Source organism: Stegastes partitus, unplaced genomic scaffold (assembly GCF_000690725.1).
Source record: "Stegastes partitus isolate 25-593 unplaced genomic scaffold, Stegastes_partitus-1.0.2 Scaffold55, whole genome shotgun sequence".
In the NCBI taxonomy this organism is placed as follows: Eukaryota; Metazoa; Chordata; class Actinopteri; family Pomacentridae; genus Stegastes; species Stegastes partitus.
This window is the reverse complement of record NW_007577786.1, coordinates 879144-944365: the sequence shown is the minus strand read 5'-3', so window position 1 is coordinate 944365 and position 65222 is coordinate 879144. Positions and strand designations below refer to the sequence as shown.

The following is a 65222-nucleotide window of genomic DNA, read 5'->3' as shown; positions in this document are numbered from 1 at the left end:
ATCAATAAAAGTTATTTCCTCTAATCAGAGGGTAAACAGAGGATTAATTTATCATGATTAACTAGCTGAGCAGTTCAGTTATGAGTGACAACAGGCTCTGTAACAATGCGATTCTCTTTGATGTGCCATAATTAATGTCAGACAGTGTGTGAATAACTCAGTGAAGCAGATCTCAGGTGAGCAGGTAACTGACAAACAAACAAATTAATTGCCTTTCATGGCTGACCGGGGTGTGATAATCACGAGTGACCAACGTTCGGCCTGTGAGCCGTAACGATCAGCCGGCCATGACTTCAGACGGGCAAAAGTTATGCCTGGAATCAATTTCGAAGAATTTAGTTATGACAAAAACCAGGATTATGACATTATTCTATGACAATAAATGGGCTGTTTTACTACAGGTTATATAGGAAATGATTTGGGACTTTGATATTTTATGATTATAAATGGGATATTCTATAAAGCAGTATGACATTAAGTGGGCGGCACTGTACATGCATCTGCCTGAAGCAGGCCATCCTGAAAACTGAAAGAGACACCTATGACTTTTCAGGAGTTACAAGCTTCAGCTGGGAGCAATATTGCAAAAAAAAAAGTCACCAATAAAAAAAAAATCATTTAACATCTCCACCAGATTTTGTGCACATCATCGCAAACAAACCATTGGCAACATGAAGCATGGTGGTGGCAGCATCATGATGTGGGGAAGCATCTCAGCAGCAGGCCCTGGAAGGCTTGTAAAGGTAGAGGGTCAAATGAATGCAGTCATGTATGGGGTAATCCTGGAGGACAACCTTCTGCAGTGTGCAAGAGAGCTGTGACTTAAACGAAGATTTGTTCATGAGCAAGACAGTGAGCTGAAGCATACAGCCTAAGCTACAAAGAAATGGTTAAAGGACATCAAGGTGAATGATAACAAGGTAAAAGATCATGATGATCTTCTACCATGCAGTGCTGGAGAGTGTGGTAAGATACAGCATTACAGCTCGGTACGGCAGCCTCTCTGTTCAACTGAAAAACAAGCTGCTTCATCTAGTCCACACTGCCTGGAAAATTATAGGTGAGCAGGAGCACCCCTCCCTGCAAAACACTATGAACAGGTTGCTCTGCGCCTGGCCAACAAGATCCTGAGTGATCCATCACACGCTCTGTACTCAGAGTATGAGTGGTTACCTTCTGGAAGAAGACTCAGAGTCCCACGCTGCCGATTGAACAGATATAAAAATTCATTTGTTCCAGCTTTGATTAGGCTAGTTAATAAGAAAAAATAGCTCTAATTGTTTTGTTTTGTTTTTTTAAATACCATGTTTTGGACTCATGAAATTACACTATGATATGCTTTTACCTGATGTATGTATGTATTTATTTATTCTATCTATTAACTGTGTTTTCACTGTTTGTGTCTGCTTGTGTTGGCTGCAGCAATAGTGGTAATGGTGAATAGCCCAAGACAAACTCCCCACGCCTGGGACAATAGAGTTAATCTTGATCTTGAATGTTTTGGAGTTGCAAAGTCAGAGCCCGGAACTCGTGATTTAGTAAACATTGATAATGATGTTACACTGACCATGATTCAATGTCAAAAAGCAACAAAACGGAAGAACCTCCAAAGGGGAAGGACACTTTTTATATAGCCCTTGTATGTTGTCATATCTGGTCAGTGTTGGACAGGCAAGATTGACAGGTTGAAAGATCTCAAAATTAAAAATACTCACAGGAAAAAGAGACAGAGCATTTTTAGCTGTCTAATTAGTATGAACGCGCCACAACCTGAGGCACAATGACTGACGCAGACACAAACACCACACATGGCTCCACACATGCAAAGAATATACTAATGATACAGTATATAATCATTAACCTTAATGCTACTGATATTGTCTACTGTGCAACCAGCTCTATTTTGAAGCTTTAGCAATATTGTTTTTTGTACATTTGAAGCCAATAAAGCCCTTTGTATTGCACTGAACTGAAAACGGATGTACACTTGAGCTGATCAGACGTCTAAGAGGAGTGCTGTAGCGAAACGCTTGTATAAATGAACAAATGCTAGTATAAGTATTTGAAGTCATCAATCTGACATTTGACAGCGGTATGTTTTATGGGCATCTGTGTCTGTCCATATCCTACAACCTGTTCCCTAAAATTGTAGTGTGTCACAGTGGTTAACTCGAGCAGGTATGTGTCAATTTTAGAAAAAAAAAATAAGTTTATGACATTTAGCCCTTTTAAGACATGATGATGAACAGCCCATTCTTACAACAGACATTTTGACTTGTCAGTTTAGCGTAAATGAAGTCCCACATTGATTAAACCCCTAAAAACTAATCACTGTGTATCAAAGTTACATACAGTTGAAACCAGAAGTTTACATACACTGTAGAAAAAGACATTTTTTTTCTCTCACTGTCTGACACTAAATATGACTAAATGTTTCCTGTTTTAGGTCAGTTAGGATTACCGGTTTGTTGGCTGCCTTCCTCCACACACCTTTTCAGCTCTGCCCACAAATTTTCTACAGGATTGAGATCAGGGCTTTGTGATGGCCACTCCAAAACATTGACTTTGTCGTCCTGAAGCCACTTTGTGACTAATGTGGCGGTATGCTTAGGATCATTGGCCATTTGGAGGATCCATTTACGCCCAAGCTTTAACTTCCTGGCTGATGTCTTAAGATGTTGCTTCAATATTTCCACATGATGTTCTTTCCTCATGATACCATCTATTCTGTGAAGTGCACCAGTCCCTCCTACAGCAAAACACCCCCACAACATGATGCTGCCACCCCCGTGCTTCACAGTTGGGATGGTGTTCTCAGGCTTGCAAGCTTCCCCCTTTTTCCTCCAAATGTAACAATGGTCATTATGACCAAACAGTTCGATTTTAGTTTCATCAGACTCCAGGACATGTCTCCAAAAATGAAGGTCTTTGTCCCTGTATGCATTTGCAAACTGTAATCTGGCTTTTTTATGTTGCTTTTGGAGTAATGTCTTCTTCCTGTCTGAGCAGCCTCTCAGCCATATTGGTCAGTACAGGACTGGTTTCACTGTGGATAATGACACTCTCTTACCAGCTTCAGCAGCATCTTCACAGGTTCTTTTGCTTTTGTTCTGGGGTTGATTTGTACATTTCATACCAAAACACTTCATCTCTGGGACAAAGAACCCGTCTCCTTCCTGAGCGCTATGATGGCTGGACATTCCCACAGTGTTTATACTTGTGTAGAACTGTTTGAACAGATGAACGTGGAACCTTCAGGCATCTGGAAACTGTACCCAAGGATGAACCAGACTTGTGGAGGTCCACAATCCTCTTCCTCATATCTTGGCTGATTTCTTCAGATTTTCTCATGTTGTCTCAAAAGGAAGCAGTGTGTTTCAGGTGTGCCTGAAAATACAGCCACAGGTGTGCCTCCAGTTAACTCAAATGTTGTCAATTAACCTATCAAAAGCTTCAAAAGCCATGACATCATCATCTGGGCTTTCCCATATAGTCTGAAGGGATAGTAATCTTAGTGTATGTAAACTTCTGACTTTGAAGAAAGTCATAAAAATTTCTCTAAATTTTTTTTTTTTTTAAATCCTCTGTTTTATTATTCTGGCATTTAGCAAATAGAAATCATTTTGGTAATCCTAACTGACCTAAAACAGTTAATGTCAATTGTTAAGTTAATGTCAGATAGTAAGAACAGTATATATGTCTTTGTATACAGTGGATGTAAACTTGTAGTTTCAACTGTATTTACCATCTTTTTCAATAACAACAAACCCCTTCCTGCCTTTTAAAGGTTTAGCAGTTACTCTACACTGTTGCTTCCTTTAGAATGTGCAGCTCTATGAAGTCCACACCTCACGCTTGACCCTCCCCTCCAGATTCGCTGCAGCTCAAGCACACCAGCTCACCTTTTTTTCTGCTCAAAATTGACATACACTGCACAAGAGCATGTGGTAACACTGCAGTAACTCAGCCTTGCATGTCAGAACTGGGAGCCAATTCTCAAGAAGAGCAGTGAGAGGGGAAGCTCCACCCTGCCAGTTGACAGGATCGGTCCCTGAAGTTTGTTGTGTGTGAAACCACAGGAGTGTTTAAGAGACTGCCATTAGTTCAGGGAAGTTTTAAGATGGAAATCATCAACATGATTTCTGGGAAATATATATTTTTTTGTTTTATTTTTTAAAAAAAAAACAAAAAAAAAAAACAAAACTGACGGGCGTGCAAATTTTCCACGGGGGGGTTCTTCAATTTCTGCATTGTGTTGCACACATTCAGAACTCATTAGTCCAATCCATCATTCTCTACCATAACCTATCCAACACAGATGAACGCTTCTCTCTCCCATGGTCCTAAATTTAAATCTTTTAGAAAAAAAAAAAAACAAAACTATATGTACAAGAAGACGTGCGCACACACACCCACATGCACACGCACGCACGTACCTCCCCTGTGGCCCCAAACATCCCGGCGCCTCGTGACGTAAGAGCCGCCTTGCCTTTAAAACGCGCAGGATCGGAACGCTTACACAACCTTGTCGAGCCTTGCGCGAGTCTCCACTGCGAGCACGGATTACAATGAACTCCAAAGTGGTGACTTGTAGATGCCAGAGTCCCTCCAAACACCCATCAAACAGTTAGAAAGAAAGGTGGAGCCACTCGCCAGCTGGGATGAATTGTGCCAGTTTTGCCAAAGCGCACGAAGAGGAGCTGGTGCGCGCTTTGAAACGGTGAACACGGAGGAGGCGAAGCGTAAAAGGTAACAGGTGGCACTTTATGGTTCCAGTGCGGCTTTTTTCCCCCCTTCTTCTTCTTCTTTTCAGCCTTTTGTGTCAGTTTTCTAAGAACGTGTTAGCAGCTATATGCTCTCAGAGTCAGTGGAGGAATGTGAACACAATGTGAGTTCCAGTGGAAGAACAAAAAAAACAACAAAAAAACTGAAAGAAAGCTGCCGTATTCACAAACTTTCCAGGTGAGCAATGCGGTCAGCGGCTCCAGAGTGAAGATCGACTCAGATGAATGGACCTCAGCAGGATGTTTTCTGGTCAGGCTGGTCTCAATTACAGCTTCAACCTGAGCGATGACCGGGAGCTGGTGGACGCGCCGGCGGGCACGGCCAAGCTCTCCCCGACGGGCTTTATAGTGCTGTCCGTGGTGCTGGGCTTCATCATGACTTTTGGCTTCCTCAACAACTTCATTGTCCTGCTTCTGTTTTGCAAATTCAAGAAGCTGCGCACGCCGGTCAACATGCTGCTGCTCAACATCAGCGTCAGTGACATGCTGGTGTGTCTGTTCGGAACCACGCTCAGCTTCGCCTCCAGCATCCGAGGGAAGTGGCTGCTGGGGCGCAGCGGCTGCAGCTGGTACGGCTTCATCAACTCCTGCTTTGGTAAGTTCCTTGGGCTTTTCTGACGCCTGGCACATGCCATTTACCAAAAAAGAAAAAAAAGAAAAAGAAAAGTGATTGTGCTATGAGAGAATATCACACAAAAATCCTACACACAAAGAATAAAACACTACTTTTGATGCTGATTGTATGCCTGAGTGTTGCACTTTTTAAGTTTAGTGACCAAATCCCCTGTGCTACAGTTTCCCCTTTATTTATTACCACTTTCTAGATAGAATGAGGGTGTCTGCTGCACAGACAACCTGAGTGGACGGCTATAAATAGAAGGTCTGTGGCAAATGTCTGCAGTCTTACATTGCTATTGCACATCAGTGACTGAGATCTGATGGGGATTAGATTCATTAATATTTTCAGAGAGCATGTAAGTCACTCTTCACATCATTAACCATGTGAATTAAAGTTTGAAATGCCTACCTGCAGAATTAAAGGTTTCTGGCAGTTTCTCTGCTGCTTGAGGATGACAGGGTGTGAGTGCTTTCATATTGTTAATTAGTGCATGTGAAATGACAGCTGAGCTGCCATGGAGACACACGAAACACAACCAAATGCTCCCACTTTGGATGCGTTTTTCTACAAATTGTGACTACACCAAGCAGGTCATTTTTTACAGTTGAGAAATCTACTTATCAGTGCCCTGTGGTGGACAAACTGTGTAATGGTCACACTGCTTCTAAATACCACCAAACCTATAGTTGACATTTCTGTACTGCCTTTTCCTACTTATCAGCCGACGCCCATATATCTCAGGAACATCGGAGGCTGTATTGTTCTAGCTCTACTCCTCACTCTGACCTTCTCTCTCTCTCCACAGAACAGGGATTGCTGTCAGACTTGTGTATTACTACATCACAGTGTTTATGACCTCTCCCAGACCCCTAAAAAAAAAAAACATCATGAGATTGTTTTTTTTGCCTTGAATAGCTGAGCGAGGTGTCCAAATTAACCCTTTTGTGCAAGGAACGAATCAAACATGGAGACGAGAATACAGGTTTAATATTTTAATAAATGCTGGACTGAATTTTACTGTTCGTCACGGAGAAAAAAGAAAAACTTCCATTATGTTGTCAAGTTAGTGCTTTCTGCACGTCTCTCAGCTGGATGTGGTCTGCTTAGAGCAACAAATCGAATTCTATGACTTTACTAATGCTTTAATCACGTAACCTTTGACCTCTATATGAGATAAGAAGAAATTGATCATCGATTGTTGTGGATGTGTTTCCTGTTTTCCTGTATATACTCATCTTATCCCTAAAAAAAAAAAGAAATAAATGAGCGTTAAAACCAGATAGAGTCAGTGGAGCTGTCTAGTTGTCTGTTACATGTGCAGAGATGTCATGTCTTCATGTTAGGAGGTGAATATGCATACATTTAGCATGCCTAATCTGGGATTAAATTCCTCATTCAGAAAACAATTTTCTGGATGTTATTGGCTGCTGCTGTTTAGGCTTTTTCCAAATGTTATTCTCGGAGCCACAATACATTCCCTAAACTCTGTGAGTAAGGCTTGTTTTTCTCAATAAACCAATAAATCCCACTGAAAGACTTACACATTTATTCTATGGGCAAATAATGTTGCCAAAGCAAGAGTCTGCCAGATAATTACAAACTGTGATTGTGCTGAAAGCGTTCCAACAGTAGTTTATTATTGCGAATTCAATTCATGTGATTTAAATGAGTGACATTATTGCAGTTACTTTTTGTAATGTTGAGCTTCCTGTAGCCAGTCAAACTCTGTGCAACTTAGTTGTTCTCTCTGTTGTTAAAATAGCTTTCCCCATTCTGATTCAGGCCCATCCTCAGCCCATGTACAGTACCGGTCCCATTTTTGTTCTTGTTCTGGTTTTTAATGCTTCAGTGGGTTTCACGGTTCAGCGGTTTCATGGTTCGTACGCCATTTTTCTTGACAGTAAATCATTTGTCATGCCCATTCAGGCTGTGGTTGTAGGAATGTTCGTAGGCCAGTCCCATGCAATTTTAATTATATTCCGTCTTTTATTTTGTTTTATTATGATCTTCTTTATTTCCCTCTGCCCTCGCTAGTGACACACAACTATCTGTAGATTGTGTTATTTTCACTCCTCCCTTCTCCGTTTCCGCACCCTTTGACAACAATATCTTCTTTGTTTCGGTGTACTTTTTTCATACGTGCTTCTCTTTCTGTGTAATGCTACAAGAAAACAAATAGGGACTTCTGATGCAGAAGATTTTCCATTCTTAATAAACAAGCACTTCTGTATTTCTGACTATGTAAAATCAGCAGGGAGTTTTGACTTTGTTCTCCCCGGCACTTCTGCATGGTGCCATTGGTGCTCCGTTTTTGCATACACAAAACTTGACTCAGTGTGATACCGAATGCTGGAACTCATTGCATGTATTTATACAGCACTAGATACTTTCCAGATTGACATAAAGCTGGTTTATTTAAGTAGATAAAAGCCTTGCCCTATGTAAACCACTGCGACAAACATAAAGAGCAATCTCAGAAACTCTTCTTCTGCTTGTCATTCTAAGAAACCAAACACATCTGCATGGAAGTGATAAGAGATTTGCATATTGCGCACATTTTTCCACATGTAAACACTGAAGCAATCATGATTGACTATGGGTTTAAATTAATTAAGTAATCAAGTACAAATAAATTATTATTATTTCTCATTTTAAAATTAGACCGACATTAGAGAAAAAAAGGAAACTGCTTCCGTTCGTCTGTCTTTTCTTGACATATTTCACAAGTTGTCGTGCACAAATACAGACGCACAAACAGAAACAGTCTCAAGCATCATCTTCCACGACACATTACTCCAGTACATCCTTACTGGAACAAACTCGTAGCATGATGCACACTCACCTTGTCCAGTACGTTTAAATGTTAAAATTACATTACACGGCCAATTTAACACACGATCAAGCCTGAATGCATATGAAGACAGTAGAGGGCTCCGATTAAACTGTACACACCCATTTTAATGCCAGACTATGATCGCTCATGTCTTTTCTATACATACGGTCTATCCCTGCCACCATGCACACCCCCTGCTGTCTTTCCTCCAGATGAGATAACAGAAAGTCTGCTTCAACAGGTCACTGCTGGAGAGCAGACTCACACATGGTTGATAATGAGTTGGACTGCCCCAGGCGATTTTCAACCAAGGTTCTTAGAAAAACAAAGGATCACATTTATACAGTATGTTGCAAGCTTTTTTTTCTCCTTTTTTTTAGTGGTATTCAGTATATATAGTGTATCAGGTGAAAAAGCTATAAGGGGTTTTCAGTCATAAATACTTTGGTGTCATTTTTAGACTCAACTCTCAGTTAAAACAAGTTACGTAAGTTGTTGTAAAAGCAAATAAAACTGATTCACTTAAAAAAATCAAAAATGAAAAAAAGCCTGACATGTGACGCTGCTAAGACTCCATTCCATGATTATTTCACAAATGACATTCTGTTTCATAACCACTGATACAATAATAGAGGTTGCACAATCTGCAGACAAATAAACCCTCAAGTTTCTGGATAATAGACATGACTCCACTATACCCCCTACTCATGATTTCCTTTCCTGGGAACATCTTATTAAATTACACAATGGTTGTTGAATGCGTAAAACAATTAAAGCAGCCTTTAGCCACACAGGATGCATTTTTATTTTTTTTTTTAATTATTAAAAAAAATATATAAAAAACTTCCCAGTTCTGGAAAATACTTGCATTAAGCATAAAATACAGCACTTTTTATCTTTCCTTAGTATGTGATCTTAAAACTGGCCTAAAAAGCAACCACACCTGCTAACAGAAATATTTGTCGCACGCTCGCCCTTTCTGCTTTCATTTGCTTTTCATCAGTGCTTTTAGATTGTGTCCCTTCTGGCTTTACTTTTGTTATCTATAATGTAATTGGATTTCATGTGACACAACAACCTCTGCAGTGTCTCATATCATCAGTTTGCACATGTTTTACTTTGCATGCTGCTTGCTTTGTTGTCTTTTTTTTCTTCTTTTTTTTTTGGTCTACTTTTTCCTGTACAAGTTTTAAATGGTATTTGACTGTTGGTGCTACATCTGGTCAGAAATAAAAATCAGCAATTTGGTTAACACCGACACATTTACAGTGATTGTCGCTTTAAAAAAAAAAAAAAGACGAATCTGCAGGAAGTCTTGCAGAGAGCAATGAGGACATAAAAAGTCCTGCTGTCACTCTGACAACCTCCTTGTCATATCTAATCTTCTCTACAATCACCTTTTCTCTCTATTTACCTTTGGTTTTATAAATAAATCCAAATGCCAGAAACCAGCATGGTGCAGGATGACTCATACTTGTCACATTTCATTCACATCCTTCATTTTTCCTTTTTCATGAGATTTTTATCTACCAGTTGCCAACCAGATTCTGACTGCTGATATGGCCTCTGTAAATCTCTAAACCTCTGAGTGAGAACGGCTCTTTATTTGTATGGTTTTCCATGTAATGTCAGACTTGTTTCTAAGTCCCTGTATTTTGTAATTATTGTAATCAGATCAAATTTTAAGTTTGTGCGTTATTGTGGCTGACAAAACTGTAAACTACTTTAATTTTGTATTTAATTAGCAAATTAAGTTAGCTGTTGTCGTGAGCAGCTTTGCATGGGAAAGTCAGCGTGTAGCTCAAAGCACTGCTGTAGAGCCACTAGAGTATTAAAAGTAGGCTGGCTTTGCTTAGCTCACTGTCTCCACAGTCAAATTTGCTCCAACAACTGATCTCCTCATTCAAATCGCAACATTTAAAGCACTTGCTCGTCTCTTGGGAGTAGTTTTTCAAGTTTTATGCCTGCTTTTGTGCAACTATGAAAGCATGAGCAGGTTGTAAGGAAGCAGAATGACCCGGGATCCTTATAGTTGTATATACTAGTATGTTTATATAGAGTGTGGAAGCTACAGGGGAGCCAGGAGGAGCTTGGCTTTATTTAATAAGACATGAGCTCTGCTGAAAACATGACTTGTGGGGGGTCTGTAAAAGATTGACAATATGTTATTTTTGCCATGCATTGTTAAAATTAAGCTATTATTGATGTATGATTCATGCCTGAAGGCTTTTCATCACGTAGTCACTTTAATTAAGATACCGGCATGCGTGCTGTTCTAGCCATCACCATCAAACTGTGGCAGCGCAGTATCAAACTTGTAACTAAAAAAAAATCTGACGTTCTTGATGCCAGCTGCTGCAAAACAAAATAGAAGGACAAACACAACCCTCTGTGGGGATGAAAGCAGGCAGCAGTAGCTACTTTTCATCTGTATATATACTTATTATTCGCATTGTTATTAGTTGGAATAATGATTAGTAAAAGCTTCACAAAGAGATTTATTATTACAGTTGTATCTGTTACAAAAAAAGTGAAAAGACTTCCCCAAAAGCCATGCCTTGTGTTTCCTGCACAAACATGTCAATTTGCAACCTTGCCTCCACAAAATGATGCCCTATACAAATACACTGCATTCTCATTTATCTAATGAATGAAATGTAATTTAGTTCTGAAACGATTGTATTTTCATTGCCTTTATGTCGTATTGAAAGCTTTGAAAGAGCCACAAAGTCCGTGAAAGGTAGGATGGAAGGATAAAGCACAGGCCAGCGACCAGATCATCACCAAGGAGACAGTGGTCTTTCCTTCCTTTATACAACCATTATTCATGAGTTTCCCTCATTTGCTTTGACTGGCTGTCTGGTTAGGTTTAGACACAAAAACTACCTTGTTAGGTTTAAAAAAAATAAAGTATTATAGTTTGGGTTCAAATATGACCCTTACAAAACATGTTGGAAGCTTCCACTCAATTTTCCCAGTTACTAGGATGACAAGTGCCACCACATCCAATGTACGATTGGCTGGCTATTCAATTCAATTCAAATAACTTTATTTATCCCCTAGGGGCAATTCAAAAGGAATTAGGAAGACTGAGGCTAACAAGGAGTAACAGTAATAAAGCAAATGGCAAAGATGTATTTGGGATACGGCACAACAAATGTAATCCAGCAGAAAACCATTTCCTCAGAATGCAATTGAGAATACAAATGGTTGTTGGGAGATGTAGTCAAAACTGACACAGTGTTCATAGCATACAAGGTTCAGCACACCAGATATTAGAACCACCTGTTGATCATGCTGTCAGAACAAGTTAGGATCTCTCAGAGCTTAGCCTCTAGACCTCCAGGGCTGCCCTGTGGTGTCTGCCCCCCAGATGCCAACAGCAAATCGGCCTTGCAAATGTTCAATCTTATTGAGATCTGGGAAGTTAGGAAGCCTTGGGCTCTTTGTCATGTCCCTCGAGCCGCTCCTGAGCAATTTTTGCAGTGCGGCTGGGTGCATTGGGCCTGCTGGAGAAGGTAGCTGATGTCAGGGAGTGTTGCTGCCATCGTAGATTTGCAGCAATGTTTAGGTCAAAGTAACATCCACATGAATGCCAGGACCCCCGCTTTCCCAGCAGAGCATTGCTTTGTAACGACATGATCAGAGTAATTCACTTTAACCGTCAGTGGTTTTAATATTGTGGCTTATCGGTGTAGGTCTGAAAGGCACACTTGCTTGCGTGACGAGTATTGCAAACTCTTCCAATTTGCACACATGTGTAAAAGGGCAGAGAGTACAGATATCATGTGCTTTTAAGCGTCTAAATCCCAAAAGTTGCAGAGTCTTAACAATAACAGGTAACATCAATAAAGTTGAGGTGAGAACAACAAATAGATTGGTTTCTTGTCTCTCTCTAAATTGGGTTTCTGCTGGCTTCACTTAGCAAGACCGAGAGTGACACTAACAGACAGACAAACAGCATCTGTTTGTGAGGGTTGGCAGCACATCCATTATGTTTTATCAGAAGGTGATGTTGAAGGTTGGCCAGAGAAGAACATCTGATCACAAACATGTCAGTTGTTTTTCTTACAAACAACCACGTCCCGTCATTGACAGCCATTTAAGGAAAACTGTGACACATGGGAATAAAAAAAAAGAAAAAAAAAAAAAAGAAAGTGTTGATCGGTGGAAGTATACACGTTGCTTCTGATTACAAGACAGATGGCTTCACGGTAAACAAACTGACTGGAGGAACATGTTCAGAATTGGACATTCTGGCTCATTAAAGAGATTAATGCACAATGTAATGTTAGAGGTTGATGAAATATAGAAATTAAAAACCTTTTCCTTAGTTGTATTTGTCACAATAATTAAGGGATTGAAGTGCTTCATATAGTTGTGATTTTAAGGTAGTAGCTCTTAAAGGAAGAGAACAATCAGAAATACTTTTAGCTGTGCAATGTGTCCAAAAACAAAAAAAAACATCTCTTCTGGTTAAGAGCATAATCAGGATTTTCATTATTCATATTTTTTCCACAGGTTCATATATGGCTCCCTAATCAAATCCATATTAATGTCTAATTACATTCACACAAACTAAACTAATGATTAGTGCTGCATGACAGGGTTGATAATTATCACAGCTGTTCAATATAACAAGCATAGTAGCTCATTTCCAGCTGGGAAATAGGGTGCCAAAGTAAGCTTTGGTACTACATGCACATCGACATATTGGAAATCCTATCATATTTAATTACTTTTAGTGAGACCACTACACTTAGAGGAGTAGAAAAATAGAAACTGGGTGGAAGCAGGCAATTTTGTGTTGCTATATTTTGAGTTTACAACATTTTTTTCCATTAGCATATATCTGATCTGTCCCTCAGGTTGTATTTTCAAGACAGTTTACTGAGTGTAAGTGTACTTCAAGTAGAGTCTTGCTTCAGCTTGGAACATCCAAGGTCTTTCCTGCAACTCGTCAGTTAGAGAGAATCAATGGCTACGTTATGCTCTTCTAGTATTCAAGGACAGTATGTTATGGGTTTACATTTACTTATTGAGGCAGGCCATGCAAACGTCTCCATCTGCCATTCAGAGAAGCCACTCCCTTAATTATGTTTAACTTTAAGCCTAAATACAATTACAATGGGTGAGTTATATTGAATTCACACCCTTTACAATTGTAATGAATATGGAAATTAACTATAGAGACAAAAAGCAGGCTGTAAACACATTTATTTCAGCTATGACCTTGGACATTTTGAGATAGGGGTCTATGGAGATTGACTCACTTTTAAGGCTAGCCTCAAGTGGCCATTCGAGGAACTGCAGTTTTTGGCACTTCAGCATTGGTTTAATTTTCCAGCCCTGGAGGTTGCTGCTTGCTCTAATTTTGAGAACCAAAAATTTTATTTGACAATACATTAAGATACTAATGCTCTTTTTTTAATCAGCTTTTTCTTCCCAGGATAGGGTTGGTGCAATTATAAATACATATATATATATTTTTTTACTGTCAACAAGTCCCAAGAAAAGCTCAGCGGTTAAGACATTAGGGATCAAAAGGTCGGGGGTTCACCAGGCGGACACTGTTGGGCCCTTGAGCACGGTCCTCTGCTGCAGAGGCGCTGTGGTGTGGCTGACCTTTTGCTCTGATCCCAGCTTCCTAACAAGCTGGGATATGCAAAGATTTTGTTGTACTCTGGACAATGGCAGTAAAGTTGAATCTTATCTCAAAATCATTGCTTATTTCTCAGTACTTTCTGACACCCATATCCTGTCTTTTGTAATCGTCCCCTAATCCATTGGTGCCTGCAAATATACAGTAAAAATACAATCAAAGCTACTCAAACAGTCACAAATAGAGTATTTGTGAAGGACTATGAACATGGATTAATACATTTTGTATATGAAGGGGTACTTGTATGCGCTATGAGATGACTTCTTGTTGTAAATATGCGCTATACAAACAAAATTGAATTGAATTGAATTGAATTGTAGCAGCACAATTTGATATGTAGGAGTGACTTCAGTCTACTCTGCAGAATGCACTGTGTTCTTTTTTGATTTATGATGCTATGATGGTGACTTTTTAATTTATCGGTGGGACCCAACAAGCCTGTTTTGCTTACAGTTTGAGACTGAACTATGAGTGAATGCTCCAATTTATTACACATCATATGGTATATGAGCCCCATAAATGCCTGTCAAAGCAATATGATTTTGTGAAGTGCTGTCCAGTTCCACATATAGGGTTTGTCATAAATGGTGAAGTGTGAGGGAAAAAAGCCCACATCAATGACTTGCAAATGTTCTCGTCATCCCAGCAGTTGTGCGATTACCAATTGGGTTGTGTAAAGAATAGCAAACTGTGCGCTGATAACAAAACATCAAGCTGACTTGGCTGCAGCCATAATATCTCCAAATTCGTTCTATTTTCAGGAGCTTCTGTTTTATTAAGTGCCATGTTGGATCTATCAGAGGGTAATTACAACTTGAAGGTTAAAATAGATGCTAATTATGAGTCAGGAGCTTGTAATTACAATGTCTCTGACGTGACATAAACACAGCGATGCTGGAGCTGGGTCTAGAGAGCCACTACCAGCTGTGTGACTAAAATAAACATCTTTGTCATCGCTTAAACACTAAATGGCTGAGAAGTTGTTTCAGCTTCTAAACACTAATAATATCTGAAATAAATATAATGGCAGTTTATCTAATTGAAGAGTATGATTTGAGTATGTTTTCAAACATTCCATTTGTTGTCTGCCTGGTTTCAGTGCGCTTTTATTCTCAGGAGAGCCAACGCTTCATGCCCTTTAACTCCTCATTCCTTAAATGCCACGTGGTAATATGGGTTCTTTTGAACTATGGGGTTCTGCAAGATTATTACGTTTTGTGTCTACAAAGAAGGGCTACAACTGAAGAGTATTTTCATTGTCATTTAATCAGTTGATTATTTTGTTTATCAATCGATTAGTTGTTTGCTCTGTAAAATGTCAAAAAATGGTGGGAAATATCGATCAGTGCTTACCAAAGCATTAGATGACATCCACAAATGTATTTTTAATTGCACTGTCATAGATTTAGTGGTTAATCTTTAATTGATTAGTTGACAACTAATCAATTAATTGATCAGTTGTTGCAGCTCTAGTACAGCTTCCTGTTTTTACTAGGATCTAATAGCACGTGTTGGTGCCATCATGTTTCTGGTAAACAGAAGAAAGAGAAGAATTGCAGCAGTTGATGTTTCACAGGATTGGATTCAAAAACTATGAGGCAGGTGCATGGCCGGGACTCTTTCAGGGAGCTCTGATGTTCAATGAAATGTATGGTAACTGCATTAAACGATTGATTTGATCTGTTCTGACTCATTTATAATAAAGAGTCACTACATAGACTCAATAAACATTTAGAAAAAAACTGGTGCTAGGAGCCGTGTTGACTGCTGCTGCATGTGTGCGCTCAGCGGAAACCAGCGACATGCTGTAGTGGGGATCATAGATAAAGAAGGAATTGGGTTAGATGAAACATACTGGCCCTCTGAAGCAAAACAGACCAACATAAGAAGATACAAACACTGATACTACTGAGCAGAATGTAATATTACAGGACAGCAACCACCGTTACTTTGAAGAAAAATACATAGGTTTCAACTGTTGTTGGTATCAGGACACGTTAACAGCCTATGGAACTAAGGCATAGGCCATCAGAGCATAATAGATTTTACTAAATAATTTAAGATCAATAAATTTTCTTTCTTTTTTTTTTCACTGACATAGGAGGTGTGTCAGAAAAGCTTCAGGACTGGTTTCACAAAAGACATAGTTCAAATCCAAAACTACAAGTTTCCCCTTCCAAGTAATCCCCCTGGAGTCTAACACATTTCCCCAGCCTTCTCTGCCACGCCGCCATGCACTCCTGGAAGGATTCTTCCAGGATCCTCTGCAGCTCTGTTGTCACAGCTGTCTTGATGTCGTCCACATCTTCAAAACGGGTCCCCTTGATGACCCCCTTGAGCTTGGGGAAAAGGAAAAAAATCCCACAGAGCCAGGTGGGGTGAGGAGGGAGGCTGCTCCAGCATGGCGATGTTCTTCTCAGCCAGGAACTGTTGGATGCTTAGGGCATTGTGAGCAGGCGCGTTGTCATGGTGAAGCAGCCACAACTTGTCCTGCCATAACTCTGGCCTCTTCTCGCACATTGAACGAATCAAATGCCGCAGGATCTCTTTGTAGACGCTCTGGTTGATCGTCTGGAGGGAAAAACTGGTAGTTTGTAGTTTGGGTTTAAAATATATCTTTTGTGACACCAGTCCTGGAACTTTTCTGACACACCTCGTAGTGTCACAGTGCAAGATGAGCACATGTGCAAGTAATAAAATCAATGATGGCTGACATCTGTTCAGCTGCATAAGTTCCCAGATGCCGGCTCACTGTCACACTATTGTGACTTATTAGGACCCTGAAATTGAGTCATCCAAGGGTACCTCATAAAATCCAGTCCAATAACCCAATTAAAACACAGAAATGTATAAATGTGTGCATAATGACACGTTTATCTTAATAAAAATGTCCTGACAGGTCGGATGGAGCTCAGAATTCATCTAGAGACGCTTTAATCCAAATGATTCCACTGTATTAACAGTGTGTGGAACAGCTGACCTGTCAGACGTGTAGAGGAACATGGAACATAAATTACCATCAGACCTCGTGTTAATTAAGGTACTGCTGCTGCACCACGTGCGAAAAAGTGCACATCAGTCTCAATTTAAAGAAGCACTTACTGCAGGTATTTATTACAATTAAAGGAGAGAATCTGACACACAGGCAGCTGTTGGCAGCAAACAGGACTTCGGCAGGTGCGGTAATGTTTTTGCAAAATCCTGCACTAAAATCCTCCTTAACAAAGGTAAACAGTGTGAACTTATGTACCACGAAGCTGCCCGAGAAAATGCTGAGATAAATACATTCACCAGTCACAACCTCAATCCTCTCAGGGATACTCGATCAACAACTTGAGAACAGTTTGATCCACCATTCATGCATGTTTAATGTTGCCTTCACTAAGCTTGAATTCTTCAATGCAACAGAAAGAAAGTGTTTTTAAAAAAATCATGAAAGGAAGGACAACCAGCTTCTGGCAAAATTTCACTAGTAAAGCCTGTATTAACAGAGCTCTAGTTTCAGTATGCAGCTGGGTTGTGCGATGAGAACGTTATCACAGCTTCAGCTTTCTAGGATCAGCAGCAGTTTTACCACCAAGATCTGCATATGTGTTGTCTATACCATGAAAACGTCTTCGGGCTGTTTTACGGGTCGACGCGCAAGAAATAATGAACTCTCTGATGGGTTGCACTGGTGATTAAGGTTTTCATACGTATATACGGTGTTTTATCTTGACAATCGAGGCCAGTGGAAAGCTGACATTAATCTTTAAATGACCCGATTCTGATGGATTCCTGGATTTTTCCCTCAAGTCACGACACTGAGCAATGGACTCATGAAGAATGGGGGAAAGGTCTTGCATACAGGATCAGTATACAGTCTTACCCCCAGGTCGCTTGTCTCTTGTGATACTGTCTCTTTGTAGTTTTCTGAGAATGCGAACTGCTGCTTCAAGTCAGAAAGAATCAAACAGAATCAATGACTAGAGATAAAGTATAGAGTTTATTGGTGTAGACGTTGCCAAGGTTAAAAAACAGTTTGTGTTTTTTCTTTTTTCCTCCCTCCTACTCCTAACTCTGTTCTATAATTGTTAATTTGCACCATTGGACATCAGAGTAGCATGGCAGCAACATAGAAAAAATGTTTTCCACTTGCTTGTCTTACAACTCTATTTAATGGTTCAGATCCATTTCAGATGTACTCAAAGAACAAGACATAAGTATTTTTTTTCCTGAACATATGTGGGATGAATGTGTACAAATGCATGCATGTCATCAAAAATAAAACTCCTGCTGTTTCTTTTAACTTGCAGCAGCAAGAAAAAGGGAAATTACCTATCATAGAATAAAGAGTTTGACAAGAATGTTGCAGCAAATTAGTGCTTATATTTGGCAATGATGAATCCAATTTAATTAATTACTCAGTGAGCAATTATCAGGTGAAGCGGCAATAAATTCTTGCCTCAAAGACAGGCTTTAAATGAAGGAATCAGCAGAGGGTTGATGGAGCTTGTTTGTTTAGTCACCCGATGTGGTAATCCGTCAACATCTAAATCCTGATTGACTACAGGGTTTACTTTAGATCAGACTCACTGAGACACTTTAAATGAGACTCATTGTCACAGACCTCTAACTGTGAGTGAAGCAAAACCATTGGGTAGAAAGCTGAGTGACTGATGGAATTTGGCTAATTCCTTGACAATTCATGTGGCAAAAGTTTTTAGTCAAAGTATTTCTTTTTAGTATCTTTTGGATACACAAAATTTTGGGACGACATGCTTCCTAGACGGTAAATGTTGTTAACTTTGGTGATCCCATGAGTTTCCTCTGGTGCCATGAGGTTGAACGCTGGTTAAGATTGAAATAGTCTGACTTACCAAATGTACACTATTAGCCTGCTATTGGTCACACAGTTCATGTGGCTTTCTCTTACCCTTCTGCTACCTGCTTATTTCCATTTTCAGTATTCCTTTGATGAAGAGATACGACAACGATCTCTGGGCTAGCAAAACACCAAAGTAAAAATTTTGAGTTTTGCTGGCAGCAATGCTCGTACTTCGCATTAAAAAAGCCATTTTAATGACTGTTCGTCTTCCTGCATCCAAAAAGATTCCCTGATCACTATTTTGAATGGACACCATGACCTCCTCTGATTGGTTTAAAGAAATAAATACAAGCTGGGGCATTGTTTCAACTCAGAATTACAATGAGGTGCAGCCAGACCGTTTTGAGCTGCAGAATGGTCCGGCTATTCAAGCCTAAGATTGAAATATATTGGTTCAAACGTGCATACTGTATCTATCACATGAATTATGATCACTTTTAAGCTCCCCTTGACTTTCCCTCAGGTCCAAAATGATCACTCATTATTTATGACTATATACCTGCACAACCGACAACATATAAGCAAGAGTGTGGCATCAGTTAGCTGCTGGTTTCACTGTACTCAGAAATGTATTCCAATCTGCATATTAAACTTTAAAAATGTAACAAACAGAGCTGTCCTACAATATTTAAAATATTGTCTTCATTATTGTTTTATGTTAGTTTGCCCTTTTGTTAGTAGAGCGCTGTTGTAATCCGTTTTGCTCTATGTTACATGCTCAGCGTCCTGGTGAGCCAGATGACTCACAGCTGCCTGCATTCACTGCATCACAACTCCGTCTCTCTGTCCTTCCCAGGTATCGTGTCGCTGATCTCTCTGGTGATCCTCTCCTACGACCGCTACAGCACTCTGACTGTATACAACAAGCGTGGGCCCGACTACCGCAAGCCCCTTCTGGCCGTGGGGGGCTCTTGGCTGTACTCCTTGTTCTGGACAGTGCCTCCCCTACTGGGCTGGAGCAGCTATGGCATAGAGGGGGCAGGAACAAGCTGCTCCGTCTCCTGGACGGTTAACACTGCCCAGTCACATGCCTACATCATTTGCCTCTTCACTTTCTGCCTGGGTCTACCCGTCTTGGTGATGATCTACTGCTACACCCGACTGCTTTGGGCAGTCAAACAGGTAAAGTCGCTCTAAGTTCTTGTGTAACATTCATGCTGCTTTGCTTTCAGATGTTCAAGGCAAATCCCTGAAATCCTCCACCTAAAATCTACCTTTTAAGCACCAAACACTGTTGGCTTTAAAAGTGGCCAAAAAAAAAAAACAGAGTTTCCTTTTCACAAAGAACAGCAGATGGACGGCTTGAAAACAACTGAATTGCGTCCAATTTTTAAGGTAAAAACAAACTTTGAAACTTTTCAAGCCAACAATATAGCAAAACCCACGCTCAGTTGGCACCGATATAAAAGCCCCAATGCACTAACCATTGATATCACTGAATATAAGCGACTAGTGGAATGGCAGCCTCATGCAGTCAAAAAGCTCTGCTTCTGTTCATAGAACAGAATTATGAAACAAAGCTTCAATATATTTCACCCTCTGTGGGCAGTTTTTGATCCTGTCACATTTGTATTCAGTGTGGGCTCATTTTTATTTGCATTTTAAAGTCTTGCAACTCTATGAAAACAGCAAAACCATTCCTGGAAGTAGAGAAAACTTAAAAAACAAAACAAAACAAAGAAAAGTCTTTTGTGCAGCATGACAAAATCAAAATGTCCTAAATCAGGGGTCTCAAACTCGCAGCCCGTGGGCCAATTGAATCCTGAGGGATGATATTTTGTGGCCCCCTACTTGACATCAAAGTTTAATGTTAGTGTGGCCTGCACGTTGTTTCCCACGCATCTACGCCAGTCATTGCCCTGGGCTGTTTCTTTTTTCTTTTTTTTTCACTTGTGGGCTACCATAGTTCAGGCTTGTGACAGCAACAGGAATTAGCAGCGTTAGTCACTTGAAACATGATTCAGGACTGTCACCGAGTGGAGAGAAAATATATCCTGTCACCCAGTGCAAATGCCTTTTTTTTTTCTTTTCTTTTTTCTATCTGTGTGAAAAGCTCTTCTCCACCATGAACTTTAAAAAGTCAAAGTACAAGTCCAAACTTACTGATGAGCATCTTCAAGCCATACTGAGGGTCTCAACTGCTTTCTCCCTCAAACCAAATGTGGCTCAGCTGCGTAAGAGGAAGTGCTGCCAGGTCTCTGGCAGCAAGGAGTCGGAGTAGGTTTCATGTTCAGAATTGTTATTATTAAAGATTGAGAAGATTGGATCAGTTGTACTTTTTTTTTTTTTTAGAATACTTGAAACCCTTTTTTTTTTGAATGCTTGAAACCCTTTTTTGTGGAATACGTGATGCGGCCCAGTCTCACCCAGACTCTATCTCCAGAGCCACCAGGCAAGCTGAGTTTGAGACCCCTGTCCTAAATCATACCAAAAGAAAAACAAGAGCCGAATTCTTTTACAAATGATAAAAAATAAATAAATAAAAAAGAGCCCAAATTTATTGTCAATATTGCCGGGAAAAAAGTATTTTACTATGTAGATTTTTAATTTGTTTCCATCCTTGTCGCCCATTTGCTCTGTGTACACACAGCCTGCAGTTCAGCCCAAAAAGTAGCTGTATTTGTCAGGTGACCGTATACTTTTGTCGTATTTTTAAATGAGACATTTAGAATAAAATTATTTTTTAAGAAATATGATTTTAATTTTAGAGTTGGTTACAGATGAAAAGTTCAATGGGCCGTCACCAGAGGATTAACAAAGCTGCTCTAGAAAGGAAAGCTTATGACACAGACTCTGCACACCAAAGAACATATCTCTATGTGAGGACAGTTGAAGTATCACTTTGTGCAGAGCTTCGTGTGTCTTGGTTTGAGTACTGGTCGTACATAAGGGCTCTCACTTCTGTCAAGCCCCTATCGTACTAAGTGTTTGCCAAGAAAATAGCATTTTGAGCAACACTTTGGGTATCAGGAGTTAGTGATGTCATTTAAATATTAATCCACTGCACTTCCAGAGTCAGAAACCTTTGGAAACCTGCGCTTTGGAAATCTACAGCAGCAACACAACTTAGAACTACTTCTTTGTTATAAAAGCTAGAACTTAAAACTGAAGAATGTAGTTCTATTCACAGTAAAAGCACAGCTGATATTTTGCAGAAATATGCACCCTTTCCTCTACACAGATACAGGTTTAATTTCATACCTGTTTTTGTAGTGGGACATGCCAGTTGAAATGCCAGCGTTTACCTGTGGAGCAGATGTTGTTGTTTGGCACCAGAAATCTTGAAAATGGATGGAAGGTCTTTGGGCGAAAGTTGGTGGGAAAACAGTGGCTTTTATTAACCAACTGTTAATGAAAGAAAAGAAAAAATAAACCCCAGGAAATTCAAGCTAACACTAGCCAAAACTGTGGCCTCATGGTGAGCTGCCTCCTTCTGCCTCACCTGGTTGGACCCTACCACCTGTGCTAGTAAAGGAGGGGTGAGGAAAACATAAAATAACCCAAAATGTAAGTAAACACCCAAGATGTCACCTGGTTTCTGCTGAAATACGCCTAAAATATAGACACTTAAGCATATCCACATGTTTAACAGAATGTCAGTGATTACAGAAATCCCTCTTCTGTCTTTACCCGCTCCTTCTATGCCCCCAAACCTCACTACTTCCTAGACAACACAGACAGAACCAAAGAAGAAAAACAGGCAAAACTACCACAAAACACCAAACCTCCAGCCAAGTCAACCAAACAACTAACACATGATTCCAAATTGCTAAAATACACAACCAGAGTTGATATTCTGCTCAATCAGAAGGGGGAACTTTCCCACAACACAGTCATGTTTAAAATCCTGGGATGCTCCACATCCATCTCAGACATCTGTCAGTGACGGAAGCTGACAGATGACATGATGCGATGATGTGACATCAATGGAAATTTGCTGCTACAGCTACAATGAAGTTTGATTGAAGAATTTTTCTGGCTAAATACATCAACAGTGAATGTCAGATTTGGTTGACAGTCCATACATCAAGCAGATATCCATCACAGAGGAGTTAAAGCTATGGTTTCTCCACTCAGCTAATAGATTGGAATACAGATGTCTCCACCACAGTCCTGTTCGTAAACGCACACGAAGGTTTAGGAACGTGATGGTGAATAACATTTAATAAGTTTATTAAAAGCATAGAAAACAACCCCACGTGGGATTGTGCAAAATAAGTTTTCTTTGGTGAGACAGAATAAGGGCATGTTGTTTTTAATGCTCCAATAAATCTTCAAAGCTGATTCATGATGCAAAACAGCACGACACATGAAAAGAGTAGTGCTAGGACCCTGCAGATGCTGCTGTTCCTGAAGTTCATACTTTGCAATTCGTGGAAATGCTGCAAAAAAGGTTGCTGCTTTTATCAGCTGCAGATAAAGGAAGCAGAGAGACCGCATGATGAAAACTAAAGCGTGAAATGTCTTTGAAATTCATGAAATGTAAGCAGCGGTATTTGTTACCTTCACAGTAACCAAGGGGTTGCAGCAAACTCAGCAAAATGATTTTATCTTAAACAGTTGTAAATTGGATCGGGCTCCGAGGACAGGAAGAGATCCCTGAACTTTCGGTGTCTTTTCAGCACCCACTGTCATGCACATTTAAAGCATGCTTGGCGGTGACGGGTGGATTAGGTCTTATTGAGTTTTAGGGAATGACTTTACTTATCTTAAGTAAGTGAAAGCCATTGCACTCCCAGCGATTTAGATTGTTTATTCCTGAGAGCAGAGGAGGGTAGCAGGGTGAGGGATTATCACAGCATTATGCCTCAGACAAAGCCTAAGCCACTCAGCCACCTTTTCTTTTTTTTTTCTTTCTTTTTTTTTTTTTTTAGTTCTTTTAATCCAGTGTTTTTAAAGCATTTACGACCTCAGATTGAACCCACAGTATGAAAAAGCAGCTGCTGCAATGGGACTTCCAGCTATAATTACCGCTGACGCTGGACAACTTCAGTTTAATTATCTTTGGTCAGTTTCACTTCAGTCCTTACAGATTTGTAAGCCACTTAGCACAAGACCTCTCCCCATGTACATTTTCAGAGGATACTTTAATATTGTACAGTTTGCATTGTAGTTTTGTCATCTATTAAAGCAGCATGTTGATGATCATAACGAGACATATGAGCAGGCTGTCCAAGAATAAAGTGGAAAATGTGCGCACAAAGAGAATCAAGCTCATGTAAATTCACGGCCTACTCCTGGATGTTCGTGCCTCTCCACAATGCCAAGATGCTTAAAATTCAGCGCTGCACGTTCCTCATTTAAAACTTCCAGGAGCATTTTCAAGGTTTAATGACGAAAAGCTAAAGCTAAATCTGCACAATTACTCTTATCAGGCAAAAGGAATGAGCTGAAGGGCATTGATAGGGAGAAATGGATGAGCATCTTAGGCAAACAACACAGTCACACGCTGAGGGCAATTTGTAGACGATGAAATAATGAGCTGACTTAGAAATGATTTCATTTTCTGATCGCAAGAGAAAGGAACAGTTGGCAGGGTGCAGGGTAACGAATGTCACAAATATGTCAAATTCTCTGTAATGTGACCAGGCTCAGACAGTCCATGAAAAAATGCAATGTATTACCTGTATAGCAGCCATCACATACTGGTCATTCCTGTTGAAATATGTTTTTATGTCCATAAGTAGCTGTTTTTACTTGTCACTGCTTAGAGCATGCAGTTTGTTAGAGAGGTCAGTTTGAGTCATACAAGTGTACAAGTTTTCCAGCAGCAACATCCATCCATCCATTATCTATACACCACTTAACCCTCACTAGGGTCGCAGGGGTTGGAGTCTAACTGACTTAGGACACCCTGAACAGGTCTCTAGTCTATCACACCCACACTCAATTTAGAATCACCAATTAAACTCAACATGTTTTTGGACTATGTGGAAGGAAGCTGGAGAACCCAGAGAGAACCCACACTGCACGAGGAGAACATGCAAACTCCACACAGAAAGATCCTGGGCTTCTTGCTGCGGGGCAATGGTGCTAACGAAGGCCAACAGCAACATAAAAAAGCTAAAATAAAAGGCTTACAATTAATATAAGATAAACAAGATCAAGTCAATCTAATATAACAAGAGAGAGAGAGCATGTGGGTATCTTAGCTAGAAGGACTGCACTCTTCCAGACAGAGATCTCAGATGTTGTTTCTGGGATCTGCTGAAGCCACTCACAGCTCCGAGCTTTAACCCCATTCAGGACTTTTGGGGCCTTTTGGACCCCACGCACTTTGGTTTAGGTGACGGGCATTGTGGTATTGTTTTTTTTTGTTTTTTTTTTAAATATAAAAAGAGACATTTGTCATGTATTCGGAACCAAAAATATGAAAATGTATTTAACATAGTATAAAAGTCTGTAATGAACACCAACAAATATTTTGCACATATTCTTTCTTGGGGACCAATGGACCTCAAAAGACCTTCTACACATGGCAACATGAAAGTCCTGAAAAGGGTAAATCACCTCTGGCACCACTGTTTCCTTCATTTTCCACATCTTTTCTGGCTCCTCTCTCATCCCTTGGTATGCTTTGAGCTTCTTGTGTTCCTTCTCTTTGATGTTGCTGTCACTTGGGAGTGCTACATCTATCACTGCTCGATCATCGCTGCCACTCTTGGAGGTGTCCTTCATCTTGATCCTTGGACTTCCAGAACATAGCCGGTGCAGATGCCAGCTCCATGTACGCTGTGCTCATCTGCATCCTACAGCCTGCTGTTATGGGCTGTGCTGTCTCAGGTGCAGCTTTGCACAGCCTACACACATCTGGTGTGGAAGACGTTGGCCTCTATTGATCTTGCTCAGCACCTGTTGTTCTGCTGCCAGGATTAGTTCCTCCATGCTGTCTTTCAGACCTGCTTTTTCCACCCGCTGGTATGTTTTCTGGATATCAGCCACTTCTCCTATCCATCGGTGGTACATGTAATGCAGGGTACATACATACACATAGATGTATATAGAGAGAGGGAGAGGAGAAAAGATGTGACTTGCTTTGACAACTTGACCCAATGGCAAAATGGTGTCATTTGAGAATTTTCTTTAGTGATTTACTGAGATTTTGACATCAGCCTAAGTGTCATCATTATATGTAAGGCTTTGATACGAGCAGCAGCTGCACGGATTCTGTTGGGAAAACAAATCCCCCTCAGTAAACATGCATAAACATTCTGCTTATTTAAGTCAACAATACCAGAAGCACACCACACACAGAGCGGGGTGCGGTGGTGGTGGGGGAGCTGCAGCAGCAAACAAAGTTTGCGTCTTATCATAATAATAGTGAAACTTGTATCAGTGGCTGCACATTTCATTATGATGAAAACTTACTTTTTTTTGTTTTTTGCTTTAAACTCTCTTTACAAAAAGGGAAATAGCAAAACTGTTGCAAAGAGACGCTTTCAAATCACAAACAAGGTCAGTTATTTCTCTTTTAAGTTTTCAATCTATCAAGTTTTATAGTTGCACAACTTTCCCAGGTGATGTGAATTAGTGTCATTTGGAGCCTGGTATTCATGTAATCTGTTCGTGGAACTGACACAGTGGACCATTTCTGTGGAAAGTGGTGCAGCAACAGGCTCCCTCACCTTCTCTCTGACTTTGTCGCTGAAGTTATCTCATCCATGAGCGGAGCTAAGCTCCTGCTGGCTCAGGGCCCAATTAAATCCCTGGAGGTTTTTAAAACTGAGGATTATTTGCATTATCCTAAGTGTCTGGGAGTCTCAAATAAATTTGTGGGAAAGTACTTTGCTCATGGGCTACGTGGAATATCTGAGGATCTGAGCTGGGAAAACTCCCCCACTTCACGTCATCTCCTCTTAATTCATCCTCATAAATGACCAGTGAAGGAAGGGCTAAGATTAAAGTCGACCCATCTGCATGTTAAGACATCCGAAGTGTGTTGTTGAGAGAATTTTAATTAGATTAAGATTTATTTACAGCTAGATGATTCAGATAAAAATTATGTATAAATCAAGAGACCGTTTGTGAAAGTAGATTTGTTGAATTTATTTACAGGAGAGTAAGTGGGTGTGAGGAGCGCTTTTAAAGTGTGATACCTCACAGTGCATGTTCACTGCATGGAAATTAGCTTTAATGATTCGATAATTTGTCATGGAGCGTGCACCACTAAAGTACAATATCACCAGCAGCTAATGCACTGTTACTTAATCCTTGGCCGGATCTTTGAGAAGGCCAGTTCTAATAGGTTTTCTGTTGTAGGTTGTAAAGCGCTCAGAAATAAAGCTTGTGTTGCATTAATTCAATGTGACACACGTAAAACCTGGGGTCAAGTACAATCCCTTGCACTCGCACTGGTTGTTTTGGGTCTTTGTGTGTGGTGGAATTGATGGGAACTTGGTGGTTAAACAGAAGGGGTCAGATGAATCCCAGTAGTGTCCCAAAAACATTTTTTTTCTGGTTTGTTCAGAAAGGAGTTTAACCACAAGCTGTCAGCATCTTACACCACTTGATGTGGGAAGAGGTATCACCTATGTATCATTTTATAATATATACTGTACATTATTAATTCAATACGCTGTGTGTCATGTGATTAATTTTGTATGCTGTATATTTTTACATTATACATTTAAATCAGTTGCATTTTAAAGCAAAAGTAAAATCTCACTTCTCTCATCCTCAGCCTGTGGAAGTGGATATATTGTAATGTGGGTTAGAAAAATTCAACTACACTAATAGGAGCAAGTAATTTAGTGTGCAGGTAATTATGTTTTTCTAAATTATATAAGAGATTTTCTTGATTCTTTTTTCATCTGGACAGGCAGTGCTCTTTAATTGTACACAAACATTTTAATTGATTTTAGAAAAGTGGTTTACAGCACTCAAGTCATTTTCTAGTTAATCACTTTTGCTATTTTTGCACTTAATTGGTAGCTAATAGTGCCGTCTTTGTATCTGTAGCATTTAATAAGTTTCCTAAAATCTTTAAGACTCTGCAAGAAAACACCTAAACTGTCTGAAATGAGACAAAGGGGTTGTGCGAGTGTTTTCAAGAAAACAGAATCTTAATTATCAATAAACTAAGGTTGACAGCTTTTCTTTTTCTGTAACAGCCCTCTCCTGTCCATCATCTGCAGGTGGGTAAAATCCGAAAGACTGCAGCCCGAAGGAGAGAGTACCACATACTGTTCATGGTTCTGACCACAGCAGCCTGCTACCTGCTCTGCTGGATGCCTTACGGCGTCGTGGCCATGATGGCAACGTTCGGGCCGCCCAACATCATCAGCCCCGTGGCCAGCGTGGTTCCCTCACTGCTGGCCAAGAGCAGCACCGTCATCAACCCTCTCATCTACATACTCATGAATAAAAAGGTGAGTCAGCAGCCTTTGACATGTACAACGGCTTTATTTACACAGTAAAAAAAGACAAATTACAACAGCTGAAATCATACAAATGGTCTATTTAAATATCAATTCAAGTGTAGTAAGAAGAGAATTCACTGAAATAAAAATCTAGAACACCCTAAGGCTGTTGGGAGTGAAACAGGACCTTCACTCTTATTACGTTCAGACATGGATGCTTCTGTTTTTTTTTTCCTTCCCCTTTTTAGGAATATTTGCAGGAAGCTGCAGAAGGGAAATGTAGAAAATGTTTGTTCACATGTTTAACAATCCTTCAGAGGCAGTGTGGTGCAGAAATTCCCACAATAGTAAATGAAAAACAGGCCTCAAGATTTAAGAACAGAGAAAAGGAGGCTGAGAGGAGAAACCGGAGTGTTTTCTCACCTCGTTACTTCACCACCACCAAACATGACAAGTTTTCAGTTCAACATCCCGTATTTAATACTGGCAATAAAACTGCGGAGGATAAAAAAATTCAATTAATTTTGACCTTAGGCATCCCAGAGAGAAGCAATAGCACCTCGCTGTCACTCTGAGTCCCCCCCCGCGGTTCACCCACTCAACTCAGGTATCATTAAAAATGTAATTTGGCACAATATTAAGATGCAAAGATGAAGTTGCCAGAAGTGTTGCACTCGGTCAAGTGCTTCCAGGGAACTGCTGATAGCTGCACCGCAGCCGGATGTGATCCACAAGCATGCATTAAAATCTGCAAAACATCACTTAAGGAAAAGAAAGTCTTGAGCACAATCGCCTCTCACAACATTAATGACAATGGTGTCTACTTGCAGCACAGTACAGCACAGACAGTTTAAGACTTAGCCCTGATCCTGATTTGCATGCTCTGTGCATTGAAGAGAAATCAGTTATTAGAAATATACATGTACAATATGTTCAGGGCTTTTTGCACCTTCAGTGTGCTACAATCACAAGCACTAAAACATTTTATCATTTACCTCAACAGAGAAACAGAAAAACCTACAGCAGAGCCGAAAACCTGCATGATTTCAAATGAATGCTGGAATCTCCTTAAGCTTTGAAAAACTGTTTCTTCACTCCAGTTTTAAAACCTCTGTTACAGTCCACTAACTAAGATGTTGACTTCACTGGGTTCCTTTGCTATAAGTGTCTGGGGCTGGGTATCAAGCTGCAGTACTTTTTGTATTCTGAGCAAAATGTGTTCAAAGCATCATCGCCGGTCAAGCAAATCTGGAAAACACAACCATAAATATAACCTGAAACCATATGTCTGCCTTTTTACAGTGACTCTATAGAATTTCCACCGACGCGGATACAGTACATCACTGTTCATTATTGTATCATCAATATCTCATTGTGGGAAAAATGCTTTCACGACAATATTTGATTTACAGAATTTTGCATCAATGTGATGAAGTACCTCTGTTATGCCTGTAATTCACTGAATTAGTCATCGTCATTTAGTCATTTAATCAAGGAGACAAACTGCACATGTGCACAGCAGTTTCTCAGTTCAATTTCAAGAAAATTTACTTGTTTACAATTTACATTGTATGAATGTTGCGATATAAAATATGAGCACTGAAAACGTGGTTAAGATTTGGACAGACGCTTGTTTCTTTCTTTGATCGGATAAAGTCTGAGTTATAAAAAGAGATTTGGGCAACTAGTCCGGACACATTTTGTTCAACACCCAGCCCCGGTCAAACCCCAGAATCATCTACACACGACTATACGACAACTACAGAGCCATTTTCTTTACATCAAACTACTCAAGGGAACGTTTCTGTGACGAGTTCATATCTTTCACCAAACCACAACCAAATGGCACGAGCACATTTTGTAGAATAGCACATTTAGTAATAAAAATCTCTGTTATAGGCAAAATCTTTCCAACTGCAAAAAAAAAAAAGACAAAGGAGAAAAAAATAATAAAAGCACAACCTACTCGGTTTTTCACACTGACCTCTAGAGCTAGCTGCAGATGTGGCACTGGCTCACTGTAAACATAAAAAATATCATTCTACCTGGAGACATAGGAAATCTGAAGATATTACCGGTCCAAATTCCTCTTTTCAAATCGCCTCCACTCGGAGCTACGGATGGGCACAGACTAATATTAGAGGACTCTGGAAATATGAGACATTTATAGTTGTAGGGAATGCAGTTCATGCGGTTACATAACAAGAAATAACCCTGCAAGGAGCTGCACGTAAGCACACCAGCAAAGGGTCTGGCCGTAGTACGCAGTGGTAAAGTTACATTCAATAAAGAGAGAACCGACTATCAAGAAAACAAGAAGGGGACGAAGGGGGGGGCTGGTGGTTGCTGAGGCAGAGCTGAGAATCCCCTGATACGTGTCGCTTCAGAAAGTATCGACCGCTCTCCGCATCTCATGGCAATCAAACTGAATGGTACTGCAGTCCTGCCACAGTATGTACTGCATGTATCCGAACAGTCACAAGGCAACCCGAGGGAAGTGTTCGGTCGACCACTAGGCACAGGGTTACGGCTGTTCTGAGCACCTGTTTCTGAAGATCCATTTTGGCCCCATTTAGCTTTTTATGATTTAATTACACACTTACACCCTAAACAAAAAAAAATAAAAAAAAGTGAACAAGAAGTAGCGAACTGGTGGTTGTCAGTCAGCATGCACAGGACAGTAATTCAGCAATGACCGCATCAGTAGTGAGAAATTAACCCCTCGTGACGACACGAATGAAACCGATTTCACAGGAGGATATGTACAGTAATCCGACGGCTCGACTTCCGTTGGAAATCTGCCTTTCACACGGCGTGTTCTTCTGCACGTGTTGCTGCTTCATGTGAAAGTGTGTGCGATTGTGTGACATTTTAGACATTCAGCGTGGATGACTTCTTTGTTTTTATTCACAACCCTTTGGACCAGTAAAAAAAAGAAAGAAAAAAAAACCAACAACCTCATCCGCAATTATAAACAGTGGCATTTCCTCTAAGTGGAGAACCACCCATACTATCTAGAAACACAGACTTTACACCACTGAAACACCCAGTTATTGAAAATTCACTTGTCTATCTAAAACATGAATCTGTTGCTACCCTAGTCAGCTCCACAGCTAACGTGGCTCAGCTAAAGCAGAGAAAAATGTCCTTTTTTTATATATATTCTTCCAGCTCCTTCTCGGAGATTCTCCCTTCTAGTCTCTGGTCAGAGTTAAACCATCTCGGTGAAGACAAGGTCTTTCAGAAACCTCCATGTTGATCCCTCCCTGGAGGGCTATGGCTTATGCTCTTCAGCGGTCTAATTTGAAACTTGTAAGCTTCAGCCTCCTTGTCTGCAGTGGCTTTATTGCACCTCTCCCTTGATCAGCCAGAAAAGGCCAGAGTGTGTGTATATGTGTGTCGGTGTGTGTGTGTTCGGGCTCCAAGAGTCCACTTTCATATATCAGATGTCACAGTTGACGGTGCTAAAGCCTGGAAGAGTGACGCGCCCCTTCCTCCTGAGGTCGCTCTCGGGGCCCGTGTTGATTCGCTGGATCAGGCTCTTCTCGAAGAGGAGGGGATGGTAGGCACCCAGTGTACAGGCGGCGTCGTAGTAACGCTCGTGGTAGTGGCACAGGTCCGTCTGCCTCATGGAGGGAATGTACTCGTAGACGTGCACCTGCTCACACAGCGCCATCATCAGGAGGATACCTGCAATGTAAACACAAGAAGTGACATTTGAAACATTAGCTGACTTGACTTTTTAAACCATCAACTGATAAACAATTGTAAGGGCACTGTTTTTTACCCAAAACTGGTTGGTAGTTTACGGTTGCAACCATTATGCCTTTCGATATTAGAAGAAAGAAAGAAAGAAAGAAAGAAAGAAAGAAAGAAAGAAAGAAAGAAAGAAAAAGGACCAAAAACACTTACAGCTTCTGTTAGCCTCTAAGTTTATTCCTTTTTTTCCCTTTCTTTATGAACCACACAACCTGGAGGGTTAAGGCATGAAAAACCGGCAAAAATGTACCAAGTATTGTAGCCAAAAACTGTAAAAATGGAAAGAACTGACAGATTTTCAGTCCTTGAACTGCTTAGTTGCAACATGCATCTCAAAACTCAACCAAACCCATGCTTAAAATTACACTATTTAATAAAAATCCATTTAATCTACATGTCTGATTGAAAATTTCCTAAAAAAATAAGCAGTTTACACAAACAAGATTCTGTAAAAAAACACAAAACTCTGCGGTCCTCAGCATCTTAGAGAAGCCAGCTGCAGTCAACAGTCATGTGACAAAAAGTCTGGGACTTTTTGACTGAACTACAGGCGCAGATAGAAGAACAAATTAAAAATGAAAGTTTTTCAAAGACTTATGTGGACAAAAAAAAAAGTTTTAATCTGATATTTCAATTGTCTTGTTTGCATATATTTTTATCATCATTTATTGTAAGAATTATAACATATCTGAGTTCTCTCTACTTGTAGCCCTTGTTGTGCCGTTTCCATGGAGGTGAAGGAGCTCATATTGCAGTGAAAAACAGACCAACAGTAAATAAAAAAATGACAGGAACAAGAAACTGCTTAGGGTTCAGAGGGTTAAGCAAAGAGCAACATATTTTCTCTGTGTGTTAACTCTCACATAGTTACACACCTGGAGGCTGTCCAGTACAACCACAGCCTGATCTGTTGGCCACAGAGCAGTGATACTGAGCTGTTGCTACTGAGATATAACTTATTTCTTATGATCCTGGGATCAGATTGGGGAACTTAGAAGCTACAAATCCGTAAAGCAAGGAATTTGTTCCACACAAACCTGCGTGTTATCCAACCATGTCGGACGGCAAAAGAAAAAGACACTACATTTACTATGATATAACAGCACTCACGTCGCGAATTTAGTTCAAATACGTAGGTCAGAACCGAGTGACCACTGTCACCTTCAATTAGAGAAACAACCGATCAACTGAAGCTTAAAGCTACAATATAGACTTTATCCCAGAAGCATGTTTGGTTCTATTTTTTGAAAGTCTCTTTTCATCCCAACAGCGATCAATAAATTAAGTGTTAAAGCCTGTAAGAAGCCAATCCAATCATTGCATTTGCTCCTCATGAGATGACTGGATGACCCACCTGCCTAACTGCATACCTTCCCTGTCCACTGCATTCAGTGCACATCTCTGGAGTCTCAAGAGCTAATAACACAACAGACAACGTGCAGCTACATTTTACAGCGCCACAAAAACCTACAGCACTGTTAGACACGCTGCATCTTTCAGTGCTCTTTGTGCTCTCTGTCCTCCTCCAGTTTCATCAGAGTATGTTTGAACGTGTCTGTCGTCATGTTCTCTGACTGTCTGCATTGTAGCCGAGCTGTGAGCAAGTGTCATTTGATGGCATTTATCTGCTGTTGGATTACATTCTGCTCTCAGTGAGATGCTTTGCAAATGCGGTGATGTAGCTATTTGTGTGTTGATGTAGTTTTAATGCTACTATGTATTATCTACTGCAGCTTAATATGTGTGGCTGGCCAAGGGGAAAATGGCCACATTTCCCCACATGCAGTAGCTACACAAATACATTTATGAAAAATATCGACAGGCATAAATAGGATTCACAAAACACAGCATTCACTGTAAGCCCACATATATGAATAAAAAATCTTTAGTCAGAATCCTAGAGAAATGTACAAAACTAAGCTAAATATACAACAAATGTTGTTTTTTTGGGCTACTGGCAGTCAGGTGAAAACAACTGATGACCTTAATCAGTTAGTCGCTAAGTTTGTCAGTCAGAAATGGAATTTGACCATTAGTCCAAAGTAAATTTTAAAAAAAGAAAGTTATTTTATTTAGTTTCCTGTACATGTAAATACTTTACCAGTACTTACACACTCCACTGTTATTGGTAAATGGTCTGCACTTATAAAGCACTTCACAATGTGTTTCTCATTCACCCATTCATACAACAATGGTGACAGAGCTGCCATGCCATTGAGAGCATCTTCGGGTTCAGTGTCTTGCCCAAGGACACTTCGACTGTGGACGGGCGAGGGATCGAACCGCCAACCTTGCGATTGGAGGACAACCCGCTCTACCACCTGAGCCACAGCCGCCCCATTGTTGTGCACTGATACTGAATGGATACAGTATTTAAGGGGCCTGATTAGTAAAGGTGCTTCAGCCTTCCATACGTTTGATAAATCTTTGTATTTACCAACATCTCGACTATATCTGAAAGTGCAACGGACTGTGGGCAGTTCTCAGGTGCGAATGTGCTTGTGAGCGTAAATGTTCAGCTGTGCTGGGAGAAAAAAAAGCACGTGTGCTCAGCAAAAGCCTTCTTTAGATGGAGGGAAAAAAAAAAAAAAACACCCAGAAGTGAATACATAATACATGAAGACTGCGACTTTGCCGCCTCAGCGTGCTCTGCATATCTCTCAAACACTGTGATATGTTGCCGGCACAAAGCGCAGCGAGCTCACACGTATATTTAGTTACCTTTTGTTGTTTTTCATTCCTCCTAGCTTCGCATATTCCTGCTGATTTCTGTTTATCATTTTCTCTCTGATGATTGCGGTACATCTCATTAGCCTTTGCGACACAGTCTCACAAAGCCGTAATGAAAATGTTTGGGTTTTTTTTTTCCAGCAAGATGCTTTTCTCATTAGACATGTTTGTGCTCAGAAGTAAATCTGTATAAGCTGACAATTATTCTTGTCTGTTTATTTTTAACAGTTGCACATGTCAGAATACAATACTTGACTTCACTATCGTGTCCCAACCAGTCGCCGTTATGAAAACCTCGGCCTTGACTTGTTCTGAAGTATGACGGAAGCAGAAGAGAACATTCATTTTCTCGCAATACTCAGGAAATACAGAAAAAAACAACAGCTTACATTCCTGTGAGCGGCTCTCAAACCTTCCAACTAATGTGTGAAACGACCTCCACGGTCAAATTAACCACTAAGTGTAAGAGGCAACCCACTCTTCCGCCACAACAGGCCATTAGGGGACCATTTTCTCTCCTCAAGCGTAACTACATGTTGAATGTAAGGACATGAAAGTGCACTAAGGAATGATTTCTGCCTAATCAAATTCTGACTGTGTGAAACCAAGGTCAGTCCGTCTCTAGCAGAGCCATGAACTTGTAGTTTGGCGTGAGTGCGATCTGTTCACACTGCCATTTCCCTCTCAGTTCTACAGGTGTTTCCTGATCTTGTTTCACTGCGATCACTGGTCATCGGAAAGCACCTCGATGCCCTCCAAGACGACGGTGATCCACCTCAACCGCAGAGTCTACAGCAACACGGTGGCCTGCACTGCCCAGGTCTCCACCGACGCTCTCAACCGCAGTTTCCCGACCACCAAGCACACGACCCCGCCCAAGGTCACGACCTAAGCCCGGAAATGCTCGACGAGAAGCAGCGTCCCCAATGAAATAACTAGACACTTCGAACAAACAAAAGCTACAGTGGAAATGTGGACTACAGCATGAAACATTTAAAACTTCAATGTGCTTTATGTGTGAGTTTGTGCTTGTTCAGAAAAGGGTCTGTTTCGTGTCCATTCGGTTTGCGTTTATTGTACAGGACACAAAAGGTCTAAACGGCCAGCGAAATACGTGCAATGTGTGTGAACACCCGATCATTCCGCCTGTGTGACTGTTGAAGCAACTCATTCCTACACTACAGGTTCACATTACGGTACTTGATGATTTTTCCTGGAATTACCAATCTGTCTACTCAGCACTTGTTTTATGTTCAACATATTAGAAAAAGGGTGACACTGTTTGGGAAAATTATAACTACAAATGAAGCCAATTAGAAGGCTTGAGAACTTTGTGGCTTCTTAAAACTTCTTTTTTCAGCAGTGAGGACAATTTCTTTCAGAATTAAAGCATTTATGTGCTTTTATTCCTTTGCAATGCAAACACAAACGAATTTGGGCTTTTCAATTTTAAATTTCCATCCTTTTTTTTTTCTACAAAACAAAAACCTAGTGCCTATTCTTTCTTTCTTTTCAATCGGTCTGTTATTGTGCCATGGCGAGGCTAGTCGATTACAAATTTGTGCTTTCATCAGTGGTTAAATGGATCGATGTAGTCATCATTTAAAGTCTGTCTTTTCCTCCTTTTGCCTCCAGCCTCTGTAGTGCTCTGGCTGTAAATATTGCAGAATATGAAAGGTTATCACAGAAAGACCTTATTGTGACTTTAAATTTCACCTCGTATATAGGAAAAAGTTTCTAAATCTGGTCTGCATGTCGGCTTTTATTTGAATTACGTCAGTTTGTGCTTTTGTGCTGTTCCCTCTTTTGATACAGTTTACTTTGTCTTATTGCATTATTTCTTTGCATGTGTTCGAGTCCATTCAATCCTGAATTATTCAGAAAAAATGGAGACAGACAATTACTTAGACCTGTACTTGATTAAATCCCTGCCCTCTGGTCAGATTGAGATGGGAGAAGAGTAACATTTCACAACAAATGTGCAGAATGACCAGCCACAGAGTGATGGTGATGGGTGAGGAAGACCTGGAAAACATCTGAGGAGACAGCGGTGGTGCAACACGCTCAAAGAGCTGAGTTACGGAACTTGTAAAAGCTTCCTTTGTTTGTGGCTTATGTCGGCGTGTGGATATCTACATCCACACATTTCTGGACTACATGGATGGAACATCTGGGAATGGTAATACACACAAACTGCTGAAGTGTAACGGCCCTAATGACATGTTGACGAGGCTTCGTGCAGATTTCAAGCACGACTGATAAGGACTTGCTCAAGATGGAGTTGTTTCCCTCGAAAACAGCAAAGACGAACTCTCTTACTGCGGAGTCGTGATGAGGCTCAGCCAAATGTGTTTTCTGACAATCTGACTTGAGCTCATCTGGAAGCTGATTTGAGTTTGTTCCAGCTGCGAACAGATGCCAAACCTAAGACATCCAAGTGACGTTCGTTTTACCATCATCATTCATCAACTGTCTTTCATTGTTGGGTTTAATTGTTTTAATAAATACCATTGCTGTGCAAAAGAAACGCTGCATTGCTGTATTTTGAAACAGTAAAATGAACTATATGACTCAGAGAACGGCGTTATCGTGAGGCTTTGATGTCCTTTGTTTAATGATGAACAGCATGAAAGTGTTGCAGCTGCCTCTCAGCGATGATGGAAAAGAGCAGCAGTGACTGTTTGAAATTTGAACTTTACTTCAGGAACAATTCATGAGATGTTTGAAAGCTGGCACATGTCAAGACGGCATAATGAAGCTGTGTCCCAAAGCATTATTCAGTTACTAATGGATGTAAGCAATATTTCTTTTTAGAAGAAATTATTGGACATATGGTCAATTTATAGAATAGGGCACAGCGTCTTCTTCTCATTTTCTTTTAGCTACAATTTGCTTTTACAGAGTTATCTCCATTTAACTCAAAGAACAATGCAAGTACTTCCTAAATTCTGATAAAAATCTGCACATTAGCCAAATGGGGAAAAAGACAATTTGCACATTTATTTCGTTAGTATCCATTTATAAATCCTAAAAGCAGAAGCTTCTAAATAATTGACGCATCTCTAACATCAAAAAGGCAAATGGTGTTTGTGTCGTACTAAAAGCCAGTCCAAGCTGAGGACAGAACCATCTAATTTCATGTACTTCTTAGCCTAAAGTCTTACAATTTAATGAGCTTTTAGTTTTTAACGTAAAGTGATTTTAAGCTATCTAATCGGACTTGTGCCAGCGTTTGCAGAAAATGACGAAGTGCAATCACTTACTGTAATCACAATAAAAACCAGTGAGAACCTGCACAGGGGAAACCAAAGCTCTGGTGTTTTCCAGCTGAAATGCAGCAGGTGTGTTTGGTTTATTAAAACATTAAAAATCAATCTTACTTCACTGTTAAAGCACAGAATCTGTACTGTACTCTGCAGCATCCGACGTGATCCGAAAAAATTACCGCTGCTCTAAAACGCTGAGGAAATATTCTTGACAAGTGATGTCAACACCAGCAGTTGAAATTTCAGATAAATACTTGAGATCAGCCACGAGAGTAATGTTCTGTCTCTCAGAGGTGAGAATCCTTCCATAATTGGATTCCTCGTGAATACAGCTGTGTAGGGGCAAAAGCATACCGAGCGGTCCACAAAATTACAGTGGTACAGACCAACATGAAGTGCGTATTGACATGCTGAAGAGTTTCCAAGACGGCCTTGCAGTGGTCACATTTCCATCACCTCCTGCATGGATGTGCTGCTTTGGAGTACATTGCCTTGTCACTCTGCATGCTGATAATCTCACTGTGCATACTGAAGATAAAAAATTCATCATGTCTTAGCTTTTTTTGTATGTGTGTGTTTGTGTGTGTGTGTGTGTGTGCTTGCGCGTATGTGTTTGCACCTATATCTGTTCCAGGAGACGGCAAGGAAATGGGAAGATAAGAGTACAAAGGGAACTGCTGGATAACAGACTAACACTGCATGTGTACCCACCGTATACATGCAGTGCAGGGTTTTCCCTTCCATAAAAAAAGGCTCATTTGCAGCACCCTGGTGATTATGCAGACTGCGTGAAGCCAAATGAACATTAAATTGCATTTAGGTGACATGTGAACGAAGGTTAAAAACAACAGTGAGGGTTCTATGTGCCAAAAAAGAAAATAAAAAACAGTGGAAGGTGGCTTATCTCAAATGAAAAACCAAGCTGACAACAGGATTGATTTGCCAATAAACATTCAGCGTTGGTTGTGTGGTCACATGTAATGTCTTTTTCTGATGTGAAAAAAAAAAACCAAAACGCCATTCCACAATGCAGAATGCTACTAACCTAGAGTTGCCTCTCCAGGTTTGATCTTATTTAAAAAAAAATAAATTAATATCAGGAGATGGTGTGATGCCGCGCCTATCAGCATCAGGTTTTTCTGACTGGCGGGTGCACATTTGTATTTCTTCATGGCGTGCAAACCGGAGCAGAGAAGAAAACATCCCACTCTGAGTCAGTCAGCAGCGAAGGATTAGCCGATCCTCATGTGGAGGATCACCTCTGGTGACGAGAGGTGGGTCTGTGGCTACCACAGAGAGAAGAAACAACAGTTTTTACAGCGGAAGAGCCTGCAGCTTCCAAAGCTGGACACGGCGCATGAGGTCAGGAGTGCAGGAAGCGCATACTTGCTGTTTTGTTCGACATTCACGTGGTACTCTGGGAATTAGTGCCCCAGGGTCGAACTGTCAAGACAGAGTTCTACTGTTACGCCCTGAGGTGTCGGAGAGAAAAAGACTTGAATGACTTGAACTGTGGCGTGACGGTATGTGGGGGCTCCAGCTGCTCTGTGTGTCTGGTCACAGAACAGCGTTTACGCATCAGGTTTTTTTGTGTGACTTCTTTCTCTTCCCCAAAATGAAATTAATGTTTAAGCGTCATCGTTTTGACACTTGGAGCTTCACATTTTTACATGATGGCGCTTACATTGAGCACTCTATCGCTGCACAAAGACGCTACTTCGACAGTGGTAGCAGCCAAATTTAAATCAGGCTCGGTTTTTGATGTTTTTTTTGTACACACAGCGTCCAGATTTTTTGATCACAGAAAGTACATCTGCATGTCATCGTATGTCTGCATGCACGTGTGTGTACCCACCTATGAAGCCAGATGAGGGGGGATTGGGCTGGATGTTCTCCTGAGTGTTGCCCTGGATCACATCCCAGAGTCGCCACACGTAGCTGGGGTGAAGGATGTAGAAGGGCTGGTCAGGATGGAGCTTGCGGTGCTCCACGTAAGGGCCAAACAGGTTGTAGTCTGGACTGGTGTACCACTGATAAGACAGAAAAAAGACCTCCATTAAAACAACAGGGTGGATGAATCATTTAAAACTGTTAAACATTAAAAAATAGTTTTCATACACTTTTCAAAGGTTTTTTACTCAAAGCAGAGAACTGTATTTTCAAAAATGGCTGAAGGGGATCTCTATATAATTACTCTTTACATAGCAGTATGTAAACGAAATGTATCGCTTACTTATGCTTTCAAGTAAATTAGCCGCTTCTTAACCGATTTATGAGTTGATTAACAAATGATGGACAAAGCATGCTTTCACTGGAGCAACTGAAAAAAAGATGGATTCTGAATTTTAATTACAAATTTCCTCATGATTAACGTCAAAAGACAGAAAGATCCTTTTATAGAAGATGCACTGGGAACACATCTTGAAGTTTTTTGACTTCTTTCCAAAGAAAATCATAAAAAGCCTGACAGGTAAAACACTCCTCCCTGATGTTTGATGTTGCGTCAGCTTAAGGGGTAACTGTGGCTATATTTCATTCAGTTTCATTCGTATGAGGTTTGAGTTTAAATTATGGGTGAGTTGCATGGTTGGAACTAAAACACAATGAGCCAAAATCACCAACGTCACAGCAACAGAACACTGTTCAGTCGAAGCGCTCGGACAGGACGTACAGCGTGTATAGTTGTACAGCTGAGCACATGGCTAATCTTCTCCTGCCACCAGGTCAGCCTTTCAACAGAAAATAATTGAGCCGCTCCCTTGTCGGTTTTTCCATAGACCCATAATCGTTCATACGTAAGAGACGCATTTCACGTAAGGAAATTAAAGGGCTTTGGAGTCAACCAGAACAAGAACGAGCGAGCAAAGGTTGTCCAAACAGCCCGGCAAATTATACGCCTTTGACAAAAACCATTAGATGCTCTGTACAACCCTACTGAATACAGAAAAATAGTTTTTTTATGATTGAAGCCGGCGCACATACTGTTCAGATACATTACAATGCAACTGATATAAATTGTAAGTATAGAGATGTAATCGGCACCCCACGTAGCAACAAGTCCCTTATAATGGATTCAAGGGGGGACAAAACACATCAGCTTATAATTCAGATTTCTTATTCTGCACATAAAAGTTCATCATCACATCATATCTAATCTTACAGTGGAAATAATGAACACCTGAAAATCACTGCCCACAATTATTTGTTTTTCATAACGAGAGCCAGATGAGAAAAAACGAGGTTTCCATGGATCCGTGATACCTGACATGAATTGTAATTACTTTGACCGCTTTTTTTTTTTTTTTTAAATGAAGCACCAATCGCTTATATGTTATCATACTTCCAGCCCGCTTTGTTAATTACATATGCACAGCTAAGACATCGGAATTACTGCAACTTTATTTGAAACTAGCAAACCATTTCATGTTCAGTTAATTTGCTCTGTCATACTAAAGATGATTTACATTCCAGTGACAATAAAACGGAGAAAAGCAGCACGTGTTCATGTTTGAGAAGCAGTACAATGCACATTTTAAGTTGAGAAGCAGTTAAGAATGGGGATATTTTTAACCATTTAATGCAAAAAAAGGAGAAAAAAAAATGGTGAAGATGTGAGAATTCACAGTAAAAGATAATAAATGGAATCATGTGAGAGCAGGAAGGCTACCTGACAAGCAGACTGCAACATACCACAAGCCGCAAGGAACAACACTCCAGCAACAATACGTGTCAGTTCTTATTTTTACAGGTTAATTACTGGCATCGGCTCAGGATCACATATGAAACAAAGCCATAGAGACAAAAGTCAGGTGTCAGTGCAGCACCATGTTCTTCTTCTTCTTCTTCTTCAAAAAAAGTAACACTCCTAATAAGATTTTTTCTTCCCATTTTGGTGTCACTTTGTTAGGCTTTCTGTTCTCTAAGTGGGAAATATAAAATGCCCTGAGGCTACCTAACTGAATGCATGCCTCAATTCTGGCAAATGTATTGCTCAGTCTTTATCTCTGTAATCTTTGCACAAAAAAAGCTTTTTCACAGGTTAATCTAACAGCACTGTACTATGTGATGCTACACTGTGTGAAAGGTGTAAAGGTTAAAGACTGAAAATTAGTCATTGTGTTCATTTGGAGGGACAAGTGTTGCAATTACAAAAATGAAACGGCGAAGGAAAATGAATAGGAAAAGACAAGGACATTTTTAATATTCCAGTAAGTGGCCAAATAACTTCGGTGATTAAGATAGTGGGCTACATGCGGCGTGCAAATCAATTTTAATTGCAAATCTACTTGCATAAGTCTAGAATCTTATTGATTGTGGCAACAGACCATTCCCTGAATAACAAGCGTGAAAAAAAGAACAGGAGAAGAGGGGGTGGGAAAAGGTCGGAAGAGGGACTCAAAAAAAAAAACATGCTTTGGAAACGTGCAGACATCAGAGCCTTTTCAAGGGCAGGTGGAAGTCAGATGTAGGGGCAGAGATAGATGAGAACACGAGGCGGGTATGAGCGAGAGGGGAATAATGAGGGGAGAATGATCAACTGTGAGTGTGATAAGCACTGACATCACGTTTGTGTGTTGAAATGGCCGCAGAACATTTTCATGCATTGCCTTCGCTCCATACACGTTATGAGAATTGTTTGTATTTCCTGTCTGTGCACCATGACCTTGGTGTCGCAGTAAACACATCTTCTATGGAAACTCATGCGGAAAAAGCAGCTCCGGGGCTGCAGCCATCCAAACACGTACCTTGTTTAAGTTGATAGTGTAAGGTGCAGGGTCCCAGGCCACCAGAGTTACATTCTTGTAGATAGAGCTCGTGTTGAATCGGTGCTTGGGATTTGCCAAGATCTGTAGAGAAAAACAAGAAGTGTAATGTGAATATCAAGAAAAAGAAAAAAAAATCATACATATTATGAATGAAATATGATAAATGCTAGCAATCAGACAATTTAATGTCATCTTAATATGTTTTAATTCAGACAATTGTTACTACTATTACACTTGTTGGTCAATAAAGCTACTGCTAGCAGCTGCTTAGCTTAGCTAACTGTAACGACAAGATGCAGCAACAACCTATTTCTTTATCAGATGCAGTAGCTTTGTTGCGTTATGTTGTCTGCCATCGAATACTAACCACATTCACTGCCTCTGTATAAGAAACAGCACGGGACTGTATAAATTGTGCTTTAAAGGTGCTGCTGGCCAGAACTACATGACCCGCTCCCCAATGCTTCCAGGCTTTATGCTAAGCTAGGCTAACTGGTTGTTGCTGGTAGCATCACACTGAACAATAAACACAACAGTGGTATCAACTACTGTCAACAACAAAGACACAAAACGTATCTACAGGAACTCTTTCTTATAATGTACATTAATAGTTGATGGTCTTGACAAAATTGACATGATCAACTTTTTCATTTTAAACGTCAAATGTGTTATGAAACAGTAACCTAAGGACACATCCAGGAGAAGGGTGTACCACAGAGCAAGTTTGACAAATCCAGGCTTTTTCTTAGGTTAGCTGGCTCAACAAAGCCTAAAACCCCAGTCAGAGATAACAAGATATCACAACGGTGCTCATCAGCTTTCATCGTTAGCCAGGCTTTCTTCATCATGCTCCCTGACTCTTCATCTGCACATAATGTACCTATCATTTGCTGTCTACTTCAGTCAAGAGGTGCAAGCTGTTATAATCAAGAACACTTAGGCACTGCAAAACAGCAATGCTGGTAGAAATGTGTCAATCATGCACGTTAACAGAACTATTCTACCACCCAGGGTACTCAATGCCTGAACTTATTTCTAACAAGAGAGCTGCACATTATAGCTCTTGTACTTTCAACTTCATACATTTAAACATGACATCCAACAAGTGCATTTAGGTCTGACTTTGTTCCATGATGACGATACCTGGAAATCATTATAAACCGATGGCAACAGGCTTGAATGAAACCCCTGAACTCGATGATTAAGAGGTGTGTCCCAGTACTTTCATTGGTATAGTTTAGTTAGGTTTGGCCACATCAAAGTGAAACTAATGTTATTGATTGGATACTCTCTGTTAAAAACCAACAGACTGATCAGTTTTCTATTCTGTGTCCTATCAGCTGCAGTACCAGCGGTGTAAAAAGAACATGGCAGCCAATCCAGATCAAACCTTTAAATAAATTTATGCAGTTTCCACATCACCAACTAAATGCATGTATGTTGGAGTCTGATGAATTAAACTTGCTCTCCATTTAGCTCTGATTGTGTTTTGATTTTTTATAATATACTGAGAGGAACATCTGGCTCTTTAGCTACTCAATGCTCCATGTAAATAACTCATTAAGGTCTATTGTTATTATTTTAATTTGAATTGAATGGGTTTGTTTATCGTGTTGCTGGATTTGCAACTTCCTGTTTTATTTTGAAGTATTTCCTGTTTGGTCTGTCATGTGCGCCAAAGAGACAGTACAACCCTTTCCATCAACAGAATAAACACAAAATATCAGAGCATCAGCACACTGTGGCAATTAGAAATGCACAATCAAAAATACTCAACCATGAATAAGTGTGTAAGTTCACAATAAACACAACTCAAAAACCTTCACATTTTAAAGCCTGAGATAATGCAAAAATATTCTCAAATCAAAGTCCTTGTCCTTGAGAAGTCCTTATGATGGAAAAATGTCCGTAGTGTTACCTCTAATTACATTTAAATCAAACTCCACTGTGGTCAGTATAGGGTTTTTCATTTCGTCGGTTTGCAATTTGCTGCTGGACAAGAACTGCAGCGCAAAACAGTCAAGCTCATGGATGCTTAAATGTTTTGTGCAGCTAAGGGAGAAAACCTGAGCATCAGTTCTCTTTGGGTGTAATGCTGCAAGTTAGGTTTCACGTTACAAATATTCACTTCATACATTGTTAATGTAAAAACTATTGATGCTCTGTTTGAATAACACAGATTGTTCAGTTTGGGGCTGACAAGAAGAGGTTCTTTCTTAATTTTATATGTTATAAGAACAAGAGACTCCTGTTTTTTTTGTACTTATGTTGTTCAAGATTGACAGAAATGGAAATGAATCACAACAAACATGAACTACCCTCAAATTAAAATGTACATATTCAAATATATATTCACTTATACAAGAAAAATATGCAATTAAAGGGCAAATGCAGCAATTATTGATGGCTAATTAATTCTAGTGTAGGATTGCGCCAGACCTGGACTACATTAAAAAGGAGTAAATCACAAATTGCAGTCTTTCACGTTTTTCTGCGAGGGGCACAGGTCTTGTGCATACGTGTATATTAATGAGTCATTAAATCAGCTCAGACTCAGATTATGCATCATCTGAGGCCGAGCTGCTGCTTACCTGCGAGTTAATGATGCGTATAGTGGTTTTGTTCCCCACGTCTCTCTCGTATCCCTCCGTAGGTGCAGCATTGAACCGTAAAACTGCATCATGAGTGTCTGAAAGGCAGAACGTAGCACATGTCAACTTTATCTCCAAGCGGAGAATGAACTGACCTTGAGTTGTGCATATCAGGATATCACACCGGAGAACACGTACGTTAAGAAAGGATCATGCTTTCTTGAAATTACCTGATAAGATAGCGAAGGTTCGGTATTGTGTAATTTTCTCCACAAAAATGCTTCTAGAGAGTATTTGTATAAATCAGGCAATATATGATTGATGACGAATGAAACTTCAGAAAGAAAGACCTCAACATCTTTTTCACGTCTTTCACATTAGTCGAAGCTTGTCGAGGTCTTCTTCTAATCACCAATTAGAACTACTGCCTGGTGTTACGGGTTTTTGAGGCAGCTTCACACACATACACACATAAAATATAAAGATCAATAGTTCAGCACCATCACATTTGGATGAATAGTCAATATGACACGTGAACTGCAGAGATGACTGGGAGGCTCGCAGGCATAACTAAAGTGCTCTCCAGTGGTTAGCTCAGGGAACTGATATATAAAGAGCTGTATTTGGAAAAGATCTGTATTTCAAGTCCCTTTTTTTTTTTCTTTTTTTTTGGTTCCCATGTCCTTCCCAGTCCACGCTCAACATGAAAACCTCAGCTTGATGGATGGTTGTAGTAATAATTACAAATCAATTTCTGCCTGTCTCCTGATCGATCCATCAGTTTCAGCCATCCTGCTCCTGCACTGGACGGACACTTCAGGATGGATGGTTGCGCAGCTTTCGCTCTGATGCTCCTTCATCACTGCCACCACTCGGCTTACGATACCGACTGGCGAACGCAACAGCGCTACCTACTGCAAACACCTGAGCTCTGTTTTCCTGCGTCTATACAACGCTGTAAACACGACCGCTCCCTGCAGAGTTCGACCCGGTTGATGGATTTTCCTGAAGAGTTCTTAAAGCAGAGATCATTCTTTGTCTACATCCGGCTGAAATACATGTTTTTTGTAATGAAGTCAACCAATCTGAGGCAAAATGTCTGTTTTACACCATCTTTTTGTGTTTATTACTTCCTCATTGACTGAATATGTTGATTCATTTACTTTACATTGTGTACATAGAGCTAAACTGCTCAGCCAAAACCTGGCTAATGTTGTGTAGGTCCCACTTGTGATGCCAAAACAGTTCTGGCCCATTGGTGCATGGACATAGGACCTCTGGAGGTGCTGGGTCACTGCCTTGGCGTTGTTTAAGCTGTTCTGTGTGCTGTTTATGTGCATGTCAAAGTAACATCCACATGAACGCCAAGACTCAAGATTGCTTTGTAGTGACATGATCAATGTTACACAATTCATCTGTCAGTGGTTTAAATGTTGTGGCTGATCAGTGCGCGCATTTATGTTGTTAGTGATGATTAGTATCGATCTCCTGGGGGGAAAAAACAATGGTTTTACACGTGTTTGCTGTTTCCATACAGCACTCTTAAATGTGTCCTTACACTTGAAGTTCAACTCATTGAAGAATACGTTTTATTGCTACATTCACAATATATAATTATAACAACAACAACGAACCCAGCTCTTTACTGTTAATATAAAAGCTGGTATAAGAGTCTTTATGCAACCTTCTCACACTCTGTTTGACTGATGCTGAAGTTACAGTTTCACTCAGTGCATCATGTTCATGACAAATCATCTCCAAGGGTCACCTTTTTCCCGCACTCAGTGATTTTTCAATCTTGTCTGACTGTGACCCCTTAAAATGAAGTAATTCCCCTCTAGCTGCCCCCTTTACAGGTTGCACAGCACTCGAACAAAAAAATAATCCTTCTGAGAGGAGCACCACAGTCTTAACGCTGAAATATGTCAACTGGAAAACATTACTAAAAAGACCCTAAATACAAAGAAAAAAACCATGAACTACGACTTGGATAACTTTGCCCTGTGATTGGGTTTACCCTGGTGACTTGTGGAGTGCGTACCATGCCTGGTTCACCCTCTCAGCCAACATTCGCTGAGTTCCTGGTACAGAACCAATGTGAATTCATTCCATTAAGTATTTGAAGGTGCCGGTCTTTTAAATATATAAAAAGTATAGAGTTTCAGCGTTTTCTCCTGCCTGGGCAGCTCTACATCTTTCCCAAAATCCATCCATTATCTATACACTGCTTAATCCTCACTAGGGTCGCGGGGGACTGGAGTCTATCCCAGCTGACTTAGGGTGAAGGCAGGGGACACCCTGGACAGGTCACCAGTCTATCACAGGGCTACACTTAGAGACAGACAACCAAGCACACTCACATTCACACCTACAGACAATTTAGAATCACCAATTAACCTCAACATGTTTTTGGACTGTGTGGGAGGAAGCCGGAGAACCCAGAGAGAACCTACGCTGCACGGGGAGAACATGCAAACTCCACGCAGAAAGATTCCAGTGCCCCCACCAGGACGCGAACCAGCAACCTTCTTGCTGCAAGGCAACAGTGCTACCAACTGCGCCACCCTGCAGCCCTCTTTCCCAAAATTCTCCTCAAAAACTTTGCATAATTTAAGATTTTCATCCATCCATCCATTATCTATACACCGCTTAATCCTCACTGGGGTCATGGGGGGCTGGAGCCTATCACAGCCGACTCAGGGCGAAGGCAGGGGACACCAGGACAGGTCGCCAGCCCATCGTAGGGCCACACCCAGCCGGAGAACCCAGAGAGAGCCCATGCTGCACGAAGAAACCATGTAAACTCCATGCAGAAAGATCCCGGGTGTCCTCACCAGGACGCGAACCGGCGACCTTCTTGCTGCGAGGCAATGGTGCTAACCACCGCGCCACCTTGCAGCTCCTTAAGATTTTCAATTGTGAAAACTATATATAAAAAATAGAAGTGAACAGCTCCAGATTGAGTTAGATTCTTTTACCAGAAGAGGTGCATAGTGGAGGTCTAATGAAGACATTACTGTATTTGTTTTGCAGCATTCAGTGGTAATATCAGTGGTATAGTGATTTGCTACTTTATTAAGCATATTTGTACAATCCATTAAACATTGTCTTGTTGTAGTGAAATATGTGTGCAGCTTGGTTTAACTCAATATTTCACAAACACACAAAGCTTACTGAGCCTGAAAATTCATGACAGGAAGCGAGAGGTCTCTATTTTTCCTGCTGGCTTTATATATGCGCTGCATTACAAACAAATAAGCGTGTTTAAAAGCAGACAGCTGCTAAAATTAATGGCTGGAAGTCACATTTTGTGCTATATGCAGCTGTGGCAGAACTGCCATAAAGAACGTGAAGCTTGTGACATATACGATGATTAACCTACAGTATTACAACACTATTAATTAAACTGTCAAAGAAGGCTTTTAATTGATTAAATTAATTCAAAAACATTCATTTATCAGCATCTACAAGATTAAACCTAGGCTCACTGTGGCTCTGAGGATGCATGTTTGACGTACAGTATGTTCCTTTTGCCACATTCTGAATACATTTTACAGTCTGGAATAAATCACAGTCTGCTGTTGACTTGTGAGAAGATTCGAGTTGCTTTAAAAACTCAGACATGTTGATTGTTAGATCTTTTGAACAGCTAACATGAGTTGACTTCCATATAAAAATAACTGACCCTGTTTAGCTGCTTCAGCAGTTGATTTACTTCAAAGTTTGTCTTTTTATGTCTGAAAGTGTGTTTGTCAGTCACTGTGACTTTCAATGTGGAAGAGGAATTTTGGCAAATTACATTTTATTCCAATGCAGAAGGATTTTTTGAAATGATTGAACGTATTTTGCTTTGTGTCAATATAGTTTGTACATTAACTATTATAATGACTTATTTCCTGATATCAATCACGAATGCAGTAGTGAATATATTTCCTCTGTTCAGGCCACCACTGATTGACTTTTAAAAATAGTAATAAATTAAAATGACTCTCCTTATTTAAACTAAGCTATGTCTTTGTTCCAATAACATGGCCAACCTGTTAACTCACTATGTGCCTGAGAGTCCTCTAACATCACCGGATGATGCACTGCTGAGAACATATCGGCTGTGGATTGTTAGAAGAATGTTAATTAAATAGATAACTATTGGACACAGGTATTTGTCTTAAACATTTGAAAAGTTTGTTACTTTACATCACATTTGTGAATTTCATCAACATCTCTGATGTTATAGTTGTAACTTTTTAAATGCATCTCTATTCAACATTTAGGAAATGCAGTACAAAAAATAAACCAAAATATGCATGAGCACTAGATTATAGAAATAAGAGCATTGCACATGTCAGGGGTATTGCACAGATTATTTTAAGAATAGAAATACTGAGAGAAGTATTCAGTAAAAGAAGTATTTTAATTTTCTTTGCTACCGTTCCTCATTTTCACTGATGATGTATTCCCTTTAAGGGCAATGTGTAACTTTGCAAAGATGTCTGGAAACAATATAATAATTACTGATATAGAAACTAAAATGTAGATCTGTTCAATTGATTAGACAAGTAACAGAAGCTGATAGTTAATTAATCATTAAACAATCATTTAATGAAAAAAATGTCTAACATTTGCTGGTTCCAGCTTCTCAGAGAAGGGAATCAGACATTTTTTCTCATTTACATGACTGGAAATTAGTGTTTGAGACTATAGACTGGAGCCCAAAAAAATCATTTGGCCTCTTACTACTAATTACTGTGTTTTTCCTCTTGCGTCTTTGACATTTTATGTACTAAGCAATTAATCAGTAAAATAAAAAATAAAAAAATCAGCTCAGAATCACATCTAGCAAAAACTGAAAATGAGGTTATTGCTTTTCTAAATCAACATGAAATTATCAGTATTATTAATAATATTAGTAAAAAATAATATATGATCTAACAGTAATAGTTTTTTGTTTGGTTTTGCTTTGGCTGCATTTTATGTCTGAGAGTTTTACACATTAATTGTAAACAAGACTGAAACCAGCGAACAGTAAAAGAAACTACATAAAAATTTTAATAAATCTAATAATTTCTAAATTATTTTCCATGTAATTATCGACTAGTTTGAATTATTTAATTGAGCAAAGTGCAAATTACTGAAGTCTGTGCTGTTTTTTTTTTTTTTTTTGCATCTTCATGTCATATCCAATTTTACCACTGGGGGGCACCAATTCACAAATTATAGTTGTAAAGCAAAGTAGTCTTATTTTATTTGCAAAAAAATAAAAGAAGTAAAACCCTGAGTCAAAATTTGAAAAACACAGAAAGACAGCAGTGAGAGGCTTCACCAACACAGACTAAGAGCTCCTTAATTAGAAACTTACTAACCTGTACCGTATCCTATGATTCCAAATGACTGCAGATTTGATCCAAAAGCTCTGCGACAGTTACAGAAATAATATCAGAAGCCTCTGCTGCAGGGTGTCTGCATCAAGTTAATTAACTCAGTGTTTTTTATGTAAGTATTTCCTCCATCCCCCGTGTTGTCCTGAGGCTGCTGTTCATCATGCTCACCACATGATGGCAGCAACACAACATCCCACTTCCAGACACCCAACTAAACCTAGTCCTGAGTTACAAAGCTCCCACAGGATGAACTCAGAGCTGCAGCCTCTGAAATCTGACAATCTAAATGTCAGCCAACCTGCAAGGGACACGGAAAAAAAGGGGGTGTGATTCTCATTCATTTTTAGGCGTAATGAATATCAGTCACCATTCACAGCTGCATAATGCAGCTTTTGATACAGTGCAGCCGTTTGGGAAGGACAGCAGGCTGGGAACAAGAAGATAAAGAAAGATCAATGTCGCTTGATTTCCTGTTGTAGCTAAGCCGGAGAATTAATGTAACAAAGTCTAGCTTTTCCAGCACTGTGAGGCTGTTCAATAATTAATCGGCTTCATAACATTCATCTCATTCATCAAGTCGCTAAGTCACATCAAGCTAAAATCTTTTTTTTTTTCTCTTAAAGAAATGAATAGTGGGATGATGACACCCAGAACCAACACCCTGCTGCTGTCTGACATTAAGATGCATGTGATGGACCTCAGAGGAGCGATGGTCATGAATAACAGTTTTTTTACTTGGAGACTTGTATTTTCGGCCTGCTTAAAATAGCTTTTTACAAGAAATGCGAGCGTGCGACTGGGAAAATTAAAAATGAAGTACGGCGGTGGAAAGACATTTGCTTCCTTTGTTTATGAGCACATGCATATGGGTCACATTATTGGCCAGAAACCAAAAAACAAACATGGGGGATGGTGATACATCAAGAGAGATTTACAAGCACCTGTGGAGTTTAAATTGGTGCGCTGGTGCGTAAAAAACAAAAAAATTTCTCTTTTTTTTTTCTGTCCCAGTCAGTGAAATATTCATATTCTAAAAGTAAAACTATCCAAAGCATCCTAATACTATTCCATGAGCTGAGCAAAGCAGCCGTGCGTACACACACACACTCAGACGTGCGCCTGAATACATTTTCATCTGTGTTTCTGTTCCTGTTACTACCTCTTCAGCTGCTTTCACATGGGAACTTTTCTTGCGAAGCGTCGCGGCTACAGCTGCACTGACAGTCAACCACAAGGTAATCTGACAGTAAACAAGGGGTCGACTGTAAATTTCCCTTCAGTTCGCATCACCTGCACGAATCGGTCTTTATGCAAAACCACTTTAGGCAACATCACTTACTGGCAAATTCTAATCTGGGGCTGCCTCACCCTGTCAGTGTACAGAAACGTTTAAGAACTGTAGAGAAATAATGCAATAAAGCTTGAAGCCCTCCTTACTAGCTGTAGAGCTTGCTCAGAACAGCTGAATTCACTGAGAAATGCAAGTAAGCTATATGTGATGTGAAGAAGCCTGATTGGTTACCAGAGGGGGTCCTGTTTTTTCTAGTGAGCCATCTGTCACTGAGTTCACACTCTCCCCACTTACCACGGAGCTGCCAAAAGTCTCGAAAACCAAGAACACACACATTCAAATACAAAGACGTATAGCCTACTAGGCACTCACTCAACCCTGCGCACAGTCAGCTTGACGAGTTAATCAAAGCCCGAGCAAATGCTAATTACTGCAGGCCCGAATGGAAGTCTGTTGACCTTCAAAATTAAAGCTCAAAGCGAAAGGTTTTAAGTTATTTTTGGAGTTAGAAAGTATTATCTTGGATGGTTTAGTTACAAGTGTGGTGGACTGGTACATTGCTGTTTATGTTTACACTGATCATCCTGTATCTCATAGCATTAATACTGTTTACACTGTTCCATACTGTCTGTCCTTCACACTGTTCATACACTTCATGCTATTAACACTATTTAAACTGTTTACACAGCTCATTCCACTGCCTATCCCTACCTGTGCAGTTAGATTATCTACGTTCTATTGTATCCATGTCTATAGATTCATACATTAGCATGCTCGAACCACTCTGTCCACTCTGTTCTGTTTAATTAATTCCACGTGGAATGCACTTAACGGCTGCTTTTGCACTTCTGGTTAGATGCTAAAGTGCATTCTGTTGTCTTAGTGCGTCTTCTGTACAATGACAACAAACTTGAATCTAATCTAATCTAAAAGGTTCACTTACATTCAATTGAGGTCGTGCCTGTAGACAATAGTATCTGTATTATTCAAGTGCAGCCATACAAGCAGCTACGCACTTTCATTGTTCCCCCCTTACGAAACTCAACACTTCTCGCCGAAGTTTTGCGATAAAAGACTTGAGTGAAGTGAAACATAATTCCTCCTAACATAGTGGAGGTGTTTGCGTTTCAAACACGTGGAAAAGTACAGAGTTTGCGTTTACTACAGCCAGCGCCAAATAACAGTCAGTGAGGTCTGGAATAAAGGCTCTGGTTTGCTATTTGATCGTTTAAAACTCCAATTCCACTTTGAAACGGGATAAGATTTAGCGAAGAACACATTATTACTGTTCTGCCCACAACAAAGGATCTTGAAGAGTAATCCTCAGATTTGCATGAAATTTAGTGTGAATGCGTCTCATCTCTAGAGTTTTAATTCCACTTGAGCTGTCATTTAGTGTCACTGACAGGCCAAAATGTGTAATTGTACACAAAAAAAAAATATCCAAATCTAATTGACGGATTACCATTAAAGCCACTCAGAAAAATTTAAATCTTTCCATTTTTTTTGGAAGCTTTCCTTTAGGAACACCCAAGCATCTACATCTCATAATTTAAGAGAAACCTTGCTGGGAAATTCAGTGAAACAACCTGAGGAGATAAACCCTTTTTGATTTTACTAACCCCATTGTGTTACTTCTTGGGTCACATTTAGGGCATTTGGGGAAAAAAAATGTAATCCCACAACTGAAAACACAATGGATGAAATAACCACCTCCTGCAAAACTGTTGGGAATTTCTACAAATACCAAAGAGCTACTGGTGATGTAGCCTTTGTTTTCACTACTCACCAATCTCTTTGCCCAGTCCTGAACGCAGGATGGCTCCAGCAGAAGTGACCACTGCGCAGGTCTTGAAGTGGCTCTGGTCCTGCCTGCTTTGCAGCTGCTCCAGGGGGACGGACGGCACCAGTCGAGCCCAGCCCATCGAGGAAAAGGGCTGCTCGGACCCGTCCACTGTCCTCAGCCGGGCCTGAGCTTTCATCTGACACAGCAGCTCCTTGGCACTCTGAACTGCCCTGCGTTGCCCCTTGTAGGAAACGTGGTGCTTGTTCGCGCTCATGTAGTCCTTCATGGCGCGCTGCAGACGGGGACTCAGCATACCGGCGGATACGCGGCCCCTCCACAGCCGCTGCACCACGGAGGCCGACTTGGAGAAATAATATTCCTCCAGATCGGAGGAGTCTCCACCGGCCCTCCTGTCTGCTGTAGTCCTCATTCTGTTTCCCAGCTCTTCCTCTTCCCTCTCATCGTCTTCCTCTTCCTCGCCACCTTGGTAACGAGTGGCGCTGATTTGGTTCTGATACTCTATGGTTTGAGATGTTCTCTCCCGACTCTGGACTACAGGGTCTGAGTGGGAACCTACATTCTCAGTACCGAAGGAGGACCAGGCAGCCAGGCTCTGTGGGTCCAGGTAGTCCTGCCGGCTCGCTTCCTGGCTCCCATAAACAGCGTAAGGAGCGCTGTTTGGGTTGTGGCTCACCTCCATGCTGGTCTCTGGTGTCGTAGAGCTGGCGGAAGGCTCCAGCTCAAGCTTATCTCTGGGATACGTTGTGGTCAACGGCAAAGCTAGCTCAGGTCGGGAGCCCAGGACGGCATGCTGCTGATGGGAGGCCTGTATGGAGGCCAGACGACGCGTGTCGGGGTGCTGGGAGAGTAAAGAGCCAGCAGAGGTCAGGGGCTCATCCACACGAGCATCCAGGAAGTAAGACAGCAGGGCGAGGAAGAGGAGAACCCAAGCCAGCATTGCCACCAGCACCAGCCTCCGCCACTGCCTCATGCTGGACTTCATCACCTCTCACTCACATGCACACTGTTCAGCTGGCCCACCAACAACAAAGCCCCACGGCCAGGACGTAGCCCAGAGGTCAGCTGGAGGGCCTGTAAAAGAAAGCGCAGAGTTTTATTGCACAGGGGAGAAAGAAAGGAGAAAAGAAAAGTGGATTCTTACAGCAAAAGTTTGACACACTCACCTGAAGTGATGCTTCTATTTCTGCCTGCCCATGTGTCCGCCAGGATACAACAGGACCTTGAGAAGGAGGAGGGGAGCTAATTAATGGAGTCAAGAGTGCACATACATGAGAGGGTGTGTGTGCATGAAAACACACGGCTCACACTGCAGGAAAACATGTTCTGCAAGAGGAGAACTTGGCTGCTTTCCACTCATAACCAAAAAAGAGAATTTTTCAAGACTACAATCCCATTCATTAACTGGAATCAAATTTACAGCTTCCCTCATGTAATATTCAGCACTTTAGTCACAACTGCAGAACTAAAGACGGCTCCACAACAGCTGCAACGGACAACAAAGATTCAATGCAATTTGAATTATCTGATAAAACCCACAAATTAATGCGCAGAAACATCTCTGGATTTCTCTCGGGAACTGGTTAGTGTGAGGTTAAATCGGATTTTTCAGCCCGACGCAGACTCCGTTGGTGAAAGGTGTGTTCAAATGGCGCTTTTCAAATAACTTCCACTCCAACCAGGCCTGAGGGAGTTTTTTCTCCCTTCAGACATTAGCACTCGATTGTGACTGATGAGGTAGTTTGTCTCTACTTTTGCCAGCATGTACTTAACTCTAAATTGGAGCTTAAAGAAAACCGTTTATTTGTTTAGAAGTGGAAACATTTAATACATGATTTGTATGACGTTATATGCATTTGTAAGCTGGTACAAGGACATTTTAAGTGTTATTAACTTTAATTATAGCTTGTTTGAAGACATATATTTTATGGTATTACAAGGATGTTTTGCTATTGCTGTTCATGTGGTCCATAAAAACCAGTAAAATATGCCTCTCCCTATTGTCCAGCGGCCAACTTAGCATCATTAGTACAATAAAAAATAAAAACATGTGATTTGCAGTCCCATAAAACACAAAAAAGCAGCAAATCTTTGCATTTTTACCGTAAATATTTTCATTTTTCTTTCAAAAATGTAATGAAATGACTACTCAAAGACTACATTTAACATTATTACTGAATTTAACGTCTTCAAATAACTCAATTAGTACAGTCAGGACAACAGAGGCATGTGAAAAAAAAATTCAATAAAATGATGTTTGTTTGTTTTTTATAGCATATTGTTAACACTTGTTTTTATTTTATTGGCTAATCTATTAGGGAGACTCTTTATTTCACATGAGGTGCTGTGTTCTCCATCAAAAATGCTGCAGGACATCTTGTGTAATACTCGTGTGTTTTTGTAAAATTTAAACCCCAACTGCTTTTAAACAAAAACGAATTATCCAAATAATAAAAAAAAAAAAAGTACAACTGCTCTGCTTGTTTTTATTTCCATATTTCTTTATACAGATACAGATCACCTCCAGAGCCTCCACTGTCCCAGCGCTCCACTGCAATGCACTGAGATTGTTACACTCCAAGAACCTTCAAGACATGCGCTTCAACATGACACCTTTGTTTATTTCATTACTGCAGCAAAAAATAAACCCACAATAATTACAAAATAACAACACCAATATCAGGTCGACTTATTTTTTTGCTACGGCTTTGATAATACTCTAGTGCACAAAACGTTGGGCTCACTGATGGATTACAGAGTGAAACCGAAGGTGAATAAATTAAGCATTAAATTGCCTCACATCAGAGGACTACAATCCTCTCAACCACACGTAATTATGAGTTTTGGTCTCTTAATGTGGGAGCATTTCTCTCTCAAGAGAGCGAGCAAGAGTGGCAGACTGAGGCAGGAGAAAGAAAAAAAAAAAAGGCTCCTGAGTGTTAAAGCCTCCTCTAGTCCTAATTACAGCTTCCTGTCTCTGTGGCTGCCGGGTCCTACAGACTGCAGAAGTGATCTCAGGTGCCCCTGTGCTTCCCCCTCCTCTCTTCCCCAGAACAGCCAGACATCCAGGCCTCCCGCTCAGGGGCCACACAGGAGGCCAAAGCTCATCCGCTGACCCTGGTCAAGCAGGAGGAAAACAGCAGGGAGCAACTGGGCCAGAGGGAGAACAGACAGTATGAGAGAAAGAAAATACTGGATGGAAACCAATGCAAGCAGCCACGCACGTCCGCACAAACACACACGTCTGATTACTTTGTGAAAAACTTACAGCATGTTCTGCCTTCAGGCCTCGAGGCCGCGTTCAGGTGGGATAGGTGTTAGGCAGTAATCTGCTGTGCAGCAGTTTCGACATGTCTGCCACGCTGGGGTCAAATGTTACTCATTGGAAAATGTGCCATTTAACACCTGGAAATAACAACGCGCCAAAAAAACAAAGAAGACAAGCAGGAAAACACACAGCTGCCCGGTGGCAATGTTATCAACAAGCAAATGTCATCTATATGCACCACTGCTCCACACAACCCCACCGTGGATTGTGTGTGTGTGTGTGTGTGTGTGCGTATGAGCGCCCTGAGGCGTGTCGGGCGAGCCTGTGTGTGATGTTGGTAGTTTGCCTCACCTGGTAGCAATCAGGATGTGTGCTTCAGTAAGTGCGGCGAAACAACATAAGTGTGTGGCACAGATGGAAAGGCGGGGGTGGAGGACAGAGCGAGTCTTGTGAGGGCTACACAAAGAAACAACAAAATGGGAAACATGGAAAAGAGACGCTGCCAGACAGCAGAAGATGACTAAATGACTTGGCAGAGGGCCGTGATGGACAAAGGAGCTGAACAGAATATAAAGCAAAGATCTTTAAAAGAAGAAACCAAAATACAATGCAAATACACCAGAATAAAGAAAAACAGGAAGAGCTTTCTCGTTCAGGAAGGGGAAATGTTAGTAGGCCGTTCATACTTCAAGAAGACATGCAAATTACTCCGAGAACATCTTTACGAAGTCTGCAGCACCTCTTTCGCACAAAGTGAGAAAAGACAATCAAATACAGATATGTTGCAAGTAACACAGACTACAGCGGAAAAAAGTTTTTAAGGAACTGTTCCCCGTGGACACTGAAAAGTGACGAGCATGCCCAGACATGGCCGGATTACAGCTGCTTGACTCAAGTTACTCAAGTCAACTAGTCATCTGCTGTGCAAAATTTATGCTGTTTTTTCTGTTTGTTCAAACAATCAGATACCATAATTCATATACGATTATGCTTACTCTTATTCTTATTATTGTTATATTGTATTTAGACTTGGGCTGCAAGGTGGCTCGGTGGTTAGCACCGTCGCCTCGCAGCTAGAAGGTTTGCATCCCAGTGAGGACACCCGGGATCTTTCTGCGTGGAGTTTGCATGTTCTCAACGTGCAGTGTGGGTTCTCTTGTGTGTTGTGTCTCAATATGTTGAGGTTATTTGGTGATTCTAAACTGTCCGTAGGTGTGAATGTGAGTGTGCTTGGTTGTCTGTCTCTAAGTGTAGCCCTGTGATAGACTGGTGACCTGTCCAGGATGTCCTCTGCCTTCGCCCTAAGTCAGCTGGGATAGACTCCAGCCCCCACGACCCTAGTGAGGATTAAGCGGTGTATAGATAATGGATGGATGGAAATAGCATGTTATTTTGCTCATTTATCTTATTTATATTTATTAAATGTAACATGTGTGAGCTACTGGAAACTTTGAATTGCCACAAGGGGATGAATAAAGTATGTATCGATCCATCTATTACATATATCGATAACGTGTATGTATTTGGTAGCATTTTCTCACTTTGCTACTTTTTATTTTTACTTCCTGTTATCTTAGGGGTCAATTTGACCTCATTCAAAGTTTAACATCTCTAAATAAGTCATCGACATCATTTTTCAGCTTTATGTAAAGGGCTATTTACACATAAACTTGGTTAACAATTTTAATAATGACATTTTCTGGAGGTTTAAATTGCTTCAAAGCATAAAAGATGTCAGTAGATCTAAAGGTCATAGAAGGGTAAATGCTTTGCATGTGTCCGTGTTCACAATTGCTCCATTTGCTTGCGTATTTGCATGTTTTTTTTTTTTTGTAAACTGCAGTGCGTTGAGCTGTCAGGGCCACTGTACATTTGCCCTCAGGAGAATAATTATGAGGTTTATGACCTGCATGAGAGAAAAACACTTAAAAAGGAGGCAAATGCGGTGAACACAGCGCAAACCTGCTACAATGAGAGTAACAAATGACCTCTCAGTACACAGATCAGCTACGAGGGCCGAACAATTCATCAATTTGAAATCGCCGTTCGAAACAATGCAGTTAGAAAATTGCAAAGGCTGCAATTTATAATATATTGTATGTAGCACCTCTGACCCAGGGTGTATACTGTTGGGTCAATTGTTTGACGAATTCATCCCATTCTTCATGTGTGACAGTCACACTTTCAATGGTGTCTCATGTGGTAGAGCTCCATCTCGTTTCAAATCTATTACACAGTCAATACTAGACTGAAGCTCGACTTGTTCTTCATTTGGAATACAACATACGTCAGAAATGTTATTGTTAGCTATTTCCCCCCAATCATTCAGCCCTATCAGATACTATAAACACAAAGTTTAGTAGTAGCTGATAGGGCTGAATGATTGGTAGTGACGATGAGGGTCAAGTGGAACTCCAATCCAGCCACTCACAAACATCTAAACATACAGTACGGACGTAATAAGAATCACTTAAATGTATAAAATTGTGAAGACATGTTTACTCCAAGCTATGACAACAACATATAAACAGTCTTACATTTGACTGATGTTCAGCATTCTTTTACTATTTTTGTCAAAACAGTTTGTTGTAGTCTCTGAGCCAAGAAACATTTCAGCTTAAAACCTGCCACAAAACTTAAAACTGGGGATGTTATATTTCAGTGCTACTACTGGTGCTAATTAGTAAGTGCTGAGGTTCTGGCTAACTGTTTCAACCCATATCTGAAATCACCCACTAAACTCTACATCAGGGGTGTCCAATCGTGGTCCTCGAGGGCCACCATCTTGCATGTTTTAGATGTCTCCCTCTTCCAATACACCTGAGTCAAATGATCAGGCTCGTTATCAGGCTTCTGCAGAGCTTGATGATGAGCTGATCATTTGAATCAGGTGTGTTGGAAGAGAGAAACATCTAAAACATGCAGGATGGTGGCCCTCGAGGACCAGGATTGGACACCCCTGCTCTACATAGTATGTAACACTGTAATACTCTACTATATAGGGTGTTCGCCATTTCATAGTGTTGTCCAAATGCTACCTTACAATTGTTACACCCTATACAGTGCACTCAAAATGTGCCACAATGCACCATGAAAAGTAGTGTACAGCCGATGGTCACTAACCGAGCAATATGGACCATCATGCATTGCAAGAAAGTAAATGTAAACGAGACGAACGAGAGCGCGAAAACTTGTCATTATATCGTTCGTAATTTCCCATTTATGTTTTGTTAAATTTTATTTTACCTGTTTCTTAGCTGTGCAATAAATTGAGTTTGATGTCTTTGCACTACACTGCTACAGCACAAATCATGGATAGCGAGCAACGTAACTAATAGCTCGAGTAGTGTCCGAAGTGTTACTTTGCCGAAGTGCTCCCTGCATAGTTCACTACATAGTGGTCCTTGTATAGTGAGTAGGGAGTGAGCGGATAATTTCGGACACAACCCCAGTCTTCATGCTAAGCTAAGCTAATAGCTGCTGGCTCTAGTTTCTCATTGGTCATCCAGAGATTTGAGTTGTCCCACTCATTCTATCAAACTCTAGGCAAGGAAACAAGAACATAAAACAAGCATCACCTAAAGCTTGATTGAATTGGGATTAATTTATTTAATAATCTGATGCCACTATTAGAATGTTAATTTATATGTAAGGGTCAGCTGAGATGAAGTGAAAATAATATCAGCAGTGTTTAGCATAGAACGGAAAATTATCAATTTCATAGTATAACACCATGTGAAGCAACAGACCCAGCACATATCTTACATAAATTAACAATGTCAGCATTGTGTTCTAAAGGACCGTTAATAAAATGACTTGTCAGGAACTTCAGTTACACTGCTGATGAACGAGTTCGTGTATTAGCACATTTCCTCCAGAACAGAACTAAATGAATCATTTGACCATTACTGAAGTAATTTCATAGCTCATCAGAAGATGTGCTCTGGCCCTACTGCTGCTTCATACAGTTTATTGGACATTTTATCAAAAGTGGCTCAGCTGGTGCAGCTGAATTTAAGGCAGGTTTTTGCAAATGGATGGATGGATGGATGGATGGATGGATGGATGGATGGATGGATAGATAGATAGATAGATGGATGGATGGATGGATGGATGGATGGATGGATGGATGGATAGATAGATAGATAGATAGATAGATAGATAGATAGATAGATAGATAGATAGATAGATAGATAGATAGATAGATAGATAGATGTTTCTGCTTCTGCCTGGTTTGTGTTGTAATTTGGCTGCTATGCCAGGCTGCTCTGCAGGTGCATCCAGTAGGCGTGTTGATTTTAGTATTATTTTTTTGTGTCTGTGTATTTTTCTGTCTGACATAATAACGCTGCTGCTGCTGCGTCTCTTAGCTGTGTATACATCAGGCTATATGTCGCCCTGTTATCTGCTTTGTACTATCAAACTACTGCGATTTAGCAAACTGTAGCAATAGTTGCCTAGTTTTGGCAAAAATCCGTTCGCCAGAAGCTACTTGACTTGGACAGGCTCTGCACACCAGGGGATTAACGATGAAAACTGCCTGTATGTGCACAGACAGAAATATGCACGTGCACTCCTTCGGTCAGACTTCTAAGGCTGCTTGTACACAGATCTGCTTTATAGATCGCAATAAATCTGAGGATTTAGGAATTAGGTGTCATTTTAATTTCCACTCTTGGCCTTAGACGGACGGCAGAGAAGATGCCCCGTTTACTGATTGTGCTGCTTCGGTGAGATTCTCCAGCAGCATCAGAGCAGCTAATGTTACGCATGACTGTTGATCTGATGCCATTTATGGAGCAAGTGCTACTAACGCATCACATTTCCCTCATCAACAGTCATCATCTCTGTTCTCATTGTTTAGTGTCAGCAAGATGATCAGATATAATGCACACACATTCTATGCACTCGATAAATTCTTATACTACAAAGTGACAAGTGAATGAATGTCAGTTCATGAATGGGCAGGTATGCTTGCTTTTTGTGCATTATTTCTCCATCTGTCCCTTGATCATCTCCATTTACCGAAGAACACCAAGATTTCTGGGCATCGTACCATTCGGTGCCATTTCAGATTACTTCTTTTTTTTTTTTGGTCTGATAGATTTAGATTATACAAGAATTTACAAACTGAGATTATAACTGTAAATTATTCTCTGGTGGAAGAAATCAGATTGGTGACAACAAAGATTAGTTAAAAGCAAATGTGACTCATGCACACCAGGCACCTTTCTTTGGCAGACAGTTTCTAAACCAGGCAAGCATGTGAGTGAAACCTTGCTTTGATTAACAGTCATCCTATGCAAATTTATTTTATTTTTTTTAATAATCAGGAATACAAGGAAATGTAGTTAAATTGGAAACAAAGCAGGGACAAAACTGAGAAGGACAAAGTTTAGATGACGTGAAAGTTAAAGCCTGAAATGAAAAGCATGTATTTTGATATGTTTCATACCTGATACTTAAGAGGTAAAAGAACTACAATTTATATTTACAGGTGTACATTTATATGTCCCCGTGTTGGTTGTGTTGTAAGTCATCCTCGTCTGTGTTTGTTATGTGGTTTTCCTGTACAGCGCTCAGACAGTAAATAGTTCTTCCTCTTCTACATCTACATACAGTCTAATCTCACTCATCTAAACATTGTGGGCCAAGAAAGGAAAAGCACATCTCTGTGCATTGCACAACAACCAAGCCAAACAACCGTGAGTTTTGATTTAAATGTTTTTCCTGTGACACATTTGATTTGAATTTTAAATTACATGATCTCTGTCTAAATAACTCTCTAAGTTTTGGCAATTGGTATTTAACAACTGCAGAACATATATTTCAGTATTAACCTGAAATAAAAATACAATATCAAGCAAGTTTCCATCACCTGTATCTGGACATTTGACTGCTAAAACCCCATCCACGGGTCTGGTGACACTGGTGTTAAAATCTGTCCTTGTTGTCAAATGGACCTAACATTTGAATGGCTCTCAATATGCAAATTCACTGGGTGAGGCTAGCAAAAGAAATTTCTAAGGTCAGAGGAAGTGGTGTTGCTATGTTCAAATTGTACCTTTAGAACGCCGTCATGTTGCACGGACTGCATTTACACATGGATGTGTGCTTCTAGCCTTAACATTTTCCTCATCTCAAAAAGGTAGAGTTAGCCATTCTAATCCAAAACACGTACAGCCAAATTCAGTGAAAGCCTCTTCAATAAAACATCTGGTGTTTGTACCAGATTTTATCAATGGGAAACAAAAAAGAAGTGCCTGGAACTCAGTGTTCTTCACTTTTTTTTCATATTTCAACTCATCCATAATCAGCGATTATTTGATCTACTTATCTAACATTGCAGATACCGCATTAATCACATGATAAGAAAAAACAGTGAAAATGTCAAGCTGATATCTTCAAAGTTCCTGTGAGATTGTTTAAATATATTGTGGCTTCAAATTTTAAAACCTGAAAAAAAAAAAAGTGCCAAAAGTGTGTGTGTGTGTGTGTTGATTGAAAACTGTTGATGATTTTAGATGGAATGACCCATATCTGAATATAACATACTGAATCTGGATCTCTTTAGAGCAACTAAATGCTGCAAAATAACTTCACAATAGAACCAGAGAAAGAAATGATTATAAACAGTATATTTATAGTAGTATTTCTCTGTTGTTGTTTTTTTTTTAACATAACCAAATTCCTTGAGTCTCCGTGTGCCCTGCTGCAGCCTGCTGTAATATTCTCAGTGTACTGAATTGAAGCCACTGTTTGACTGCCAGGTAAGTAGCCTACAGGTCTCGAGGGAATACAGCCGCACAGCATCTCACAGAAAATCCACTTTACTACGCCCCGCTGAGGAACCAGTGTGGAGAAGCCATGTTATGAATACTTTAATCACGGCCACCTTGAAAAATGTCTCATATAAGCCAATGGAAATCTCTGTAGAGGTTCTGGCTGTGGCGTAGGAAAGTAACTTCCACGTGACATTTAGGGGAAACACAAAGGAAAATCTGAGGGTCGCTCACACAGACGTGCACCCAATGCTTGCCTGTATTTGAAATAAATGTTAATTCATAATAATAAGGCTGATATAGATGTGGTGTTAAACACTGGCAAAGATGAAGCAATAGTAGAGTCTTATAAAGAGACAGTGAAGGAATGTGGAATTGGGAAAAAAGAAAAAAATCACAGGCTGGTTTAGCAACAGAACTTCTTGTCCTTCTCTGTTCTGCACACTGCATTGTAATACAAGTGTGCACGTTTCTTTTTTTTCTTTCTTTTTTTTCAAATAATACACAGACCAAAGAGCTTGTTCCTCATAAAATATTGAGCTCTTAAGAGTAGAGTTGTTCTTCATGTAAAAAGAAGACGAAAAAAAAAGCTGTTCTCCTTTAATATTCACCTTGCAGCAGTTCAAGAAGCAGCAGCTATAAACGAACACATCACCACGTGGTTTACAGGCGGCTAGACGAGGTTTGTTGGAGCGTTTGTGGACAGAGCAGATCGAAGAGCGGTCAGCGGAGACATTTTGGATTCCTGAATTCATTTGTGTCTGCGATTCCAGTCCAAGTCTCCCAGGATTATGTGAACAGGACATGGTATAAATGTAAATACAGTATGTGCTCCTTATAGTGAGGGAAATAGATTTTCCAGGAAGGCATTACATGAGGGAGAACGTTCCGAACAGCCTGAAACAGAAAGTGGATGCCGGGTGGGCGTATGCACCTTCACTATAGGGACCTGGAGTTATTTATGAGCAGTGTGGTTTTTGGGTTAACGCAGCCAGATCGTACGTTAGGCCCGAGCACGTTTAAAGCTGGATTTATGTTCTATCTGAGCTGCATGTCAGATGGTCGGAAACCCCCCCACCACCCACCCCCATTCCTGCCTTTCTCTACAGCCAGAGGTGGTTTCTATGTCAACCATTATGTGTGACTTTCCCAAAAACGAGAACACGACATTCACACTCACTTGACACTGTGATTGGACAGCTTCACAGAGGTAAGAGGCATTGTACTCTTCTGTTGCTGCGCTTTTCACATGCACGACCCAGCACACGCTCTACGATTTCCAGCGTTTGGATGCACCTTTCAGTTTTGGGAACGACTAGGGCATTTGACTCCTGACACGATCACGCAGCAACGTCTTGAGAGCTCGTTCTCAGAAATCATAACCTGACCCTCAAACTGACGAGCGTCTGACAGCATCTAAAATCTGCTGCCTCCACAATTTTTCAGAGTCGGAACAGCAGCGG

At 40.4% G+C, this 65222-nt stretch overlaps 2 protein-coding genes across 4 annotated transcripts; one reads left to right on the top strand and one right to left on the bottom strand.

Annotated features, from left to right (window-relative positions):
* The first annotated feature begins 4538 nt into the window (after positions 1 to 4538).
* LOC103352886 (vertebrate ancient opsin-like) lies at positions 4539 to 37140 on the top strand. Of its 3 annotated transcripts, XM_008275592.1 has the most exons (5): positions 4539 to 4749; positions 4963 to 5379; positions 19562 to 19887; positions 27876 to 28133; positions 35302 to 37140. In XM_008275592.1, the coding sequence occupies exons 2-5, from the start codon at positions 5010 to 5012 to the stop codon at positions 35503 to 35505; spliced, it is 1158 nt and encodes a 385-aa protein (XP_008273814.1). In that variant the 5' UTR covers positions 4539 to 4749; positions 4963 to 5009; the 3' UTR covers positions 35506 to 37140. The 3 variants fall into 3 exon arrangements, with proteins under 3 accessions (XP_008273814.1, XP_008273813.1, XP_008273815.1); XM_008275591.1 differs by having other exon boundaries at positions 4539 to 5379; XM_008275593.1 differs by having other exon boundaries at positions 4543 to 5379; positions 27900 to 28133.
* Positions 28148 to 54933, bottom strand: st6gal2a (ST6 beta-galactosamide alpha-2,6-sialyltranferase 2a). Its single transcript, XM_008275595.1, has 6 exons — positions 54876 to 54933; positions 53695 to 54783; positions 45237 to 45334; positions 42625 to 42726; positions 39735 to 39909; positions 28148 to 31814 (listed from the first exon to the last, which is right to left on the bottom strand). The coding sequence occupies exons 2-6, from the start codon at positions 54692 to 54694 to the stop codon at positions 31567 to 31569; spliced, it is 1623 nt and encodes a 540-aa protein (XP_008273817.1). The 5' UTR covers positions 54695 to 54783; positions 54876 to 54933; the 3' UTR covers positions 28148 to 31566.
* Between the last annotated feature and the right edge of the window lie 10289 nt (positions 54934 to 65222).

Bases quoted from the DNA above. Each gene is read 5' to 3' on its own strand.
- st6gal2a (XM_008275595.1), bottom strand. From the start codon at position 54,694: ATGAAGTCCAGCATGAGGCAGTGGCGGAGGCTGGTGCTGGTGGCAATG. The intron at 42,727-45,236 runs GTAAGCAGCAGC...TTTTCTCTACAG, and splicing joins TACGCATCATTAACTCGCAG to ATCTTGGCAAATCCCAAGCA. The intron at 39,910-42,624 runs GTACGTGTTTGG...CTGTCTTATCAG, and splicing joins ACACTATCAACTTAAACAAG to TGGTACACCAGTCCAGACTA.
- LOC103352886 (XM_008275592.1), top strand. From the start codon at position 5,010: ATGGACCTCAGCAGGATGTTTTCTGGTCAGGCTGGTCTCAATTACAGC. The intron at 5,380-19,561 runs GTAAGTTCCTTG...TGTCCTTCCCAG, and splicing joins CTTCATCAACTCCTGCTTTG to GTATCGTGTCGCTGATCTCT. The intron at 19,888-27,875 runs GTAAAGTCGCTC...TTTCTGTAACAG, and splicing joins TGCTTTGGGCAGTCAAACAG to CCCTCTCCTGTCCATCATCT.